Raw genomic sequence first — 72,089 nt, 5'->3', positions numbered from 1 at the left:
ATGTTTCCCTCTCAATACTGCTTTAGTTGTGTCCCAAATATTTTGATAGGTTGTGTCTTCATTTTCCTTTGTTTCCAGGAACATTTGAATTTCCTGCTTGAGTGACTATCTGAACCAGTGGTTCTTAAGGACCATGTTTTAGCTTCCAAATTCTGTGTCTTTTAATAATTTTCTTTTTGTTGTTAAATGTTAGCTTTGCTCCACTGTGGTCTGAGAAGATACTTGGGATGATTTCAGTGCTCTTGAATTTATTGATGCTGTCTTTGTGGCCTAACATGTGGTCTATCCTTGAGTATGTGTTATGTGGATTTGAAAAAGAAGGTGCATTCCAATTTTGGGGGGTGAAGGACTCTGAAAATGTCCAAGAGGTCTAGTCTGTCAGTCTCTTCATTTAATTCTCTTGTATCTTTGTTGATCTCTGCTTTGTTGATCTGTCTAAGTGTACGAGTGGGGTATTAAAGTCTCCCACTATTATTGTATTACTATTGATGTATTTTTGAAACTCTTTCAGTAGGTGCTTGTGTTACTGGTTATTTCTATCAGAAACAACACAACAGACTCCTTTGTGGGCCCCCATATGACCTTGCCCACAACTTGGATTAACAATGATAGAGTATGTTCCATCCTCTGAAGGGAGGATGGACAACATACTCTATACTGCACCTGAGGAAGATAAGTCAAAACTGGGGCAGCATAGAATGTTCCTACTCATGACCACAGAATGTGAACTCAGATCTAGAGAGATGCAGAGGCCACACAGGCTCCTAAGCTAATTATGGGCCCCAGATCACATCAAATTGATGGGGTTTATAGTCAACAATATTTATGCCCCTTTCCCATATTAGGGAGCTACTCTCTTCCCTGATCCAGCTTTCTGGTCCTTTTCCCAGCCATGACATCATCTCCCCAGACAATAATTTGTATCCACCTGCATATCAGACTTCAGGTTCTGGTAAAAAAACAAACCAAACCAAACAAACCAAAAAACACACTAGTATATTAATTCCTCTCCTGGATACCCCAAGGACTCCATAAAACCCAACCAAAAAGATATGTGTACACCTATGTTTATAGCAGCACAATTCATAATACCTAAAACCTGGAAGCAGCCCAGGTGCCCAACAACAGATGAGTGGTTGAGAAAGCTGTGCTATATATACACAATGGAATACTATGCAGCTATCAAGAACAATGAACCCACCTTCTCTGACCCATCTTGGAAGGATATAGAAGGAATTATGTTAAGTGAGCTAAGTCAGAAAGATAAAGATGAGTATGGGATGATCCCATTTATCAACAGAAGTTGAGAAAGAAGATCTGAAAGGGAAACTAAAAGCGGGATTTGACTGAATCTGGAGTAGGGCACTAAAGTAAAAACCCTGGGGTGAGGGTGAGGATGGATGTTTGGCTTCCCAGGGCGATGGGGGGTGGGGGTGGGGCACAGTCTTTTGGTGGTGGGAATGGTGTTTATGTATACTCCTATTAATTTGTAGTCATATAAAGTACTATTTAATTAATATGAGAGGAGAAAAATTGATTGAATGGCTCTAACTTTTTAATTCACAGACCAGAGGCTGAGTCTTTGATAGGTTGACTCTCTTAAAAGCTTAGATCAGGGAGAACAGAAGCAACTGGTGGCATAGCTATATACAAATAATGTCGAAGGACATAAATTATGGTGATGTTATGTATGATACAGCAAATCCTAATGTAGGGATGTTTCAAAGTTGACCCAATTGCCAAATAATATGATTATAGCTATAACTATCTATTGGCTTCTTAAGCCTTAAGAAAACAGGAACCTCCTGCTTCCTCTACAGAGCCTATATTTCCCTCATTCCTGGAACCTCTAGGGTGGGCTTACTTTCCTGCATGCTTCTCTCAATTCATACCAAATGACATTGCATCTGAGGATCCCATCCTAATCAATGCAATGAGTACCACCTCAGCATGCTTCACTTCAGACTGTGTCCAGAGACATCAAGTGTGGAATGTCAACCATTCACCCTCATTACTCAGGTGAGACCTTTTCTTTCATAGTATTCTCTAGTTCCATTTCAGGAGGTTCACTTCCTAACAAAGTCTCAAGATCTAGATATATAACAGGTCCCATGAAATAGGGCATATGTTCACATGTATCCATAAATTAGGGCTAAATATATGCCTGATACAAAAGTACCCAATAGTCTGCAGTGTGTCAGTTTAAAGTTCATAATGAAATAGTGTCTACTTAGACTTAGATAACCCCCTCACCTACTTCCTATTACAGTTCTCTCACTTGCTCCAAAGCTAACCTTAGCAAAGCAAGGACTACAAAAGCTGAATAAGGGCAAGAGACTGGCATACTTTAATGATGACTCTTGAGTCACTATCAGGCCACTCCATCAGCTGAGGCCCTAATCGGGGAGTCCTAAGATTCCCAGATAGACGTAATGGGCCTAGACCTTTAATAATCCCTCTCCCCAATGTTACCAGTCATATCTATCATGAACAACACAATAGACCCCTCTGTGGGCCCCCATAGGACCTTGCCCTCAACTTGAATCAACAATGGTAGAGAATGTTCTATTCTCAAAGGGAAGATGGACAACGTACTCTGTGCTCCACCTGAGGAAGATGGGTCCTGAAATTGGAGTAGCTTGGAATGTTCCTACTCATGACCACAGAATGTGAGCTCAGATGTACAGGGATGCAGCAGTCACATAGGCTCCTAAGCTGAAGATAAGCCCCAGATCACATCAAATCGATGTATTTACAGTCAACAACATTCATACACCTTTCCCATATTTGGGAGCCACTCTCTTCCCTGATCCAGCTTTCTGGTCCTTTTTCCAGCCATGACATTATCTCCCCAGACAATAACTTGGATACACTTGCATATCATATTTTAGGCTCAGGAAAAAAACAACCTTTATAGTCATGGGTCCTTTCGAATACAACTAAAATAGGACTACTAGCCAACTACAATATGGAGACCCCCAACTCTTCATCTGTAATATCTCAGCCTTTGGGTTTATGATTAGTTAACAGTTTGTTTTCCTTTATATGTCAACTCTGTTTTCAACCACCAGGTTCCAGATGCTAGCATGATGCCAACCAGACTTCCCTGGACAGACAACTCCACCAGTGTGTTCTGGAACCCCACTTCTCCAGAGCCCTGCCCCACTAGGGAAATAGACAGATAGGTTGGGAGTCTGGATAGACCAGTCAATGGCCATGCTCAGTGAGGAAGCAATTACAGAAGCCAGGCCTTCTACCTTCTGTACCCCACAATGACCTTGGGTCCATACTCCCAGAGAGATAAAGAATAGGAAAGCTATCAGGGGAAGAGGTGGGATACGGAGTTCTGGTAGTGGGAATTGTGTGGAGTTGTACCCCTCTTATCCTATGGTTCGTCAATGTTTCCTTTTTACAAATAAAAAACGTAAAATTTTAGAGGAAAAAACTTATAAAAAAGAACAAATAAATGGTTACTCATTCCATTAGTATTGAATAAATTTTAAAAGGGGTGAAAAGCAGAACTATTCATCCATTTTTATGACAAACCCTTCCTAGAGCTCTGTTTGTGTTTCTCAGATGCCTCTAAAAGGCATCTGGGTTCCTGGGAATGAGAACTTGCTCTTTCTTAATCTCTTCCTGGCCATGCTAAGACTGAGAAATTCCACAGAGGTGAGGAGGAGAGGGGCTACAGACCAGGGTGTTCTGGATCTGAAGACCTAATTCACTGTTGGAAATAGATATTGTAGTCATTCCTATTGACAACAACTTTCAATTAGACTCCTATTCCCCGACGGATGGCAGGGACACTGCAGAAACTGATACCTAGGTGGGAGGGTATCTATGACCTGCCTGCTGAGCCAGTAGGTCATCCTACTAAACCACTCAAGGAAGATTGGTCCTGAAATGAGTGAAACCTAGAATATTCCTAGCTGTGACCATGAACAGTGAGCTCAGACTGACAGGGATTTAGAGGTTACACAGGATCCTGTGCTAAATGTAAGTAGATATGGGCCCTAGGTCAGATTGATGGAGTTAATAATTAGTGGTATTTATACACTCTTCTTATATTTGGGAGCTATTCTCTGCCCTAATCCAGCTTTCTAGTTCTATTCTCAACTCTGACACCATATTACCAGACAATACTTTTAGTCTGCCTGCAAGTTAGCAATCGGGCTCAGACAAAAACTAAAGCCATGGGCCACATGGAACATACCTAAAATAGACTTCCTAGATTCTTTCCATATGAAGATCCCCTAGTTTCGTTTGCTCTATTCCTACCTATGGGTTGATGCAGCCTCCCTTCAGAGAGTGGCACAATCCCTCCCATTGCTGCTTTACAGTGAAGGAAATGTCCTGGGAAGGCCCACAGGAGGATGAAATTACCAGTGACATTGGAGATAGGGATCTATTAGAGGTCTAGGCCTATCATATCTTTGTGGGAATCCAAAGATTTCTTGACTAGAGCCCCAGATGATTGGGTGACCCCAGAGGTCATTTTAAAGTGTGCCAGTCTCTTGCCTTCTTTTTTTTTGCCACCAAGGTAATATTAGGAATCAGTGCTGGAATGATGGTCCCGTCACTCCCAGTGGCCAGTATTTTTTCCTTTTTCTTTCTTTCCTGATAGACACTTGGAGAAATAAAGAAGTAGGGGTAGGGGGATGAGGGGGAAAGAAAAGGATATGTCTGTGACACTATTCTACTGCTCTTGAAGCTTTTCTCTGAAGGTGGGTACCTGGGGTTTAATTAAACCTAGGTCCTTGAGCAGGTTATGTATCTGCTCTGTTGGGTGCACCAACCTATCCTATTAATTTACCCCACATCTCCTGGTTCCTTTCAAAATGGATACAGCTGTACTTTCAGGAGAAACTTGGCTTAGCAGATAGTGCTGTTTCACTCTTCAGAGGTTTCTAGGAGCTCCCTGGACAGGACAAGTCAAGTCCAACTCTGAGGGTCACTAGCATCATGGCTGCTACTGGGATTAGTCTCTATTGAAACTTGGGCAGAACACACCTCCCAGAAAGGCTTCCTTTCCATCACTTCAGCCCTGCAGGAGTTACCCTGGGGCCAGAAATTTATCAATGTGCAAATGCAGTCAAGTTAGAGATAGAACCAGTGGGTAGCATCTTCTGAATATATTCTTTCCCCGACAGACTGAGTGAATGCATGTGACAACAACCACCCTGGGTCCTCTCTTCAGAAGATGCTGCTCAAACCTGTTTGCACCAATCAGAACTGGCTTTCCTTATCCTATCCATGGTCTCTGAACAGTGACATAGAACATCTTTTTCTCTTCCTCTTCCTCCTCCTCCTCTTTCTTCTTCTTCTTCTCCTTCTCCTTTTCTTTTGCTGCCTGGAGTTTTTGCATCCATTGACCCATAAACTGTTTTTTCTCCATTCAGTGTAGGAGAGAGAGAGAGATATGAGAGAAACTACAGTGCTGCTCCATCATTCATGACGCTTCCTCTTTATATGTGGTGCCAAGTTCCTGAACCCTGGTCCTTGTGCATGGTAACATGTGCATTCTACCAGATGAACTGCCACCCAGCCTTGGAACCCCTTACTAAGACAGATTTTCTACCATACAACTAATTACATTCAGATTGAAAATAATAGGAGTTGTGAGGTTCTTTAATTAAGGAACCTCTTCATTATCTAAGTCCTTCTGCTTGTTTTAAGAATGATATACATCCTTAAAGGTCAGCTCAAATGTGCAGTCTTTGATTAATGTCTTTCTATTGATGAATAAGTCATTTGATCTACAGAGTGCCATTAGGCCTTTAACCTCTGGGAGTGTCCTTGTCAGCCTCAGCATCTCTAAGGATTGCCTGGAGCTGGAGCAATGTCTAAACTACATCCAGGACAGTGCTATTGTTTTTCAAACTTGAATGTATTTAACAATTCATCTCCTTAGGGATTTGGAGAAGAACTTGAGGGCCTGCATTTCTAATAAATTTAGAAGTCTAGAATATGCAAATCTTTTTTTCTGTAAAACACTGTCTAGTAAGTATTTTCATCATTGTAAGCAATATGATCTCTATCTTAGTGTGTTTTGGGTAACTTGTATAAAATCAATTTTAGTGAATATTAAATCCAAGACTGTGATGGTGTTCCAAGAAAATTTTATTGACAATTTGTTAATAAAATAAATAATAGTGTGTATTTGTCTCCAACATCTGTTATAAGTAACATGATTAGGCAGGGGTAGAAGCATAATGCTTATGCAAAAAGACCCTCAAGCCTGAGGCTCTGAAGTCTCAGGTTCAATCCCCTGCACCACCATAAACCAGAGATGAGTAGTGCTCTGGTAAAAAAAAAAAAAAAAAGAGCCATACAATCCTGAACAAGCCTGATCTCATCTGATCTCAGAAGCTAAGTGATGTGATTGTTAACCTAGAAGATTCAATGAGATGGTCTGGGAGATGGCGCATAAGATAAAGCACTCAACTCTCCAAGCATGAGGTCCTGAGTTCAATACCATGTACCAGAGAGATGTCTGATTCTTTCTCTTTCTATCCTCCTATCCTTCTTAAGAATAAAAATCTAAAACAAAAAAGAAAGAAAGAAAGAAAGAGAGAAAGAAAGAAAGAAAAAGAAATTCATAAAAGAAAAAGAAGGTTTAGTGAACCTAACAGTTAGTAGGCTTCTGTGAAGAGGACTGGGAGCTTTGCGAAAAGAATTTCCTGAGAGTAAGTACTGCAGACATCTGCAGAGTAAGTCCCCTGGGTAATAGGGAACTTGATTCACTTATTTTTACCACAAAATGCCTGAGGGTGACACAATGAAGATATAAAGTTTGACCTATGAATTCAGTAGCATTTTGTTTTCTATTCAGTTGGAGAAAGCTCTTCCTTGAGGCTGATTTTATCTTCTATTTTAAATTTTTTATTTACAAAATGGAAACATTGTAAAAATCATAGGGTGAGAGGGGTACAACTTCACACAATTCCTACCACCAGAACTCCGTATCCTATCCCCTCCCTTGATAGCTTTCTTATTCTTTAACACTCGGGGAATATGGACCCAAGGTCACTGTTCGATGCAGAAGGTTGAAGGTCTGGATTCTGTAATTGCTTCTCCACTGAACATGGGCATTGACAGGTCGATCCATACTCCCAGCCTGTCTCTTTCTTTCCCTAGTGGGGAAAGGCTCTGGGGAAGCAGAGCTCCAGGACACATTGGTGGGATTCTTTGTCCAGGGAAGTCTGGTCAGCATCTGGAATCTGGTGGTTGAAAAGGGAGTAAAGATACACAGCCAAACAAATTGTTAACTAATCATGGACCAAAGAGCTAGAATAGTGCAGATGAAGAGTTGGGGGTCCTCCATTTTGTAGATAGCTTGTAGGCATATTTTAGTTAAATTCCAAAGGGCCTGTGGCTATACTTAGTTTTTTTTTTTTTTTTTCCTTTTTGTCCCTGAGCCTGAAATCTGATATGCCAGTGGATCCAAGTTATTGTCTGGGGAGATGATGTTATGGCTGGAAAAAGGACCGGAAAGCTGGATCAGGGAAGAGAGTAGCCCCCCTAATATGGGAAAGGGGTATAAATATTGTTGACCATAAACCCCATCAATTTAATGTGATCTGGGGCTCATCTTCAGCTTTGGAGCCTATGTGATCTCTGCTCCCTGTAGATCTGAGTTCACATTCTGTGGTCCTGAGTAGGAACATTCCATGCTGCCCCAATATCAACCCATCTTCCCCAGGTGAAGCATAGAATATGTTGTCCATCCTCCCTTTGGAGGATGGCACATTCTCTACCATTGTTGATCCAAGTTGAGGGCAAGGTCCTATGGGGGCCCACAAAGGGTTCTACTGTGTTGTTTTTGATAGAAATGACTGGTAATAATGGAAAGAGGGATTTATTTGAGTTCTAGGCCCATCAAGTCTGTTTGGGAATCTCAGGACTCCCCGAATAGGGCCCCAGCTGATAGAATGGCTTGATAGTGACTAAGAGTCATTGTTAAAGTATGCCAGTCTCTTGCCCTTATTCAGCTTTTTCATTCCTTGCTTTGATATGGTTATCTTTGGAGTGAGTAAGAGAACTGTAATAGGAAGTAAGTGAGGAAGGTATCTAAGTCTAAGTAGACACTATTTCATTATGAACTTGATACTGACTCACTAAAGACTATTGTGTACTTTTGCTTTTCAAAATATATATTTTACCCTAACTTACGGATACATGTAAACATGTGCTTATTTCATGGGACCTGGTTTATATCTAGGTTTTGGGACTTTGTTAGGAAGTGAACCTCCTGGAATAGAATTAGAGAATACTATGAAAGAAAAGGCCTCACCTGAGTAATGAGGGTGAAGGGTTGACATTCCATGATTGACATCTCTGGACACAGTCTGAAGTGAAGCATGCTGAGGTGGTACTCGTTGCATTGATTAGATTAGGATCGGTGCATGCGATATCATTTGGTATGAATTGAGAGAAGCATGCAGGAAAGAGAACCCCACCCCAGAGGTTCCAGTACCAGGGGAAATATAGGCTTTATAGAGGAAGTGGAAGGTTCATGATGTCTTAGGGTTTAAGAAGACAATAGATAGTTATTGCTATAATCATATTATTTGGCAATAATATACCTTTGATAGGATTTGCTGTGTCATACACACCATCACCATATTTTATGTCCTTTGACATTATTTGTATATAGCTATGCCACCAGTTGCTTCTGTTCTCCCTAGACTAAGCTTTTAAGAAGGTCAACATATCAAAGACTCAGCCTATGTATTAAGAAGATTCAATCTGTACATTAAAAAGTTTGAGACATTCAATCATTTTTCCCCTCTCATATTACTTAGTGATTTATATGACTAAAAATTAATAGGAGTGGACATAAAGACCACTGCCACCATCAAAATCCTGTGTCCCATCCCAACCCCTTTCCCCTCCCACCAACCCCACCCCCACCCCATGAAGCCAAACATCCATCCTTACCCTCACGCCAAGGTTTTTACTTTGGTGCCCTACTCCAGATTCAGTCAGATCCTGCTTTTAGTTTCCCTTTCTGTTATTCTTTCTCAAATTCTGTTTATGAGTGGGATCACTGCATACTCATCTTTGTCTTTCTGACTTACCTTACTAAGTAAAAGAAGGAGGAAAGAAGAAAAGAAGACAAGAACAGAAAAAAGAGTAGTGAAAGTATAGAGGTTTTTTTTTTTTTTTTTTTTCCAAATTAGCTAGGAATAGGGAAAAAGGAGAGTGGCGGGAAGAGGTAGAATGAAACAAGTTTCTCTCACAATGGATAGGGCACCAAGTCACCAAGCAATGGTAAAAAGAGTAACAGTTAATTTTTGTCAGACTAAAGAAGGAGGGGGGAAGAAGGACACATATACATAATAATAGTAATAGTAAAATATAATAGAGTAAAAAAAACCCTAACACTCATTCTGCAGCTTGGACAGCTTCTGATTGGCTCAGGCAGCCTGAGCAAAGACAGCTAATTGTAAGATGTATCCAAAAAAAAAAAAAAATCCCTCCAGGTAGTCTTTCCCAGGCAGGGGTAAGGCTCTGATTCGTCAGATATTTTGTCATTCCAATAGAGCTCCAGACACTTAGAAAAAAAGAAAATTAAATCAAAAAGTAAAAGGATTGGAATGACACTCCTGGTGAGCCAGGAATCTTGGTAAAGAAAATAGCTCAGCAGGAAACCTGCTAGTAGAGGCTCTCCTGCCCCTGGGGGCTGATTCTGGGGTGGGTGGGGAGGGGTGAGCTTCAGAAATAATTAAAATATTTCCTTTCTTTTTCATCCTGGCCTTCGTTTTCTAACCCAAAGGTGAGCTATAGGACCCCTCCTCCGTATCACACTTAGGACCCCATATTCACCCTCCTGCTGACGGCCCCTTATCCTACCCTATTCAGAGAATCGTAGGTCACAAGCCACTACTTATTTTAGCTCACACCAGCAGATACCTCCAAGTCGAGGCTGATTTTTAATGTTAAATAACACAAAGGATCCTGACCTGCTCTCAGTGAATTTTTTTCTTGGATCTCTCACAGTTTTGGAGAATACTGGAGAGAGAAAGAGAGAGAGATAGAGATAGAGAGAGAGAGAGACCCAAATTTTGAAACCTACCTACATTCTTAATAGACTTTCACAATGCCCTGTCCCTTAGCATACTTGTTATAGATTCATCTTTATGGAGAAGAATTGTAGAAAAGATTCTTTTTCTTTACAGGCAGAAGTAAATTCAACTAAGAAAAACAAGATATTAAGGCTAGAATTCGGTGGTTTTTATCAATTCAATGTCATAATTAAGAATTGTTTTAGAGATTGTCAAACCTAAGATTCACTGAGTTTCACTGTGCCACTTACAAGCTGGGTGTCCAACTTATTTAAACCTTTTGTTTACACAGTAAAAGTAACACCCAGTAAAAGAAAATAGAGATGGGGGACATACTGCAATGTGTTTTCATATCTGGGGCCCCAGATATTTCAGTTTTAATCCTCAGCACCACCATATGCTAAGGCTTAATGCAATCTAGACTCTCATGAAAAATAAATCCAATAACACATATATATACGTATACAGAGAGAGAGACAGAGACTGAGACTGGAGCTTCCTCACTAAGCAGTAAAACTTGAAGCCTAGGGAGGTGGTTCAACAGGTAGAGTACATAGCTTCCATGTGTGAAGCCTTAAATTCTATCCCTATAACTAAATGAGAGCACCAAAACTCCTCAGGGCCCAAATAGAACTATGTAGATGGTAGAACAGTGCTCGAATCACTCTCATAAAAATGTAAAACGTAAAAGTAAATGGACTCTTTTTCCTGATCTAGCTTTCTAGCTCTTTTTCCAACCATGACATCATGTCCCCAGACAATAATTTGGGTCCACCTGCATATCAGAGATCAGGCTCAAGAAAGAATAGTCATGGGCCCTTTTGGAATGTGACTAAAATAGGCCTACTAACTATCTTCAAAACGGAGACCCCAAATCTTCATCTGCAATATCCCAGCCTTTAGGTTCATGATTAGTCAACAATTTGTTTGGCTTTATATATTAATTCTTTTTTCAGCCACCAGGTGCCAGATGCTACCATGATGCCAACCGGACTTCTCTGGGCAGATGACCTCACCAATGTTTCCTGGAGCCCTGCCTCCCTAGAGCTCTGTCCCACTAGGGAAAGAGAGAGACAGGCTGGGATTATGGAACCTGTCAATGCCCATGTACAGTGGGGAAGCAATTATAGAAGCCAGACCTTTCACCTTCTGTACCCCATAATGACCCTGGGTCCATATTCCCAGAAGGTTAAAGAATAGGAAAGCTATCAGGGGAGGGGATGGTGGGAATTGTGTGGAGTTGTACCCCTCTTATCCTATGGTTTTGTCAGTGTTTCTTTTTTTATATTTATTTATTTATTTTACCTTTTTTTACCCTTTTCGTTTTTTATTGTTGTTGTAGTTATTATTGATTTCATCATTGTTAGATAGGGTGGAGAGAAATGGAGAGAGGAGGGGAAGACAGAAAGCAGGACAGAAAGATAGATAGATCTGCAGGTGCAGACCTGCTTCACCACCTGTGAAGCAAATCCCCCTGTGGGTGGGGAGCCGGGAACTGGAACCGGGATCCTTGAGCTGGTCCTTGGGTTCTTGCCACATGTGCTTAACCTGCTGCGCTACTGCCCAATTCCCAGTGTTTCTTTTTTATAAGTAAAAATTAAAAAAAAGAAAAAAGAAAGTGGACTGAGTAGGTTGCTCAGAGGTAGGAATCAGGCACAAAACCCTACATATGATCTGTAGCACTGCCTAAAGATATTTTAATTTACATAAATTACTTAGGATAAAACTATCCACTACCTAAGATTTCTACCATCACAGAAGAACTACTACTGAAGTCTTGATATGTATGATGCCAGTATATTTAATTGAATACTAAAATATAAAAGTACACTTTAAGATGGCTATATAATATTTTTATTATTGTCATTTAACTCGATTTTTCCCATTACTCTATCCTGCTTGTTTCTATCTCACGTCATAAAGATATATTTTTAAAAACCTGGTGTACAGTGTATGGGAGCACCATAATTCAATCAATTTAAATCATTTGTTTAACCTTATTAATTCTCAGTTCCTCATAGTTTCAATGAGGATAATATAACATGTCTACTTCATACTATCATTGATAAGATTGAATTAGTTTTTTTTTTTTTTGGAAAAGATTGAATACAGTGTTCGTAGAATTTAAAATACTCAAATAATAATGATATTAGATCACTTATGTCTCATAACTACATCTTTAATCTATTTAAGCCAAGACTTAAAAATTACACATAGTACTGACTCATGGAATTTGGAATTCAAAAGGAGGCAGGATCAAGATAGCTGCATAAAGACAACTACAAGTTAACTCTCCTCAAGAAGTATCTTCAGATTCTGGAATCTATGAATGAAAACAAAATTTCCAAGCCAGTAGGAGAAAGATTTCTGAGGAGAGGATACCAGAAAACTTATAGCGTGTATATGAACAGCACAGTATTGAAAAAGACAAAGGTGAATACTGGTGTTTTTTTTTTTTGTTAGTTTGTTTTGCTTTGTTTTGCCTCACTTGTCACCCCAAGACCAGAAGCAGGATGACTGAAGAAGCCTTCTGAATTCCAGAGTGGCAGTGGTGTCTCCATTAGAATAAGAATTTGATCCACTTTTTGTCAGGCATTAAGCCAGCTCCCCCTGCTCCACCCTGCATTGCTGATACTATGGCCTATTTACATAATAATTGTTTTGCCTGAAAGATCCCCACCAGTTCCATTCCTTTGATCTATCTTCTTTAAGACCCACCTTGCCTGCAGGGTAACATTAATCCCACCAGTTAAAACCATTGCAAGAGTTGCTAAGGAAATTTATACCTTTTCCACCCGCTTTCCTAGCCATTTCCATTTCCGACTTGCCACTTCCAGTTCTATACTATAAAAACATCTCTGATCAATTAAGAATGCATTACCTCATGCCATGTGTTTGGTTTCTGAGCCATCTATCTCCTGTCGCTGAGTAAGTAGCAGCCCAGGCTGGCTCTGGTCGAGTTCTCTCCGACCCAAAGAGTATGTGCCTGGGAAGAGGCACCCCCACACTAGCCCGGCAACTTTTGAGACAAAGCGTAAGGTGACTGGCTTCAGGGATCCTGGAACCAGCAGACCAGATGCCACCTTGCTTCATACCTGAACTGCAACATAAGACTATAAGGACTGCTGCCCTACAAGAAACCACAGTACCCCTTTCCTGATTGTTCTTGGAATATCAGGCAGCCAAGCACTAGCTTACAAGAATTTCTTCCCAGAAATTTCAGCTATAACCAGTATTTACAACCTAAAGTGATCAACAGTTACAGTGGAACCTCATCAATTTTTGAAGCTACACCTAACACTGCTCTTACACATGTAATATAAAAATATATCATAGAGACATACAACCTTGAAAAACTGAACCACAAGGAAGTAGAAAACATGAGTAGTCCAATCACAGCCAAAGGAATTGAAACAGTTATCAAGAACCATCCCAGCAATAAAGTCCTGGACCAGATGCTTTTACAAATGAATTCTATAAAACCTTTAAGGAAGTGTTAATATTTTTAATGCTCTTCCAAAAGATTGAAGACACAGAAATACTCTCTTCCACCTTCTATGAAGCTAAAATCACCCTGATACCAAAAGCAGATAGGAACACAACAAAAAAAGAAAACTATAGACCAATATCTCTGATGAGCATAGATATTAAAATATTGAACAACCAGAAACAGTAGCATATTAAAAACATTGTATGTACATCACAACCAGGTGGGATTTATCCCAGGGATGTAAGGCTGGTTCAATATATGTAAATCCATCAATGTGATATGCTATATCAGTAAAAGAAAAACCCCAAACCACATGATTATCTCAACAGATTCAGAGAAAGCCTTTGACAAAATCCAGCATCCCTTCATGATCAAACATTATAAAAAATGGGAATAGGGGCTGGGTGGTGGTGAACATGGTTGAGAGCATATGTTACAGTGTGCAAGGATCCAGGTTCAAGTCCCCGGTCCCCACCTGCAGGAGAAACGCTTCATGTATGGTGAAGCAGTATTGCAGGTGTCTCTGCCCTCTCTATCTCCCCCTTCCCTCTTGATTTCTGGCTGCCTCTATTCAATAAAGATAATAAATAAGTAAAAAATATTTTTAAAAATATGGGAATGGATGGAAAATTCCTTAACCTAGTGGAGTCCATATATAACAAACCTACAGCCAATATCATACTCAATAGTGAGAAACTGAAAAAATTCACACTAGAATAGGCACTAAGCAGGGCTGCCCACTATCACTATTACTTTTCAACATAGTGTTGGAAATTCTTACTATCAGGCAAGAGCAAGAAATTAAAGGGATACGGATTGGAAGAAAAGGCATTAAATTATCACTATTTGAAGATGATATGATAATAACTATAGAAAAATACTAAAGAATCCAACATAAAACTTCTGGAAAATATCAGGCAATATAGTACGGTGTCTATATATATTACGGTGTCACCTTACAAAATTAACATACAGGGGCCAGGTGGTGGCACACCTAGTTAAGCACTCACTTTACAGTGCACAAGGACCAAGGTACAAGCCCCTGGCCCCCACTTGCAAAAGGAAAACTTCATAAGTGATGAAGAAGGGCTGCAGGTGCCTCTATCTCTCTCTTTCTGTCACAAATTCCCTTTTCTAAATTTCTCTCTGTTCTACCAAATAAAAAAATAACATAAACTACTATTTAAAAAAATAAATACAAAATTAATACACAAAAGTTAGTGGCATTCCTTTATACAAATACTAGTTAAGAAAGAGAAGAGGGAATCAGGCAGTAACACAGTGGGTTAAGCACACGTGGTGCAAAGTGCAAGGACCGGAGTAAGGATCCCGGTTCGAGGCCCCGTCTCCCCACCTGCAGAGGAGTCAATTCACAGGCAGTGAAGCAGGTCTGCAGGTGTCTGTCTTTCTCTCCCCCTCCTCTGTCTTTCCCTCCTCTCTCCATTTCTCTCTATCCTATCCAACGACAACATCTATAACAACAAAATAACTACAACAATAAAAAAACCAACAAGGGCAACAAAAGGGAAAATAAATAAATATAAAAAATTAAAAAACAAAAATTAAAAGAAGAAATCCAGAAATAAGTTCCATTCACTATAGCAGCAAAAACAGTAAAATATTTAGGAGTAAACTTAACAAAAGAAGTGAAAGACTCATACACTGAAAACTATGAGCCACTATTCAAAGAAATAGAAAAATATACAAAAAAAGTGGAGAGATATTCCAATGCCACACCTAATGGACATCTAATCTTTGACACAGGGCTCAAACTATTAAACTGAGAAACGACAGTCATTTCAAAAACAGTGTTGGAAAATTGGGTTGAATGTGCAGAAGAGTAAAAAGGAACCACTACATTTCACCAGACACAAAAGCAAACTCAAATGGATCAAGGACTTGGATGTTAAACCAAAAACTACCAAATACTGAGAGGAAAATATTGGTATAATGTTTTTCCATCTATGTTTTATAGGTGCCTTCTATAACTCAACACCTATTACAATGAAGAAAAAAACAAAAATAAGTCAATGGTATACATCAAATTGAAAAGTTTCTGCACAGAAAAAAAAATCCAAACGGACTCCTTATAGAATGGCAGATCTTTACATCACATACTTCAGACAAACGGTTTATAAGCAAAATATATAAATAGCTCATCAAGCTCAATAACAGCAACAAAAATGACCCCATCCAAAAGTGGGGAGAGGATTTGAACAAAATAAGTTGCAGATACTACCATGATGCAAACCTGAGTTCCCTGGGCAGATGATCTAACCAATGTGTCCTGGAACCCCACCACTCCAGAACCCTGATCTAATAGGGAAAGATAGAAACAGGCTGGGAGTATGAATTGACCTGCCAGCATTCATGTCAAGTGGAGGAGAAATTATAGAAGCCAGATCTTCCAATTTCTGCATCTCATAAAGATCTTTGGTTTCCCAGAGGGATAAAAAATAGGGAAGCTATTGTCTGGGGAGATGATATCATGGATGGAAAAAGGACCAGAAAGCTGGATCAGGGAAAAGAGTAGCTCCCAAATATGAGAAAGGTATATAAATATTGTTGACTGTAAGCCCCATCGATTTCATCTGATCTAGGGCCCATATTCAGCTTAGGAACCTAAGTGACCTCTGCATCCCTGTACATCTGAGCTCACATTCTGTGATCATGAGTAGGCTGCCAGAATTTCAAAACCTATCTTCTTCAGGTGGAAGATAGAGTATGTTGTCCATCCTCCCTTTGAAGGATGGAACATTCTCTACCTTTGTAGATCCATGTTGAGGGCAAGGTTGAATGGGGGCCCACAAAGGGGTCTATTTTGTTGTTCCTGATAGAGATGACTGGTAACAATGAAGAGAGGGATTTATTCTAGGTCTAGGCCCATCAAGTTTGTTTGGGAATCTCAGGACTCCCCAACTAGGGCCCCAGGTTATGGGGTGCCCTGATAGTGACTAAAGAGTCATCGTTAAATATGCCAGTCTCATTACCGGTCAACTGTATTAGGAACAACACAACAGACCCCTCTGTGAGTCCCCATAGGACTTTGCCTTCAACTTGGATCAACAATGGTAGAGAATGTTCCATCCTCTGAAGGGAAGCTGGACAACATATTCTATACTCCACCTGAGGAAGATGGGTCCTGATATTGGGGCAGCTTGGAATGTTCCTACTCATGACAACAGAATGCATGTTCAGTGGGGAAGCAATTACAGAAGACAGACCTTCAACCTTTTGCATCCCACAATGATCTTGGGTCCATACTCACAATGGGTTAAAAAATAGGAAAGCTATCAGTGGAAGGGATTGCAAACAGAGGTCTAGTGGTAGAAACTGTGCAAAGTTGTACCCCTCTTATCCTATGGTTTTGTCAGTGTTTCCTTTTTATAAATAAATTTTTTTTTAAAAAAAGAATGTGAGCTCAGATCTACAGGGATACAGAGGTCACATGGGCTCCTAAGCTGAATACAGGCACCAGAACACATCAAATCAATGGGGTTTACAGTCAACAATATCTATACACCTTTCCCATATTTGGGAGCTACTCTCTTCCCTGATCCAGGTTTCTGACCCTTTTTCCAGCCATGACATCATCTTCCCAGACAATAACTTGGATCCACATGCATTTTAGATTTCAGGCTCAGGGGGAAAAAAAGAACTAGTATAGCCACAAGCCCTTTAGAATATAAGTACAGTATGCCTACTAGCTATCTACAAAACAGAAACCCTCCCAACTCTTCATCTGCAATATTCCAGCCTTTAGGTTCATGATTAGTCAACAATTTGTCTGGCTTTATATGTTACTTCTCTTTTCAGCCACCAGGTTCCAGATGCTAGCATGATGCCAACTGGACTTCCCTGGACAGACAGCCCCACCAATGTGTCCTGGAGCTCCATTCCCCAGAGCCCCATCCGACTAGGGAAAGAGAGAGGCATGCTGGGAGATTCACCTGTCAATGCCCATGTTTAGTGGGGAAGCAATTACAGAAGCCAGATCATCCACCTTCTGTACCCCACAATGACCTTGGGTTCATACTTCCAGAGGGTTTAAGAATAGGAAAGCTATCAGAGGAGGGGATGGGACATAGAGGTCTGGTGGTGGGAATTGTGTAGAGTTGTACCCCTCTTATCCTATGGTTTTTGTCAATGTTTCCTTTTTATAAATAAAAAAATGTAAAAAAAAGTAATAAAGTATGCCAGTCTCTTAGCCTTATTCAGCTTTTGTAGTCCTTACTTTGATAAGGTTATCTTTGGAGTGACTGAGGGAAGTTTAATAGGTAGTAGGTAAGAGGGTATCTAAGTCTAAGTAGACACTATCTCATTAGGAACTTTATGGTATCTTTTTTAGGTCTTTCTACTTGCTTACTGCATATATTGACTCACTGCAGACTCTTGTACACTTTTGCTTTCAGGGATATATTTTGCCCTAATTTATGGATACACGTGGACATAACTTGGACCCACATGCTTATCAAATGTCAGGCTCAGAACAAAACAAAGTAGCATAGTCACAGGCTCTTTGGAATACAACTAAAATAGGCCTACTATCTACAAAACAGACCCCCCCAACTCTTCATCTGCACTATTCCAGCCTTTAGGTTCATGACTAGTCAACAATTTGTTTGGCTTTATATGTTACTCTTCTTTTTATATATATCTTAACTTTTAATTTTATTCTTAATTTTTTGATATTCCTTAAATATTTTATTGCTTTTTTATAATTTTATTTATAAAAAGGAAACACAAAAACCATAGGATAAGAGGGGTACAACTCCACACAATTCCTACCACCAGAACTCCATATTCCACCCCCTCCCTTGATAGCTTTCCTATTCTTTATCCCTCTGAGAGTATGGACCTGGGTCATTATGGGGTCCAGAAGGTGGGAGGTTTGGCTTCTGTAGTTTCTTCCACACTGAACATGGGCATTGACAGGTTGATCCATACTCCCAGCTTGTTTCTCTCTTTCCCTAGTGGGGTGGGGCTCTGGGGAAGCAGGTCTCTGGGGAAGCAGGGCTCCATGACACATTGGTGGGTTCATCTGCTAAAGGAAGTCCAGTTGGCATTACGGTAGCATCTGGAACCTGGTGGCTGAAAGAAGAATTAATATATAGAGCCAAACAGGTTGTTGACTAATCATAAACCTAAAGGCTGGATTAATGCAGATGAATATTTGGGGGTCTCAGTTTTGTACATACTTAGTAGGCCTACTTTAGTTATATTCCAAAGGGCACATTACTATATTAGTGTTTTTCTTTTTTTTTTCTGAACCTGATATCTGATGTGCAGGTGACCTTGAATTAATCTCTCTCTCCACTATTACTGGTCGTCTCTATCAGGAACAACAAAATAGACCATTCTGTGGGCCCCCATAGGACCTTGCCCTCAACTTGGATCAACAACGGTAGAGAATGTTCCATCTTCCAAAGAGAGGATGGACAACATACTCTATCTTCCATCTGAGGAAGATGGGTTCTGAAATTGGGGCAGCTTGGAACGTTCCTACTCATGACCACAGAATGTGAGCTCAGATCTACAGTGATGCAGAGGTCACATAGGCTGCTAAGTTGAAGGTAGGCCCCAGATCAGATCAAATCATGGGGTTTACAGTCAACAAAATTTATACATCTTTCCCATATTTGGGAGCTACTCTTTTCCCTGATCCAGCTTTCTGGTCCTTTTTCCAGCCATGACATCATCTCCCCAGACAATAACTTGGGTCCACCTCATATTCTTAAATTTCTGATCCCATCCATCTGCATCATAGTTTTCATGCTTCTTTGGAAATCCCATATTAATGTCTTGAAAAGGAGACTACATAATGTTAGCTTAGGTGATCCAGAGTTCCTTCATTTTCCTTTTTTCTTTCTTTTAATATTTATTTATTTTTTATATTACAGAATTATATGTTGACAGGGGTTTGAATCTACACCATTCCCACTACCAGAGCTCTGAATCTTCACTTTCCCTACTACAATCCATGACAGTTCTCCTAAAGTTTTAGACATGGGCCAACCACCTTCTCTACAACTCTCTGTCCACATTTGTACATAGTTACATAATTTCTTCTTCTTTTTCTAATTCAATCCTCTCTTTCTCTCTAAGCCACTCATGACATCATAACTACCTCCGTATGTCCCTCTCCTTTTCCTTCTCCATCTCTGGGAGCTGGAGTGCAGAGTCCTCTTATCTTCATCCTATCACTTCTCCCCTGCTGGGAGTATGGATCAAGGTTGTTTATGGGGAGCAGAAGGTAAGAGTTCTGGGTTCTTAGCTGCTTCTCTGCTGAACATGGGCATTGACAGGTCGATCCATATCCCCAGCCTATTTCTATCTTTCCCTAGTGGACTAGAGCTCTGGAGATTCGAGGGTCCAGAACACATTGGTGAGGTCATCTTCCCAAAGAAGTCGGGGTGGAGTCATGGTAGTGTCTGCAGCCTGGTGTCTGGAAGGTGGCATGATCTAAGTTGAGACAAGATGGTTAATAAACAGAAACCAGAATGTAGGATCAGAGGAGATGAGATTATGGATTTTAGGGTATAATAAAGCTAGGGAAACCATTTTAGGCATGTTCCTGGGAGCATACACCTATAGTAGTTTTACCTGAGTGCTAGTTTTACTTGAGGTTGGATAAGAGAGAATGGTGTCAGAGTGGAGAAAAGGGCTAGAAAGTTGGATTAGGGAAGGGAGTAGCTCCCATTCTTATAAAAAAGAATTGTGGCTAAAATTAACTATTCACCTCCATCCATCTGCTCCAGGGCCCATATGTAAATGCATATTTATATTTAGTGCCAGAGCCTGTGTAATCACTAAGTCTATTTGCCTGAGCTTATACCTCGTGGTCACATCTGAGCAATATTGCATGCTGCACTCATTTCAGGACCAGTTTTTTTCAAGTGGCAGGGTAGGATACCCCTAGCCTCCCTTCAGAGACTGGGGTTATCCCTACCATCATTGTTTTATGGTAGAGCCAAGGTCCTCAGAGGGCCCACAAGATGCTGTTCCTTATGGAATCGACCAGTGGTAGTGGAGAGAGGGACCCTTTAGAGGTCAAGGCCTGTCATATGTGTATGGGAATCCAAGGATTCCCTATCTCAGACCCCAGATGATCAGATGGTGTGATATTGACCAAACAGGACATTATTTAGTGGGTCAGTGTCTTGCCTTTATCCAACTTTTGTAGTCCTTTCTTTATCTGAATATCTTAGATTTTCTCTCAGTTGTTTAGGCATTGAGTATCATTTGTTGAGCCTAACCAGAGTTAGGTTTTGGGGATCTGTCTTATTCCTTTTTTAAAAGTTTTTTATTTATAAAAAGGAAACATTGACTAAACCATAGGATAAGAGGGGTACAACTTCACATAATTCCCACCACCAGAACTCTGTATCCCATCCCATCCCCTGATAGCTTTCCTATTCTCTAGAAGTATGAACCCAAGGTCATTCTTGGATGCAGAAGGTTGAAGGTCTGGCTTCTGTAATTGCTTCCCTGCTAAACAGGGATCTGCCTTCTTTGGGCCCTTCAGCTAGGCTGTCCTCATAATTTGGTCTAAATCCAATCAATTACAGAATTTATAATGCTTTCTTTAGGTACTTAAACCATTATTAAGTACTTTGACTTTGAGTTATATGATTGTCCCTTCTTTATGGATATGTGTACACCTGTATCCAGTACCCTAAACCCTAGCCTAGTCTGGTATCTGTTACTTAGTTAAATGATGTGCCATCTAACTTGGATGTAGGTAATCCCATGTGTTAGGAAAGGCCTCACCAGATTTGAAGAGTTGCGAGGTTGACTTCTCAGGCTTCTATCTCTGGTTACAGTCCATAGTAGGATCTCAACAGCAGCATAACGTGGGGTGGCAGCACTAGTAGGGATTTAGTTGAAGTTGACAAAGTTGGTATGGCAGTAAGGGATCATAGTGAAGGAATTTCAAGAAGTAGGGGCATATCCTAGAGGTACCAGGGCTAGGAGAAATGTGGGTCTTAAAGAGGATGCAAGGGGTTTCTTATAGTCTTAGAGAGAGTTAAAATACAATAATTAATTATTATAGCCTGACTAGTTGGGGGGTTAGTATCTATATTAGTATATTTGACTTCACTATGATTTCATTGCTTTTGGTGGTATCTGAACCTCTTTGTATTTTAAGTACTTACAAGATCAAAAGGTCTTGTCCTATCTGGCCTAAAGCTATAGTTGATTTAGATGTTTGCAGAGCTATATTTTCAGAGACATTTTTAGAGATCCATAAGCAATTAATCCCCTTATCAGAGTTTGATCATTTTTCAAATATAAGATAAATATTAGCAAGAGATAGTATTTGTGCTTGATGCTATGGTAGGGATATATAATTTGAAGGGATATATGCACCCCCATGTTTATAGTTACATTATCTACAGTAGCAAAAATTTGGAAGCAAACAACATGTCCATCCACAGATAACTGGTTAAAAAGGTTATGGGACATATATTCTCAATGGAATATTACTCAGCAATAAAAAAGATGATTTTACATCCTTTGGGATAAGATGGATGAAACTTGAGAACATTATGCTTAGAAATAAGAAATGAGGTAAAGGAAAACTACAGGATGGTTTCATTCATGTGTGGAATTTAGAGAACTGAACACACATACATAAAATAAACAACCAGACACAACACAACCCATATTTAAATTGGGAAAACTATAGTGGTTACCTAGCAGGGAGGGGGAAGAGCACAGACTTTTGGTGGCAGGGAAGATGTGAAACTCAAGTCCTATCACTATTTGGTCCTATCAATAGTAATACGACATGTGGGGTGGATAGATATATTTAATATCTGTTAACTCTTCTTTCAGCCACCAGGTTCCAGATACTAGCATGATGCCAACTGGACTTCCCTGGACAGACAGCTCCACCAATATGTCCTGGAGCCCCACTTTCTCAGAGCCCCACCTCACTAGGGAAAAAGAGAGACAGGCTGAGAATATGGATCAATCTGTTAATGCCCATGTCAGTGAAAAGCAATTACAGAAGCCAGACCTTCCACCTTCTGTACCCCATAATGACCCTGGGTCCTACTCCCAGAGGGACAAAGAATAGGAAAGCTATCGGAGGGGATGGGATACAGAGTTCTGGTGATGGGAATTGTGTGGAGTTGTACCCTTCTTATCCTGTGGTTTTTGTCAGTGTTTCCTTTTTATAAATAAAAATTTAAAAAAATAGGAAAGCTTCCAATGGAGGGAATGGCATACAGAACTCTGGTGGTATGAATTGTGTGGAATTGTACCCCTCTTATCCAATGGATTTGTTGATCATTATTAAATCAATAAAAAATAAATAAATAAATAATGTCCCATGTTTCAGGATAATCTTCAAGGATTAGATAAAATAGTGAAAACTTCCAATAAATAGCTTTACTGAGATAGAGTATGTTCTTTTTAATTTTTTTATTTATTTGATAGAGCCAAAGAGAAACTGATAGGGGATGAGAAATAGAGAGGGGCAGCAGCACTTTTTCACAGTTCATAAAGCTTCTCCCCTATAGGTGATGACCAGAGGCTTGAGCTAGCTATGTAAAAGTGACATTGGAACTAGGGAGCTATCTGCCACATTTGTATAAATAGAACTGATGTAACTGTCTTATTCTGTTCAGTGGAGATAACATCACTGGCTTGGTGCACTGAGTGAGTGAAATTGAGGTTGCTTCATCTAGCATCGATAATACAAGGGCCACATAACTCACCCTCGTCACACTCTTAATTTTTTTTTTTTACATTTTATTTACTTATTGGGTAGAGACAGAGAGAAATCACCATGAACTGAGGAGATGGAGAGGAAGGAGACACTTGCAGCACTACTTTACCACTTGTGAAGCTTTCCCTCTGCAGGTGGGGGCTGGGGGCTTGAACCCAGGTCTTTGAGAATTGTAACATGTGCACTCTTGTAGGTGCATCACCACCTGGTCTCCCTCTTGGCACTCTTGAAATATATGAAGACCATCGGTGTAGTTCAAGAGTAAGAGTCCAAGTCTTTAGAACAGAATTCGGGAAATTTGATTCAATACGAAAGGACTTTTTAACATACAAAGTTAATTATCAAAAGGATAGACCTCAACAAAATTCCTGGCATAGAGGTTTCTAATCAGAGTGTGGGTAGCCATTGTCTTGGATGTTATAGGAGAGAATTAAGTTATAAACTAGATGTCCTCTTAGATATCCTGGGATCAATACTGTGGTTGATCCCAAAAAGAAGAAACAATTACATTTTTTTGCAGATATGATACAAATACATCCAAGGAAAATACCCACGGAATTTATAATTCAGCCCACTACTTTAGTAGTGGCATATGTTATGGGCTAAACTGTGTCTTTCCTCAACTCTAACAAAACCTCCATTGGAGTCTTAACCACCTGTATCTCAGGATATGACCATATTGGAAAATAAGACTTATAGAGGTAGTCAAATTAAAATAAAGTCACAAGGGTGAGCCCTAATCCAATTTAACTCGTGCTTTTTTTTAAAGGGGAAATTTGGAAACATACACAGGAAGAGCAATATGAAAACCAGGAAGAATATCACATGCAGATGAAAGTTCAGAGTAATGTATCTGCAAATTAAGGAGCACAACAAGGCCCCCAGTAGCTAGGACAGTGGTATGAAAATGACCCTGCCCTAAGCATCTTCATAGAGAGCATAGTCTTGTCAAAACCTTTAATTTAGACTTCTAGCCTTCAGAATTGAAAGATAGTAAATGTCTATTAGTTTAAGTTACTCTACTTATGGTATTTTATTCTGGCAGCCCTAGGAGTCTCATACAAGATAGCAAGACACAAATATCATCATGCAGGGTGGTATGATAGAGAAAAAAGATAATATTAGAATATATAAAAAAGAATAAATCAGAGCTGTACAGTGGCACATCTAGTTGAGTGCATGTATTACAATGCACAAGGACTCAGTTCAAGTCCCCTGTCCCCACAGAAGTAATGAAGTTTCACAAGTGGTGGGGCAGTGCTATAAATGTTTTTCTTTCTCTCTGTCTCCCCCCTTACCTCTCAATTTCTCTCTGTCTCTATCCAAAATAAACAAACACATGAATAAAATATTTTTAAAAGAATAAACCAAGTGTTGCCATAATGGAATTGGTAAAACATTCCAACAAAGACAATTTTCATTAAGGTACAAACTTGACCATAATAAAATAATAAGACTTTCAGATGAATAAGGATATATGTGGTGAAAAAGTAAAAGCATAACCACAACAAGCGTATTAATCATTTCCCCCAGAAGGAAATTTGAGAGTTCTTCAATATTAAATTGGTATACTGCTATAAGTCTGCATGGAAAGTAGATCAGATTATAAAATAAGATAAAAAACAGGACATAGCTTTTCTTGCCAGAATGCTCCCATAAGTGATGTAATTGAAGGAGTCCTTGCCTGTTTCTGTCTGCCTATGGGTGCAAGATGGGTTTCAGCCTCACCTACTTGCATACAAGTTCACGTGCCCTCTGGGCAGCATTAAAATAGCTTTGCAGAAGTTCCAGCTCCATTCACACCTCCCACAGTCAGAGAAGGTGTTAGAATTCTGGGCTATGTGGTAGTGCATTGCATGGGGGACAGTATGAGGGCAAAAAATGTTGCAGAAGAGGAAGAAAAACTCTCTCAGTATATCTAACCCTGTGTATGAACAATAAACGTGCTGTCTCTCTGAAGCACTCCTGGAGGGTGGTCCTTTCAAACTCTCCTATTAGCCAACACCAAGGAGTATTATCTCTTGTGCAATTATAATTCTTGACTCAAATGGATACATGTGCTGCCAGAGATTGAACTCCAGACCTCATGCTTAAGAATCCTGTGCTTCCATTTTACAAACTGCATGATCCAGGAGAAATTTAGTGTCCTGAGGTGTACTCAGCTATTAAAGTAATAAGAAATTATATTTATCTTAGAAGTTTGGTATTATAACAACAAGTGGTAATTTCCAAAATGGTTTTATAGCTTTTCCTTCAGTGTCTGAATTACTGGAAGGTGGAAGGAAGGAATTAAGAATAATTGAGTCCTAATCATTAGAGATCAGCATTTCTGTTTATCTAAAAAATAAGTACTTTTATATACAAATTTTAAGGAATTGAAAAAGCAAAATATTATTAATAAATAATGCAGTATTGGTCTAAATTAAAAAAAAAAAAAAAAAGATTCCTGTGCTTCAGAGGCTACTAAACTGAAGATGGGCCCCAGATCAGATCAAATCAATGGAGTTTACAGTCAACAACATTTATACAGCTTTCCCATATTTGGGAGCTACTTAGTCTCTTCCCTGATTCAGCTTTCTGGTCCTTTTTCCAGCCATGACATCATCTCCCCAGACAGTAACTTGGATACACCTGCATATCAGATGTCAGGTTCAGGGGGAAAAAAAACTAGTATAGTCATGGTCCCTTTGGAATACAACTAAAATAGGCCTACTAACTATCTACAATACAGACACCCTCAACTCATCTGAAGTATTCCAGCCTTTAGGTTCATGATTATTCAACAGTTTGTTTGGCTTTATATATTAACTGTTCTTTCAGCCACCAGGTTCCATAATGCCAACTGGACTTCCCTGGGCAGATGACCCCACCAATGTGTCCTGGAGCCCCACTTTCCTAGAGCCCCACCTCACTAGGGAAAGAGAGAGACAGGCTGGGAGTATGTATCAACCTGTCAACACCCATGTTCAGTGGGGAAGTAATTACAGGCCAGACATTTCACCTTCTGCACCCCATAAGGACCCTGGATCCATGCTCTGAGAGGAATAAAGAATAGGAAAGCTATCAAGGGAGGGGGTGGAATACTGAGTTCTGGTGGTGGGAATTATGTGGAGTTGTACCCCTCTTATCCTATGATGTTTGTCAATGTTTCCTTTTTATAAATAAAAATTTTTTTTAATCCTGTGCTTTTTCCACTATGCCACCTCCCAGACCACTGCAGTATACTTTTCTGTATATGCTTGTCTAGCTTTCATAGCACCATTTGTTGAGGAAGCCTTTTCCCCATTGAGTGGTTTTGACCTTTTTGTCCTATATTAGGGGGTATATATATGAAGGTTCATATCAGGGCTCTCAATCCTGTTCCATTGATCCAAATGTCTATTTTTATTGCAGTATCATGCTCTTTTAATTATTGTCACTTTGTAGTGTAAACTGGAGTTAGGAACATGATATTTTTGTTTATTTCCTTTTTTTCCTCAGAAGTGCTTTGGCAGTTTGTGTTTTTGTTTGTTTGTTTGTTTGCTTGCTTTTTTTTTTCTTGCATGTGTGTGTGGTTCCACACAAATTTTTGGACAAATTGCTCAATTTCCTTGAAGAATGTCATTGAGTTACCATGAACATTTTATCTAACTTACAATATTTACAAGTCTTTTTTTAAGTTAAACTTGGTTCACCAGCATTTGATGGTTTCACTCTGTCCATTTTGTCCTCCCCTTTCCTATGTCTGTTTTTTCCTGCTGTTGGTGGTGGTATTCCTGGTTCTATTCTACCACTGATAACCACATTTAAAGTTGGAATTCTTTTGCTTCTTTTCTTGGGGACTCTCTTCAGCAATTCTTGAAAGGTAGAAATGGAAGTGGGGAATTTTTTCAGTTTCAATATGTTTGAGAAGCTTTTGTAGTATTTCATAATGGATTTTTCTGCATCCTATCTCTAGATTTTTTCCAAGTCTTTGTATGTTTGATTGCTTGTAATTTTTTTCCATGGCTTGGTTGTTTCTAAACCTACACATTAAGCAGGGCTTCTGTTGTTTAGCCAACACATGGAACTGTGGCTATATTGTTTATATGTCAAGGTGGAGGGAGAGGGGATATTTAATGCTTGTTACAATAAAATAGGATATTGCTGTCTTGTTTCAGTCCAGTTCCACTGCTGCAGCCTGGAAGACCACGTAGCTTTGATTTTTGACCATTTTTTCCTTTGATAAATTTCCTGCCCTCTTGGGACTGACCTTGTATTCCACTGCATAACTACCAAGATGGTGCTGGCAGCATGCTCAAGCTATTTCTTTTGCCTTGAGAGTTTTTCTCTCTCACTCCTTTCCATGTGTACCTGAATCCACTGATGGCTCAAAGAGTTTCTTCAGAAGTCCCAGCTGTAATTTGGTGAAGTTTCAGGTGAATTTTTATTGCTTTATATTGTTGTTTGAGGGAGTGATCTTTTGGTGGCTACTACTCCATGACTATGATCCTCAAAGACCACCTAACTAGTTTTTAATCACTCCATAGTTTATACTGTTGAGGTAACTTAGGCTGGATCTCTACATAATGTTATAATATGACTGGTCACTGGAATGTACAAATCACCAAAGAGCTGGATATATATATTCAAGGGTTATTGCTAGGGCTTGGTGTCTGCACTGTGAATCCACTGCTTTTGGAGGCTATTTTTCCCCTTTTGTTGCCCTTGTTGTTCTATCATTGTTGTGGTTATTATTGTTGTTGTTATTGATGTCATTGTTGTTGGATAGGACAGAGAGAAACGGAGAGAGGAGGACAGAGAAGGGGAGAGAAAGATAGACACCTGAAGACTTGCTTCACCACTTGTGAAATGACTCCCCTACAGGTGGGGAGTTGGGGCTTGAACAAGGATTCTTATGCTAGTCCGTGTGCTTTGCACTATGTGAGCCTAACCCCACTGCGCTACCGCACAACACCCAGAGCTGGATATTTTAAGAATACCCAATGACTTCTAGGAAGTTGAGGGAGTGTAGATTGTGGATTAGGCTTGCTATATAAATGTAGCCAAGAACATAGCTCAACTGGCAGAGCAAGTGCCTGAAGCTCCCAGTTTGATCCTTGGCGTCACATATACTTAGTGGTGCTCTGACTTCCACATTCGCGTCCTCTCACTCAAACTCTTTTGTATTTTTTTCATAAAATTTAAGTTCTTTATAAATTCTTGAACAGCAACACTTTATGTTTCCATCTTGGTACTCGTGTCAGTAGAGTGGCATACTAAAGTTTCACAAGAACAGAAGCTCTTGAACTTGTGATCCTTCCGGGCCTGACCCTATGTATCTCTTCATCTGTATCTTTTTTTAAATGTATTTATAAAATGGAAATATTGACAATACTACAAGATAAGAGGCCTACATTTCTACACAATGACCACCCCCATAGCTTCATATCCAATCCCCTCCCTTGATGTCTTCCGTATTCTTTATCCTTCTGGGAGTATGGACCCAGGGTCATTATGGGGTGCAGAAGGTAGAAGGTGTGGCTTCTGTGATTGCTTCTCCACTGAACATGGGCATTGGCAGGTCGATCCATACTCTCAGCCTGTCTCTCTCCCTAGTGAGGAAGGGATCTGGGGAGGTGGGGCTCCAAGACATGGGTTGGCATCATGGTATCATCTGGAACCTGGTGGCTGAAAAAGAGTTAAGATATAATGAAGAACAAATTGTTGACTAATCATGAACCTAAAGGCAAGAATATTACAGATAAAAATTTGGGATTTCTATTTTGGAAAAAGTTACTAGGGCTGTTTTAGGTATATTCCAAAGGGCCATGACTTTACTAGTTTTTGCCTTCACCTGACATCTGATATGACTACCTCCTAATACACATCCCCTAATCACTCCAAAGTTAACTGTGTCAGATCACTCTAAAGCTAACCGTGTTGGACAAAGTGAGGACTATAAAAGCTGAATAAGGGCAAGATATTGGCATACTTTAGTGATGATTCTTTATTCAGTATCAGGCTACCCCATCACCTGGGGCCCTAGTCAGGGAGTGCTGGGGTTCCCACACAGACACGATGGGCCTATACCTTTACCAGATTCCTCTTATCTGTATCTTTTATAACAAATCAATAAACCTAAGCATTTCTCTGAGTTCTATGGGATCCTCCAGCAAACCAATCAAACTCAAGGAAGAGAGTATAGAATTATCTGGTTTTCAGTCAAAAAACACCATTTTGTGATTGGGATATGTAGTGGGAGCATACTTGAGGGACCTGAAAGTTTTATGCTACTTTCAGGTACATAGTGCCAATTAAATTTGTGGAATACTCAGTCATTGTCTACTTATAATTGCTAGAAAACATATTAGAAAGAATTATTTGCTTATGCTAGTTAATAACAGATCTGGGCCCTTATTCCAGGGGTGTTTAGCTGAACCCAGTATAGTTCAATTCAACAACTAATTATTGAATACCTGCTCTGGGCATGGTATTGCTATAGAATAAGAAAACAGGTGGACTCTGCTGTGGAATAACTCAAAATGTGTTGTCAAATACCACAGGAGAAATGAAACTACAGTAAGGTAGCAATGTCTCCAACTCTGCACAGTAGAATTGCCTAGGAAGCTTTTGTTCTATATTGATTCTCTCACCACATGAGGTAATTTAGTTAGTCTGGAGTGAGATTCAGATGTTGTTCTTTAATAGTCAGAATGTGATTCTGATATGCAATCAGGGTTGAGAATCACTGTGTAAGGGAAACAGGGAATTGTGAACAAGAATTTTTAAGATTTTACTCAGTGCATTAGATTTAAATGGTTTTGATTCTTGTATGTGGATTTTAGGATTGGAAAACATTTCATAGAACTTAAACTTGTTTTTATAGGTGACATGGATGGGAATTTTATTTGATTTTGTAGTCCCTGTTTTCCTTATTTATTTGAATTCCTCCTGACTTGGAACCCCATTCTGGATTGTGTACCATACTCCTCCATTGAATCTGTGCATAGCCCTATATTTTAAATCTACCTTATTTTATCTTTTATACTTGCATACTTCTGATTCTGCTTATCTTATTAGACTTGAAGGTAGGGTCACATCTTATACAAATGAAATAAAAATTATATGCAGCTCTGACAAAGATTACAATCATTCACTTATTTCATAGTTACTTAGTAATGACCACCTTGTGCAATTACTTAAAATTGGTTGTTATAAAGACATAGTCCAAGAAGCTGGGTAGTGGTGAACCTGGTTGAGAACACATGTTACAGTGCACAAGGACCTGGGTTCCAGCCCACAGTCGCACCTGCAGGAGGAAAGCTTTGTGAGTGGTGAAGCAATGTGGCATGTGTTACTCTGTTTCTCTCCCTCTCTATCACTCCCTTCTCTCTTGATGTCTTTATCCAATAAATAAATAAAAATAATAATAAATTTTAAAAAGACATAATTTCTGTCCTCATGAAATGAATAGTATATAGCAAATTCTCTCATGAAAGGTAGGTCACCCATCTTCACCCATATTCCTCTGTTAAACTTACTGGTTAGTCTTCACTTAGTTACAATTCAGGAACCTCATTTGTCATCAGATTACAGAGATAAAGTCAGTTATATTGTGCTAATAGGATTAAACTGAGTTTTCCCCTGGAAATGTGATTTGGAAAGTAAAACATAAAATAATAAACCATGGAATGTAGAGGTATGAATTTAAACAATAGGCATAAGGATATGCCACTAGGCTGTAAGTGAATAAGAATGTTAATCCTAAAGTTGGCAATGACTACTTAGTACATAGTTCCTAGAGCTCAAGGTTGAGCTCAGTCAGGCCACACAATGTCAAAATTACCCACATACTTAAGGTATATAATTATTAATCCCAGAAAATAAAACTAATACAGTCAATATTAAGTTAACCTGACTAGTGCAATAAAATTCACTGCCCAACAGAGGACCAAGTGGGGGTTGTATTGTTATATGGAAAACTGAGAAATGTTATGAATGTACAAACTATTGTATTTACTGTTGAATGTAAAACATTAATTCCCCAATAAAGAAATTAAAAAAAAGCAGGACCTGATCAAATTGTAAGTAGGGCACCAAAGTAAAAACCCAGTGGTGAGGGGTAGACATGCAGCTTCCTGGGCCAGTGGGGGGTGGGAGTGGGCAGGAGGGATGGGTCACAGCCCTTTGGTGGTGGGAATGGTGTTTATGTACACTCCTAGCAAAATGTAGACATATAAATCAGTAGTTAATTAATATGAGAGGGGGAAAATCAATTGTATGTCTCAAAGTTTCTCAAAACACAAACTGAATCCTTTTAATATATAGGATGTGTATTTGATATGCGGACTCTCTCAAAAGCCTAGACCAAGTAGATTAGAAGCATCCAATAGCACAGCTATATACAAGATACTGGATACTGTACAGCAAATCATAACAAAAGGACTTTTCAAAGTTAACCCAATTAACAAATAATGTGATGATAACATTAACTATCGATTGTCTTTTTGAACCCTAAGACAGCAGGAACCTCACATCTCCACTATAGAGCCCCTACTTCCCCCAGTCCTGGAACCCTTGGATAGGGCCCACTTTCCCGTATGCATCTCCCAATCCAAACCAAATAATATTGCATCTACCGATCACAACCTAACCAACGCAACGATTGCCACCTCAACATGCTTTACTTCAGACTGTGTCCAGAGACTTCACGTGTGCAATGACAACCCTTCAGCTTCATTACTCAGGTGAGACCTTTCCTTTTATAGTACACTCTAATTTCATCTCAGGTAGTTCACTTTCTAACAAAGTCCCATAACCTAGATATACACCAGTTTCTGTGAGAGAGAGCTTATGTGCACACGTATCCATAAACTACTGCAAAATATATACCCGAAAGCAGTAGTACACTAGAGTTTGCAGTGAATACCTCCCTAACACTTCCTCTCCACTATTCCAAGCTTGGGATCCATGATTGCTCAACAAATTGTTTGGCTTCGTATGTTAACTCTCTTTTCAATCACCAGGTTCCAGATGCCACCAGGATGCTGGCCAGGCTTCCCTGGATTGAAGACCCCACCAATGTGTCCTGGAGCTCAGCTTCCCCAGAGACACACCTTACTAGGGAAAGAGAGAGGCAGACTGGGAGTATGGACCAACCAGTCAACGCCCATGTTCAGCGGGGAAGCAATTACAGAAGCTAGATCTTCTACCTTCTGCAACCCTCAACGACCCTGGGTCCATGCTCCCAGAGGGCTAGAGAATGGGAAAGCTATCATGGGAGGGGGTGGGTTATGGAGATTGGGTGGTGGGAATTGTGTGGAGTTGTACCCCTCCTACCTTATGTTTTTGTTCATTAATCCTTTCTTAAATAAAAAATATAAAAAAAAAGAAATTAAAAAAAAAACCTAATTCTGTGCCCAGATTAAGGTCATTTAAAACTGTAGGAGCAGATGCAGGTGCTGCTGTCCTTGGTACTGAAACAAATCCAGTAAACTTCAGCATCTGTTGTGTCTGAGATGTAGTGTTAGGGATAGGGAAAGTAGTGAGACAACATTCTGTACCATTTTTAATGGATAGGGAAAGTAGTGAGACAACATTCTGTACCATTTTTAATAGTGAAAAGTGAAAATTTTATGCAATCTGAAGCAAAACCAGAGTATGTTTGCCATTTTTATTAGGAAAGGGAAGATGTAGTAAACATTAGAAAGTCCTAAATGTCAATTGCTATGGATTCTTTAGATTCTGGACAAAACTTAATTGATTTAATCTACAATGTACACTTAATATTTATTTATTTATTCAGTATTTAATGTTAATATTCATCTTTAGATGTGCTTGATTCTTTATTGGAAACATGTAACAGGGACCCAAGAATAATTTAGTCCTAAAGAGACTTACAGTATTGTTGAGAGATGCTATAAAGTTGTGACATGTATAATTTGAGAGCAATCAGAAACAAGAGTAGAAGAGCTGCTACAAGGCAGCTCTTGATTTATTGTCAAATAAATGGTGTAGACAAGAATGCTACCATTTTTATGTATTATATGTTGATTTTTTTTCTGGAGATTGAATTATACTGGATATAGTTCAAGGGATAAACTAGTGTAGAGAAGGCACTAACAAAAAATTCCCACCAAAATGGAATAAGGAAGAACACCTTGCTAGGCACGTCTTGTGGAAGAGGAAGAGAGAGGTGGAAGAAACCCATGATGTAAGAGGAACGATTTTATTGAATATGATTATGGGACAGAAGTAAAATATTATGGAAATCTTTACAGTATTAAAAAGGGGGAATCAGAGGATGGAAGGTCTGGCTTCTGTAATTGCTTCCCCGACGAACATGGGCATTGAGCAACCCACAACGACCCTGGATCCATACTCCCAGAGAGATAGAAAATGGGAAGGCTATCAGGGGAGGGGGTGGGATGTGGAGATTGGGTTATGGGAATTGTGTGGAATTATACCCCTCTTATTCTATGGTTTTGTTAATGTCTCCTTTCTTAAATAAAAAAAGTGGGGAATCAGAGACACAAACATTTATTTATTTCAAAAATCTTGTTTGGCATGTGATACCAGGAATGAGGTTGGGAATTTACACATGTACAATACCACTAGTGTTCCTTCAGGCACAATTTTTCAGTCAGAATTTTGAAATAGAAGGTGGAAGATGGAGGAAGAGAAGTCAAAGCACCATTCCACCCTTCCTGATGTTCCCTCAGTGTTACCATCAGTGCTCTTTGTGGTAAGACTGAGCTCTTAGGGGACTGAGCTTAGGAACTGATACATGGGGAAGCATGCAGTCTATTCATTAAGCTACTTCCAAGTCACTTCCTCCAATCTTTATGAATCCTATTTTGTTCACTTATCTGTGATCAGGAATGCAATGTGACCCCTATAGTCACAGCACCTGCTGTCTTGGGAATAAAAAAAAGTGGGGATGAATCAGCTGATATGAGAATGCAGAGGAGAGACTGCTCAGATGCTTTTAGAGTTATTAAAGTCTTCACAAAAGAGATGACATTTTAGTTGCTATCTAAAGTTCAAGCAGGACGTAGCTAATTAGGGAATTTAGGAGTATCAGAAAGATTGTTTCAAGCAGAGAAAAATCAAATGCATTATGGACCTAAGTGAAAAAGCATATAATCTATTTTGTAAAAGAGAAATTTATATTGTTAGAGCCTACTTTTTGAAGAAAGAAATCTTAAAAATGGAGATAGGAAAAATAAGTAAGAGCCATATTATTAAGGTTCTTATGCTTTGGAGATTAAAAAAAAAGCAGGACCTGCCTGGGCAAAGAAAAGAAAAATACATTTTTGATATGTTTGATTAGGAAGATGACATGAGGTTTGTACTTATGAAAGGTCTCTAGCTGCTATGTGGAGAGTAGATTGGAAGGAACACAGAGTCTAATTAGGAGGTTGTTACAGTCATTCAGGCAAGAGATAATGGGGCTGAACTAGAGCAGTGGCAGGGGTAGTGGAGAGAAATGGGTGGGTTTGACAGATGTTTAGGAGTCAGGCTCTGTAAGATGGATAATGGTTTTGATATGAAGGGTGAGTGAGGCAGAAGTGAAGGTGGTGCTTCCAGGTTTTTGTTTCTTATAGCAATACTACTTGCCTGCCACTAATTTATGTAATGAGTTAATCTGGACATTGACACGCAAAGTGATTTATTTGCCTGGGAGATTGTGGATGAACATACACTTATCCACCCTTGGCCCCCATCACTACTCTCATCTCTGATTCTCTACCTTATTTCTCTCATGAGACCTTACCTACATCTTAGGAAGACTCAAATTGAGGACAAAAGGGGCAAAGGGGAAATATATTAAAAGTTATTGTTTTTGTTGATGAGTGGGATCATCCCATACTCATCTTTATCTTTCTGACTTAGTTCACTTAACATAGACATGTAGCTTCCTGGGCCAGTAGGGGGTGGGAGTGGGTGGGAGGGATGGGTCACAGCCCTTTGGTGGTGGGAATGGTGTTTATGTACACTCCTAGCAAAATGTAGACATATAAATCAGTAGTTAATTAATATGAGAGGGGGAAATCAATTGTATGTCTCAAAGTTTCTCAAAAGACAAACTGAATCTTTTTAATATATAGGCTGTGTATTTGATATGCGGACTCTCTCAAAAGCCTAGACCAAGTAGATTAGAAGCATCCAATAGCACAGCTATATACAAGATACTGGGTACTGTACAGCAAACCATAACAAAGGGACTTTCCAAAGTTAACCCAATTAACAAATAAAGTGATGATAATATTAACTATCGATTGTCTTTTTGAACCCTAAGACAGCAGGAACCTCACATCTTTACTATAGAGCCCCTACTTCCCCCAGTCCTGGAACCCTTGGATAGGGCCCACTTTCCTGTATGCATCTCCCAATCCGAACCAAATAATATTGCATCCGCCGATCACAACCTAACCAAAGCAACGACTACCACCTCAATATGCTTCACCTCAGACTGTATCCAGAGACTTCACGTGTGGAATGACAACCCTTCAACTTCATTACTCGGGTGAGACCTTTCCTTTTATAGTACACTCTAATTTCATCTCAGGTAGTTCACTTTCTAATAAAGTCCCATAATCTAGATACACACCAGTTTCTGTGAGAGAGAGCTTATGTGTACACGTATCCATAAACTACTGCAAAATATATACCTGAAAGCAGAAGTACACTAGAGTTTGCAGTGAGTACCTCCCTAACACTTCCTCTCCACTATTCCAAGCTTGGGATCCATGATTGCTCAACAAATTGTTTGGCCTCATATGTTAACTCTCTTTTCAATCACCAGGTTCCAGATGCCACCTGGATGCTGGCTAGGCTTCCCTGGATTGAAGACCCCACCAATGTGTCCTGGAGCTCAGCTTCCCCAGAGACACACCTTACTAGGGAAAGAGAGAGGCAGACTGGGAGTATGGACCGACCAGTCAATGCCCATGTTCAGCGGGGAAGCAATTACAGAAGCCAGACCTTCTACCTTCTGCAACCCTCAACGACCCTGGGTCCATGCTCCCAGAGGGCTAGAGAATGGGAAAGCTACCATGGGAGGGGGGGGGATTATGGGGATTGGGTGGTGGGAATTGTGTGGAGTTGTACCCCTTCTACCTTATGTTTTTGTTCACTAATCCTTTCTTAAATAAAAAATTTAAAAAAAAAGTGATTGTTTTATTAAACTTTTGTTTTCAAAAGGTGCATTTTTTCTGCCTTTTGTCCGATGCATAGTACAAATTTATTTTTCTAAGTTTGTCTGCTGCTCACAGTGTCAAACTAGAGCTACTTGGAGAAATAAACAAATACTTTCTGCTTTGTAGCTGGCAGGGAGGACCTGACCTTCATTTCTCAGCACTGAGAAAACATTATCTCCTCCCTTTTCTAAGTGCACCCAGGATCCTTTTTAAAAAATTTTTAAATTAATTTAAAAAAGGAGACATTAACAAAACTATAGGATAAGAGGGGTACAACTCCACACAATTCCCACCATAGGATCTCCATATCCCATCCCCTCCCCTGATAGCTTTTCTTAATGGATTAGAGGAGGGAACCACAGAAGGCCAGAGCTGACTCTGGGTGGGGGAATTTCCCATTTTCTACTTAACTGAAAATCTGTCAGAGGTAAAACAAATATTATAGCAGAACTGTCATCCCCATGCTAATGGAGTTGTGTAGGTGAGAGGGGATCCAGGGAAGGCTGGAGAGAGGTGTCTGACAGATGGCTTAGCTTCTAGCAGACAGAGAGGACACCTGCACCCCTGTGCAGGAGCCAGGAAAATGATATAGATAATTAGGCAGTGCCTGGCTTAAGCTGTTGGCAGGGAGGGGCAGAGAAAGCTCTGGGAGTTATCTTTTTAAACAGCACTTCCAATCTGCTACATTTATTTTAGAAAAAGCCTGGATGACTTCTCAAATGCTCCCCCTTGCCACATTAAAAACCAGAAGCTGCAGTGAAAATGGCAATGCTGCTGGAGACATGGATTTTCTGTTTCTCAGAGACTAACATCCATTCCAAGAGAGCTTTCCCTAACAGTCTGGGGTAAGGTGTGACAGCAGTGTGACAGAGGCCCTTGTTTCTACCAGCCTTTCAAAACATTCCTGAGAAGTTTGATGCTGCTTGGCAGGAGCTTCTTGCCGGCTGTGGTGGTAAAATAACAAGACTCCTCATTTCTGAGCTGCTTTTTATCTTGGTGGTGCTTTTGAAAGTGTTGCATCATTAACAAGGCTGGAAATATGCTTCAAAAATCCTTTGCTCCAGCAGGCAATTCAAGGTCAGAGAATTTACTATAGATGGATAGAAGACTACATTTGTGGGCTCCATTTCCTGTGAGAAGGCAGAAACCATAGTCCTGTAGATGCCCTGGCCACACAATTGCTAATAGGTAGGGGAGACCCCTTCAGTAGCTCCTGGCATGTCATAGAAATGATGGGGGCTGGGGAGATAGCATAATGATTATGCAAAAAAGACTTTCAGGCCTAAAGCACTGAAGATCCCCAGTTCAACCCCCAGAACCACCATAAAACAGAGCTGACCAATGATCTGGTTAAAGAAGGAGAAGGAGAAGGAGAAGGAGAAGAAAAACGATGGTGTGCAAAGCATATGGCAGCAAATGGAACTAGAAGTGTCAATAGGGATGATTATTCTCGTCATTTGTTTTTTTTTTTTACCAGAGTGTAGATCAGTTTTGGTTTATGTTGGTACAGGGATTGAACATGGGACTTTGGAGCCTCAGGCATGAGAGTCTTTTTGTATAATTATCATGCTATCTACCCCCTTTCCTTCATTTAAAAAAAATCTTTATTGGGGGATTAATGGCCTATAGTCAACAGTAAAATACAATAGTTTGTACATGCACATTTCTACATAAAAATATAACCCCCACAAGGTCCTCTTCTGCCATCATGTTCCAGGATCTGAAACCTAACCCCCACCCCAGAGTCTTTTACTTTGGTGCAATACACCAACTCCACTCCAAGTTCTTCTTAGTGTTTTCCCTTCTGATCTTGTTTTTTTTTTTTATCCCCCCATCTTGTTTTTCAACTTCTGCCTATGAGTGAGATTATCCCATATTCATCCTTTTCTTTCTGATTTATCACACTTAACATGATTCCTTCTCTCCTTCATTTTTTTTTTTTTTTGAGGTGGAGTATAGACTAGGAAACTTGGTGTGGTTTAATCTATGCTACCCAATTTGGCTTTTTGTCTCACATCAGAAACAGCTCAGGCCTATGTAAGGAGAAACCCCTTTGTCCAGGCCCCCTCCTCAGAGAGATTTCCAAATTAGAAAATTTCTAAAACTGACTGTCTCACACTTTGATATGCATCCAAATCACCTGCAACTTCAGAATTGGTTTCAGAGTCTCTGAATCTCAGTCTTCAGGCAGGGAACAGGCCACCTGGAACAGGCAGGGAACAGGCCACATTTCACAAGCCCCTTGAGGGAAATGCACATAGACGTTTTTGAGCCATTGTATTTAAACAGCTGCCCCTAAGAATTGGGCATTAGTCAGGCAGATGAGAGGTTCTGGGGCCCCAGGGCGTGGGTGTATGGCACCACAGCTGCTTTTGAGGGCATCAACTGAACAGTGTGGGAGCTGAATCCAAACCAAAGAGCCCCACCAGGCTGGGTTCAATTGGCTTCTACTGAGCTGCAGAGGGAGCTGTCTGTGCAGCTAGAGTGCAATCTCAAATTCAGAAATGTCAAGTTGCTCAGGAAGCCTCTCTGGAGAGCTGCTGGCTCCCAAAGAATGAGACAATGATTGCATTGAAATTCTGGGGAAGTAGGAGGCTTGTAGAACACATTGAAAATTTTAATCACTTTCTCCGAATGGTTTTGATTGACATACCTTCTAGCTCTTTTTAGGTGACTCCTAAGCTTCCCTCATTTCAGCTGACAGGTAATTAGAACTCTGGCTGGGAAGGAGGCACAGGCTGCTCAGATCAGGTGATGAAGCATGAGTGAAGACACTTCACAGTCTGGAGAACCAGCTAATGGAAGGGATTGCTCCTAGGCTTTCCAACCACCCATAAGCATTCCAAGCAATCTCTCCCCTTGGCACATTCAGTTCTCCCACTACTCAGGTGCCCTTCTGTCTTCTTCACCTGGGAAATCCAGTTTCTCCTGGAGGTTGAGCTCAAATGAGACTCCCTACTTACTACCTCTCCTACCCCTGCAGAATTAAGTCCCCAGTGCTCACCTCTGTTAAGGACATTTGAAAAAGCTCCCTAATCTCTAACATGTGGCACCTCTTGATAACAATTACCTTCCCTTATTTCATCATTTCTTTAATTGTGTGTCTGTCTCCCCTTATGGATAAATAATGAGGCTACTCTTTTTAACAGAATTTTAAATTATATTTTAATTATTTTTATTTATTTATTGGACAAAGACAGCCAGAAATTGAAAAGGAAAGAAGTGATGGAGTGGGAGAGAGACAGACACCTGAAACACTGCTTCACCACTTGCAAAGCTTTCTTCCTGCAGGTGGGGACCAGGAGCTGAAACCTAGGCCCCTGAGCATTGTAACGTGCATTCAACCAGGTGCACCACCACTTGACCCCAATAACGAGGTTACTCTTCTTTTATTTTTAATTGTCACCTGGTTTGTTGCTGGGATTCAGTGCCTGCACTACGAACCCACCACTCCTGAGTCACAGAAACCATTTTTCCCTTTTATTTTTCTTCTCTCTGTTTTGTTCGATAGGCTAGAAAGAAATTGAGAGGAGACGGGGAGATAGAAAGGGAGAAAAGCACCTGAAGACCTGCTTAGCGACTTGTGAAGCTTCTCCTCTTCAGGTGGGGTGCAAGGGGCACAAACCTGGGCTCTTGCATATGGTAATATGTGCTCACCCTGGTGCACCATTGCCCAGCTCCCTCTTGGTATTATTCATAGCAATGCAAAACCTGGACTCATAAATGCTCAGTAAATGCTTGTTGAGTGGAAACAATTCTAAATTAAATAATATATGACACTATAAATCTAACTCAAAGCTTAGTAAAAGAGAAATCTATTAATGAGGCTATATAGAGACAAAATGAAGTCTCTAGGCCCAGGAGGTCAACTTTAGATTTTGCTGCCCTCAGAGTTTTGGCAAGTTACACATACCCAAACAATGCATAACTGCTCTTTAGAAAATGACTTTGAATTCATTTATGGCATTTCTCAGTTAATTAGAGGAGTTTGTTTTCTAAATTTTGTTTAAGATTTATTACATATGAGACAGAGTTTCACATGAAACAGAGAGAGGAAGAAAAACAAGTCAGAATTAACTCTAATTAATACAGGTGGTGGCAGTAATTCAACCTGGAGCCTCAGGCATGCAGTCCAGAGTTCTACCAGCGGAGCTATTTCCTTAACTGTAAGGAACTTGGTTTCTAATAGACTCAATTGATAAAGGAAAAGCATATTGACTTCAAAACGTGGTGTATTTGTTAATTTAGAGCTATCTGTGCTTGGGAAAATATAAAGTCTGAAGGTTATTTTAATGTCTTATTCTAGACAAAGCCCTATATTTGTGAGTGCACAGCCAGGACACCTATTTCGTGCTTTTCCTTCTAGTGAACTTGACCTGAAATTTGACCTGTTCTGGATATTTTCTTACTTTTTGCTCCAAAGTTCATAATTCAAAGAGTCATGAATGGATAGGCATCCCTGGGAGCCGAATCAGAGTGAAGGTAGAAAATTTTTAACAGAAGAAAACCATGGAATTATCTTTTATTATTGACTTAAAATGGTATATGTTGGTCAGAGAAGATGACCTGAAAGATGGGGGAAAGAAATAATTGCCATGTTTTCCAGTGCCCTTCTATTTTTTTTTTTATTTAAGAAAGGATTAATTAACAAAAGATAGGGTAGGAGAGGTACAACTCCACGTAATTCCCACCACCCAATCTCTATATCCCATCCCCTCCCCTGATAGCTATCCCATTCTCTATCTCTCTGGGAGCATGGACCCAGGGTCATTGTGGGTTGCAGAAGGTAGAAGGTTTGGCTTCTGTAATTGCTTCCCCGCTGAACATGGGCATTGACTGGTCAGTGTATACTCACAGTCTGCCTCTCTCTTTCCCTAGTAGGATAGGTCTCTGGGGAAGTGGAGCTCCAGGACACATTGGTGGGGTCTTCAGTCCAGGGAAGCCTGGCCAGCATCCTGATGATATCTGGAACCTGGTGACTGAAAAGAGAGTTAACATACAAAGCCAAACAAACTGTTGAGCAATCATGGACCCAAAGCTTGGAATAGTGGAGAGGAAGTGTTAGAGGGGTATTCACTGCAAACTCTAGTGTACTTCTGCTTTCAGGTATATATTTTGCAGTAGTTTATGGGTAAGTGTGAACATATGCTCTCTCTCACAGAACCTGGTCTATATCTAGGTTTTGGGACTTTGTTAGAAAGTGAACCACCTGGGATAGAATTAGAGTATACTATGAAAGGAAAGGTCTCACCCGAGTAATGAAGCTGAAGGGTTGTCATTGCACACGTGAAGTCTCTGGACACAGTCTGAAGTAAAGCATGTTGAGGTGGCAATCGTTGTGTTGGTTAGGTTGTGATCAGCAGATGCAATATTATTTGATATGGATTGGGAGAGGCATATGGGAAAGTGGGCCCTATCCAGTGGTTCCAGGACTGGGGAAAGTAGAGGCTCTATAGTGGAGATGTGAGGTTCCTGCTGTCTTACGGTTCAAAAAGACAATTGATAGTTAATGTTATCATGACATTATTTGGTAATTGGGTTAACATTGAAAAGTCCTTTTGTTAGGGTTTGCTGTACAGTACCCAGTATCTTGTATATAGCTGTGCTATTGGATGCTTCTAATCTACTTGGTCTAGGCTTTTGAGAGAGTCTGCATATCAATTACACAGCCTATATATTGAAAAGATTCAGTTTGTGTTTTGAAAACTTCGAGACATACAATTAATTTTCCCCCTCTCATATTAATTAACTAGTGATTTATATGACTACATTTTACTGGAAATGTACATAAACACCAATCCCACCACCAAAAGACTGTGACCCATCCTTCCCACCCACTCCGACCCCCCACTGGCCCAGGAAGCTGCATGTCTACCCCTCACCACAGGGCTTTTACTTTGGTGCCCTACTTACAATGTGATCAGGTCCTGCTTTTAGTTTACCTTTCAGATCTTCTTACTCAACTTCTGTTGAGTGGGATCACCCCATACTCATCTTTATCTTTCTGACTTAGTTCACTTAACATAATACCTTCTAGCTCTGTCCAAGATGGGTCAGAGAAAGTGGGTTCATTGTTCTTGATAGCTGCATAGTATTCCATTATGTATATATACAACAGCTTTCTCAGCCACTCATCTGTTGTTGGGCACCTGGGTTGCTTCCAGGTTTTAGCTATTGTGAATTGTGATGCTATGAACATAGGAGTACACACCTCTTTTTGGTTGGGTGTTATGGAGTCCTTGGGGTATATCCCCAGGAGAGGAATTACTGGATCATATGGAAGGTCCATGTCTAGCCTTCTGAGAGTTTTCCAGACTGCTCTCCACAGAGGCTGGACCAATTTACATTCCCACCAGCAATGTAAAAGGGTTCCTCTGTCTCCACAACCTCTCCAGCATTTGTTGCTGCTGTCCTTTTTGATGTATGCCATTCTTACAGGAGTGAGGTGGTATCTTAGTGTTGTCTTAATTTGCATTTCTCTGACAATCAGTGACCTAGAGCAGTTTTTCATATGTTTGATAGCCTTTTGGATCTCCTCTGAGGTGAATGTTTTGCTCATATCTTCTGCCCATTTTTGGATGGGGTCATTTGCTTTTTTGGTGCTAAGTTTGCTGAGCTCTTTATATATTTTGGTGATTAGTTTCTTGTCTGATGTATGGCATGTGAAGATCTTCTCCCATTCTGTGAGGGGTCTCTTTGTTTGTTTAATAGTTTCTTTGGATGTGCTGAAGCTTTTCAACTTGATGTAGTCCTATTGGTTTGTTTCTGCTTTAGTCTTCCTTGTAACTGGGTTTGATTCATCAAAGATGTCCTTGAGGTGTAGGTGGGAAACTGTTTTACCAATGTTTTCCTCTAAGTATTTGATTGTTTCTGGTCTCACATGTAGGTCTTTGATCCAATTGGAGTTGATTTTTGTTTCTGGTGAGATAAAGTGGTTCAATTTCATTCTTCTGTGTGTTACAACCCAGTTTTCCCAGCACCATTTATTGAAGAGACCCTCCTTCCTCCATTTAATCCCTTGGGCCCGCTTATCAAAGATTACATGTCCATAGGTGTGGGGATTTATTTCTGGGCTTTCAATTCTGTTTCACTGGTCTGTGTGCCTATTTTTGCTCCAGTACCATGCTGTGTTGATGATGATGGCTTTATAATATAGCTTAAGGTCTGGGAGTGTGATGCCTCCAATTCTGTTTCTTTTCCTTAAGATGGTCTTCGCAATTCTAGGTGTTTTCATGTTCCAGATAAATGATTGTAGTGCTTGTTCTATTCTCTTAAAGAAGCTTGGTGGAACTTTGATGGGTATTACATTAAATTTGTATATGGCTCTGGGGAGAATATTCATTTTGATGATATTTATTCTTCCAATCCATGAGCATGGGATATCTTTCCATTTCTTGGTATCAGTTTCTATTTCCCTGAATAGCGACTCATAGTTTTCAGTATACAATTCTTTCACTTCTTTGGTCAACTTTATTCCTAGGTATTTGATTGATTTTGCTGAAACACTAAAGGGGAGTGATTTCTGGATGTCTTCTTCTTCAGATTTAGTGTTTGCATAAAGAAATGCCACTGATTTTTGTACATTGATTTTGTAGCCTGATACCTTGCTCTATTGCCTAATAACTTCCAGTAGTTTTCTGCTGCATTCTTTAGGTTTTTCTATGTATACTATCATATCATCTGTAAATAGTGAGAGCTTGACTTCTTCCCTTCCAATCTGTATTCCTTTCATTTCTTTCTCTTGCCTGATTGCTATGGCAAGAACTTCCAATACTATGTTGAAGAGTAAAGGTGACAGTGGACAGCACTGTCTAGTACCCAATCTGAGGGGGAATGCTTTCAGCTTCTATCCATTGAGTATGATGTTGGCTGTAGGTTTGCTATAGATAGACTCCACTTTCTTGAGGAATTTCCCATCTATTCCCATTTTTTGTAGAGTTTTGAGCACGAATGGGTGTTGGATTTTGTCAAAGGCTTTCTCTGCATCTATTGAGATAATCATGTGGTTTTTGGCTTTGCTTTTATTGATGTGGTGAATGACATTGATTGACTTACAGATTCTGAACCAGCCTTGCATTCCTGGGATGAATCCCACTTGGTCATAATGAACAATCTTTTTGATATGTTGCTGTATCCGGTTGGCCAAGATCTTGTTTAATATTTTGGCATCTATGTTCATCAGAGATATAGGTCTGTAGTTTTCCTTTTTTGTTGTGTCCCTATCAGCTTTTGGTATCAGGGTGATGCTGGCTTCATAGAAGGTGGAAGGGAGTATCCCTGTTTCTTCAGTCTTATGGAAAAGCTTAAGAAATATGGGTACTAACTGTTTCCTGAAAGATTTGTAGAATAATTTGTGAAGCCATCTGGTCCAGGACTTTTGTTGTTGGGGAGGTTCTTAATAACGGTTTCAATTTCTTTGTCTGTGATTGGTACATTTAGATTTTGTAGTTCTTCTTGGTTCAGTTTTGGAAGGGCATATGTCTAGGAATTGTTCCATTTCTTCCCAATTCTCTAGCTTGGTTGCGTATAGTTCTTTATAGAAGATTCACAGGATTCTCTGGACTTCTGTGGTGTCAGTTGTGATATCTCCTCCATCGTTTACAATTCTATTAATTTGAGTCTTCTCTCGTTTTTGTTTGGTGAGTCTGGCTAGGGATTTGTCAGTTTTGTTTAATCTTTCAAAGAACCCACATTTGGCTTCATTGATCTTTTGTATGGTTCTTTTATTTTCGATGTTGTTTATTTCTGCTCTGACTTTAGTGATTTCTGTCCTTCTGGTTGCATTAGGGTTCCTTTGTTCCTCTTTCTCTAAGTCTTTGAGGTGTGCAGTAAGGTCATTCATTTGAGCTTCTTCTTGGTGTTTAATATGTGACTGTATGGCTATAAGTTTCCCTCTCAGTACTGCTTTAGCTGTGTCCCAAATATTTTGATAGGTTGTGTCTTCATTTTCCTTTGTTTCCAGGAACATTTGAATTTCCTGCTTGAGTGAATCTCTGACCCAGTGGTTCTTAATGAGTGTGTTGTTTAGTTTCCAAATTATGTGACTTTTAATAATTTTCTGTTTGTTATTTAATATTAGTTTTACTCCACTGTGGTCTGAGAAGATACTTGGGATGATTTCAATGTTCTTGAATTTATTGATGCTGTCTTTGTGGCCTAACATGTGGTCTATCCTTAAGTATGTGTTATGTGGATTTGAAAAGAAGGTGTATTCCAGTTTTTTGGGGTGAAGGACTCTGAAAATGTCCAAGAGGTCTAGTCTGTCAATCTCTTCATTCAATTCTCTTGTGTCTTTGTTGGTTCTCTGCTTTGTTGATCTGTCTAAGTGTGAGAGTGGGGTATTAAAGTCTCCCACTATTATTTTATTACTATTGATGTATTTTTGAAATTCTTTCAGTAAGTGCTTGACGTATTTAGATGGTCCCTCATTGGGTGCATAGATGTTAATAATTGTTAAGTCTTCTTGACTGATTGATCCTCTAATCATTATGTAATGTCCTTGCCTATCTTTTATTACTTTATTTAATTTAAAATCTATCGTGTCTGAGATGAGAATGGCTGTTCCTGCCCTTTTTTGTCGTCTGTTAGCCTGTATGATAGTTTTCCATCCTTTCACTTTAATTCTGTGTTTATCTTGTTGTGAAAGATGGGATTCTTGCAAGCGGCATATGGTTGGATTATGTTTTCTGATCCATCCCCCAACTTTGTGCCTTTTGATGGGTGAGTTTAAGCCATTGACATTTATTGATATTATGAATTTAATGTATTATAGTGCCATTGTTCAAAAAAATTTTTGTTTGTTAGCTCTGATATATTGCCAGTATTATAGTGATGTTCTTGTTCATAAGAGGTCTTTTAGTACTTCTTTCAGGGCCAGTTTGGTGATGGTTGCCTCCTTTAACTGTTGTTTGTCTAAGAAGGTTTTGATCCCTCCATCTAGTTTGAATGAAAGTCTAACAGGATATATTATCCTTGGTTGAAACCCTTTTTCATTCAGGGCTTCATAGATATCTTGCCATTCTCTTCTGACTTTTAGAGTTTGAGTGGAGAAGTCTGCAGATAATCTTATGGGTTTTCCCTTGTATGTGATTTTTTGTTTCTCTCTTGCAGCCTTTAGGATCCTTTCTTTATCCTTACTTCTTCTCATTGTGACTATGATGTGTCTTGATGTCTTCAGGTCTGGGTTGATTCTGTTTGGAACTCTCTGGGCCTCTTGAATCTTGATGTCCTTTCTGTTATTCAGGTCTGGGAAGTTTTCTTCTATTATTTCCTCTAGAATGTTTGCTTCTCCTTCCTCTCTTTCTTCCTCTGGCAGGCCAATTATACGAATGTTACTTCTTTTGAGATCATCCCATATGTCTCTGTTGTTGTTTTCAGTGTCTCTCAATCTCTTTTCAAGCTCTTTCACCTCTTTCTTCGTTTTCTCTAACTCATCCTCTGTCTGACTAATTCTGTTTTCTGCTTCTGTTAGTCTGCTTTCCCTTGCCTCAGCTTTTTTCTTCATTACAGCTATTTCAGCTTTCAGTTCTCTAATTGCCTCAAAATAATCAGTATTTTCCTTGGGGGTCTCAACTGTTATTTCCCTAATACTGCCATTCCTTTCCTCCAATGTTGTTTTCATTTCAGTGATTAATAAGTTTATTATTGCTTGCATACTTTTCTTATCTATGGTTACTTCTGGCTGACTTGTAGTTTCTTCTGGGCTCTTGTCTTCATTCATTGGAGTAGCAGTTTTATTTGTTTTTGATCTACCCATTTTTTTATTTATGTGTTTCTTTTTTATGCTCTGTTGTTCCTCAGTTGTGTCTTGAGTACAAGCAACATTGTACTAAATACCTTTACGACAATTGCACTCACCAACCTCAGGGATTACAGTAGCAACTGAAGCAAGTATTGTGCAGTTTAATCACTACCAGTTAGCCAAACAATTTCTCCAGTCCGTGAAATAATAGTAACCAAATCCCAGTGAGGAAGAAAGAGAAAAGAAAGAAGGGATAGCAAGAATAGACAGTTACATGAATCTACTTTCCACTGTATATTCTAGGGGTAACAAGAGGGGAAAGGGAACTAGAGCAGAGATACACACATAGAGAGTCCACTCTGAGTCAGATGTCTTCCCCAAAGTAATTCACAAATTCAGAAAGGCAAAGAAGAAGGAAGAAGTGTATGACAAGACAAAAAAAAGAAAAAAGAAAAAAAGAAGAAAGAGACAAGAAAGAGAAAAGAGAAAAGATAAGAAAAAGAGCTGTAATTAAAGAGTAGTGAAAGGAAAGCTTTTTTATTACTTTATTTTTAATTTAGTTTAATTTAATTTTTTTAATTAGCTAGGAGGAGGAGGGAAGGGAGAGTCTGTGGAGGAGGTAGGAGTAACGAGACAAGTCCCTCCCACAATAGATAAGATGCCCACTACCCTAGCAATGAAAGATACCCTAAGAGGTAATTCTGATCAACCTAAATGGGGGGGAAGATATATGCCTTTATATAATATTAATAATAAAATAGAGTGGGGTAAAAATAAAAAACCCTGTCCCAGATTACCTGAAACCTCGTGATCAGAGGCATCTGATTGTTAAGAAAGAGAAAAAAACAACAAAAACCTCAGGACTAGACAAGAATAGCTGAAATAGACAGTTATGCAAATCTACTATCCACTGTATATTCTAGGGGTAGCTAAAGGAGGAAGGGAAGTTGAGCAGAGATATTCGCAGTGAGAGTCCAACTCTGAGTCAGAATTCTTCCCCAAAATAATTCCCAAATGTGTATCAGTGAATTTTAAAAAAGCACACTGTTTGGTGGTGTGGGGGATGGGGCCTGTGGTTTTGGAAGCTGTAGGATTAAGGAAGAAAGGATGACAAGAATGAGAAAAAGAAAAATAAAGAAAGAGAGATTAAAAAAAGATAAGAAAAAGAACAGTCATAAAAGAGAAGTGAATGGGAGTCAGGCTGTAACACAGCGGGTTAAGCACAGGTGGCGCAAAGCACAAGGACCAGCATAAGGATCCCGTTCGAACCCTGGCTCCCCACCTGCAGGGGAGTCCCTTCACAGGCGGTGAAGCAGGTCTGCAGGTGTCTATCTTTCTCTCCTCCTCTCTGTCTTCCCCTTCTCTCTCCATTTCTCTCTGTCCTATCCAACAACAACAACAACAACAATAACTACAACAATAAAACAACAAGGGCAACAAATGGGAATAAATAAATAAAATAAATATTTTTTAAAAAGCTTTTTTTAAAAAAAAAGAGCAGTGAAAGGAAAGAGTTTTATTTATTTGTTTATTTTTAATTATTTAATTAGCTATGTGGGGTGAGGTGGGGGGGTTGGCTACTTAGAAATTAAAAAGGCCAGAGGTTTCAGAAGGGTATAGACTTAGAATGAATGATACTCCCTGGTGGGACAAGAATCTTGGTAAAGAAAGAAAGAAGCTCAGCAGGGGAGCCTGCTAGGAGCTGGTCCCCAGGGACTGGTTATGGGGGGGGGGGGAGAGAGGAGGTGTGCTTAACAATTTAAAAGAAAGAAAACATTTTTTCCATTTTTTTCTACTCTAATTTTAACCCAAATTAAGTTATAGTCACCTCCTTGGTGTCACTGCTAGGACCCCTTATTGACTGGCCTACTAAAGGCAGAAAACCCTACCCTTTCCAGAAGATGTGGTCAGAGCTCAAGCCACTAGCAGCTTCTCAGTCCGCCATCTTCCAGGAACCCCTCCAGTGCCCTTCTAGAATGCTGTATTTATCAAAAAATCTGAGGACTATGTGGAAGGAGCTGTTTTTTTTTCAACTAAATTTTCTTTAATTAATGTATTTATTTTAATTTTTTTATTTATTTAAAAAAAGAGACATTAACAAAACTGTAGGATAAGAGGGTTACAACTCCACACAGTTCCCACCACTAGATCTCCAGATCCCATCCCTTCCCCTGATAGCTTTCCTATTCTTTTACCCTCTGGGAGTATGGACCCAAGGTCATTGTGGGATGCAGAAGGTGGAAGTTCTGGCTTCTATAATTGCTTCCCCACCGAACATGGGCATTGACTGGTTGATCCATACACCCAGCCTACCTCTCTCTTTCCCTAGTAGGGTGGGGCTCTGGAGAAGCAGAGCTCCAGGACACATTGGTGGGGACATCTTTCCAGGGAAGTCTGATCGGTATCATGCTAGCATCTGGAAACTGGTGGCTGAAAAGAGAATTAACATACAAAGTCAAAAATTGTTGAGCAATCATGGACTTAAAGGCTAGAATAGTGCAGATGAAGTGTTGGGGGGTACTCACTGCAGACTATTGTGTACTTTTGTTTTAAGGTATATATTTTGCCCTAGTTTATGGATACGATACGTGTGAACATATGCTCTATCTTGTGGGACCTGGTATATATTTAGATTTTGGTACATTGTTAGGAAGTGAACTGCCTGGAATGGAATTAGAGAATACTATGAAAGGAAAGGTATCACCGGAGTGATGAAGCTGAAGGGTTGTCATTCCACAGCTGAAGTCTCTGGACACAGTCTGAAGTGAAGCATGCTGAGGTGGCACTTGTTGCCTTGATTATTTGGGGATTGGCAGATGCAGTATCACTTGGTATGAATTGAGAGAGGCATGCAGGAAAGTGAGCCCCACCCTCAGATCCCAGGACTGGGGGAAATATAGGCTTTATAGTGGAAATGTGAGGTTCCTGCTGTCTTAGGGTTCAAGAAGACAATAGATAGTTGTTGTCATAATCACATTATTTGGTAATTGGGTAAACTTTGAAATATCCCTGTGTTAGGATTTCCTGTGTAATACCCAACATCACCATAATTTATGTTCTTTGACATTATTTGTATATAGCTGTGCCAACAGTTGCTTCTGTTCTCCCTGGCCTAGGCTTTTGAGAGAGTCAACATATCAAAGACCCAGCCTATGTATTAAAAAGACTCAGTCTGTGCTTTAAAAAGTTTGAGACATACAATCAATTTTTCCACTCTCATATAAATTAAATAGTTATTTATATGACTACATATTAATAGGAGTGTACATAAACACCACTCCTACCACCAAAGACTATGTCCCATCCCACCCACCCAACCCCAACCCCTGCCGCCCCAGGAAGCCGAATATCCACCCTCACCCTCAACCCAGGGCTTTTACTTTGGTGCCTTACTCCAGATTTAGTCAAATCCTGCTTTTAGTTTCCCTTTCTGTTTTTCTTTCTCAACTTCTGTTTATGAGTGGGATCATCATCCCATACTCATCTTTATCTTTCTGACTTACCTTACTAGTAACATAATTCCTTCTAGCTCCATCCAAGATGAGTCAGAGAAGGTGGTTTCATTGTTCTTAATAGCTGCATAGTATTCCATTGTATATATACACTACATCTTTCTCAACCACTCATCTGCTGTTGGGGACCTGGGTTGCTTAGCTACTAGGAACTGTGCTGCTATGAACACAGGTGCACAAATATCTTTTTGGTTGGGTGTTATGGAGTCCTTGGGGTTTATCCCCAGGAGAGGAATTACTGGGTCATATGGAAAATCCATGTCTAGCCTTATGAGAGTTCTCCAGATTGCTCTCCACAGAGATTGGACCAATTTACATTCCCATGAGCAGTACAGTGCAGAAGGGTTCCTAAGGGTGCTAAGTTTGCTGAGCTCTTTGGTGATTATTCTCTTGTCTGATGTATGGCATGTGAAGATTTTTCTCCCTTTCTGTGAGGGGTCTCCTTGTTTGTGTGATAATTTCTTTGGCTATGCAGAAGCTTTTCAATTTGATGTAGTCCCGTTGGTTTGTTTCTGCTTTAGTCTTCCATGCAATTGGGTTTGTATCATCAAAGATGCCCATGAAGTTTAGATGGGAAAGTCTTCCACCAATGTTTTCCTCTAAGTATTTGATAGTTTCTGGTCTAACATCCATGTCCTTGATCTATTTGGAGTTGATTTTTGTTTCTGGTGAGATAAGGTAGTTCAGTTTCATTCTTCTGCATGTTTCAACCCAGTTTTCCCAAAGGAGCTGTTCTAATTATAATGCACACATGAACCACTTAAAATTCTGGTCATGTTTAGGTCAGATCATACAACCCTGTTTGTAAATAGTAAAATTGTATGATATATTAGTTTCAAATTCAGGTTTGCCTCTTCATGTCTCAGTTTTTCCATCTGTAGTGTGGGACAGAGAAAATAGTGACTATAATTACTCATTCTGCCTCTTCTTCTCTGCTACAGCTTTGGAAGAAGACAGCTGTCACTGGGGGTGGGTATGTATATCTCTTAGGAAAACAAAGCCATTTGTTACATGAAGCAAGAAGTATGAAGGGCTTGAAATGCTTGAGGAAAAAGAGGATCAGAGCTGCCTTTTCTCCTGCTCATCTTTTTCTCACTCCACCCTCTGCACTAACTACTCCATCCTGCAAATAAGAGAAGAGAACTGTATCCACTGCATTGATGGCATTTTTCAGTGACCCTTCCACTTAAACCAGAATACTCAGATGAACTCACTTACATCACCTGTGAATTTCTCAAAATACAGAATCTCATACCCCACCCAAGATCTACTGAGTCGAAATTGGAATTTTAATAAGATCCATAGGTGACTCATATGCATTGCTATTTGAGAAGCACGGGCATAGAGTAATCTCCAAAAAACATTTGTGACAGTGAAATGAGAGGCAAGGAACAATAGATACAGAGGACATTAAGGAGCTATTTTGCTTGTCAAAATATAGTGAATTGGAAACAATTTCCTCATGAAAATAGCTAGAAAACCAATATGGTGAGGTGGTGGGAGAACAGGAAGAAAGGCTTTTATTTAGCTGCAGAATTACTCAGAGCACCAACAGAGGAGAGGAAAACACTATGTGTGAGCTCATGCTAATGCAGTGCCCCCTCCCAACATCATGAGTGAGGAACATGAACAGATCTCTGGGGAGAGCTGACACTTCTCATAGTCCCACCCTGTCAACTCTCCTATAGTGTCCATCCCTAGACCTGCCATAGCAAACATTCAGGACCTTGACCATCAGGGGATGGAACAGAAGTCAATACATTCTAGCTCTATTTTTACAATGAATTCTCCTCTTTTAATTTAGCTGAAATCTTAGATGGAGACTTGGGTGGGGAAGTCTCTGTGAGACACAAAACCAAACACACACAGGCGTGTGTGTGTGTGTGTGTGTGTGTATGTTTTTATTCCACATGAATAAGTCTTTATTTTAGTTAATGTACTATTTACATATATAAAATTCACAGGTCTTAAGAGTTCAGTTTGATGATGTTTGACAATGCATTGTACACATACACCTAAGTACGTACCAAACAAGATACATGTTTCCATCAACCCAGACTTAACCATGAATCCTTTTCCTGTTTATCTCTGGTTCTTCCCATCTACCCAGAGCCAAACAGTTTCTCATTTTGACTACTTAAAATAATTTTTTATATTTTTAAGAAAGGGGGAGGCCAACACATTGCTCATCTCTGCTATATAAGTACTGAGAATTCAGCTTAGAATCTCGGGAGCCTCAAGCATGCAAATATGGTTTGCTGCTGCTATACTTCTTCTGGGCCCAGCATCTGATTTTCATTCTCTAGATGAGTTATGATAGTTCTTGAACTTTATCAATATATTCACACAAGTTAATAATGAAGTATGTGCTCTTTTGCATCTGACATATTTTGCTCAACATTTTTAATAGTTCCTTCCTAGTAAATAGTTTAATGGATGAAGATAATGTGGCTTATTTATCCATGTTCCGTGAGTACACATTAGGACTGCTAACAGTTTCTGAGTCTTATGAGCAAGATTGCTATGAACCTCTTTTTAAAGTATTTAATTACTTTAATGAGAGATACAGGGAGAAAGACCAGAGCATTATTTAGCTCTGGCTTACAGTGGTGCTGGAGATTGAAATTGGGAACTCAGGGCCTGAGCATAATTTTTTTTGCATAATCATTATGCTGTCTTTCCAACACCTGGACATCCTTATACGAGTTGTTTGTGGACTTTTTTGGAGGTGGGGCTTTCTTTTTAAGACTAAATGCTCAGCAGTACAATTTTCTGTGTCATAGGTAGAAGCAGGTTTAAATTTATTTATTTATTATTTATTTTTTACTGATTTAATAATGATTGACAGTCTGTAGGATAAGAGGGGTACAACTCCACACCATTTCCACTGCCAGAACTCCGTATCCCATCCTCTCCCCTCTATTGTAAGCTTTCCTATACTTTATCCCTCTGGGATTCTGGACCCAGGATCATTATGGAGTGCAGTAAGTTGAAGATCTGGCATCTGTAATTGCTTCTCTGCTGCACATGGGCATTGACAGGCCAATCCATACCCCCAGCTTGTTTCTAACTTTCTCTAATGGGGTAAGGCTCTGGAGAGGTGGGTCTTCAAGACACATTGGTGAGGTCATCTGCCTGAGGAAGTCAGGTAGGCGTCATAGTAGAATCTACAACTTCATAACTGAAAAGCATTAAATTATTAAACAAATTGTTTAATAGTCAGGGACCTAAAGGTAAGAATAGAGCAGATGAGATTTGGAGTCTACATTTTGGAAAAAGCTAGGAAGCCAATTTTAGGTATATTACAAGAGGATCATGACTTTACTAATTTTACCTGAGCCTAATAACTAGCATGTAGGTAGACTAAAGGTGTTGTCTTGGGAGAGGGTGTAAGAGTTGGAAATAGAAGTAGAAAGCTGGATCAGGGAAGAGAGTAAGTAGCTCCGAAATCTGGGAAAAGTATATGAATACTACTAACTATAGACCCAGTAAATCTGACCTAGGGCTCATATTTATCCATACTTAGTGCGGGAGCCTGTGCAACCTGTGCATCCCCACTGGCCTGAACTTGAATTCCGTGGTCATAGCTAGGAACATTCTAGATGGCATTCATTTAAGGGCCAGTCTTTCTTGGTGGCAGAGTTATGGAGCTGAATGCCAACATTCCACTCTTGGAATTTCTATCTGAAGTTAAATGTGTTGAGGTGGTACTGGTTACATCTATTTGGCTGAGATCAGCAGATCTCAATATTAAATGGTATAGATCAAGAGAAGCATGAGAAAAATGAGCCATACCCCAGAAGTTCCAGGACTGGGAGATGTATGGGCTTTATAGAAAGTGGGGAAAGTTCCTGCTGTCTTAGAGTTTAAGAAATCAACATATAGTTATTATTATAACCAATTTATTTGGAAATTTCATTTACTTTGAAAGTCCCATGGTTAGGATTTAGTGTACCATATAAGACCTTATCATAATTTAATGCTATTTGTCACAACCAATTGTTTCTGTTCTTACTGGTTCAAGATTATAGATGATTTAATATTTCAAAAAATTCATTATTAGAACTGTATTCATAATTTAAGCACACTGTTAAAATTCTACCAGGTGGGGGCACAGCCAAGATGGTGACTTAGAAACAACAGCTGGTGTGAGCTCCAAACAGAAGCAGCTTACAATCTGGAATTCCCTGGAAAGGGTAGGATACTGGGCCATCTGTAGAAGGGTGAACAAGGGGTGGTCAGGGTGACACCAAAAAAATAGTCTTATAATCCACAGAGACCAAAAGGACTAAGAAAGGAAAGTCTTTTTGGCTTGATTATTTCTGAACTCACTGCTCGCTCCCTCCCACACCAGAAACAGCCCCCAGGGGCTGGGCAGCTGCTCCTAGCAGGCTTCCTGCTGAGTGATTTTCTTTACCCAGCTTCCTGGCTCACCAGAGGTGTCATTCCAAGCCTTTTTCTTTTTGTTTTCCTTCTTCCCTTTTTTCTAGGTGGTTAAAGCTCTATTTGAGTGACAAGATACCTGAGCATTCAGAGCCTCAGCCCTCTCCAGGAAAGTCTACCTGCAGTGTTTTCTGTTTTGTTTTGTTTTGTTTTGTTTTATTATATTTCTTATAATAGGCTGTCTTTGCTCAGGCTACCTGCAGCCAATCCATAAAAGTCCAAGCAGAAGACTGACTATTAGGTTTCTTTACTCTATTTTATTACCTCTAGGTAATTAGAAAACTGAAAGCTGAAATAGCTGAACTAAAAGGCCAGTTAGCAGAACAAGCTAATACTATAACTGAACTGAAGAAGGAAGCTGAGGGAAGGGAAACACACTAACCAAAGCAGAAAACAGAATTATCCAGACAGAAGATAGAGGATGAGCTAGAGAAAACTAAGAAAGAGGTAAAAGAGCTAAAAAACAGACTGGGAGACACTGAAAACAACAACAGAGATGTATGGGATAATCTCAAAAGAAGTAACATTCGTATAATTGGCCTGCCAGAGGAAGAAAGAGAAGAAGGGGAAGTAAACATTCTAGAGGAAATGATAGAAGAAAATTTCCCAGAAAGGACATTAAGATCCAAGAGGCCTAGAGAGTCCCAAACAGAATCAACCCAGACTTGAAGACACCAAGACACATCATAGTTATAATGAACAGAAGTAAGGATAAAGAAGGATCCTAAAGTCTGCAAGAGAAAAAAAAAAGTAATATACTGGGGAAAACCCATAAGACTATCAGCAAACTTGTCCACTCACACTCTAAATGCCAGAAGAGAATGGCAATATATCTATTGAGCCCTGAATAAAAAAGGGTTTCAACCAAGGATAATATGTCCTGCTAGACTTTCATTCAAACTAGATGGAGGGATCAAAAGCTTCTTAGACAACAGTTAAAGGAGACAACAGTTAAACCATCAACAAACCTTCCCTGAAAGAGGTTCTAAAAGACCTCTTATAAACAAGAACATCAATATAATACTTGCAACATATCAGAGAAAATAAAAAATTGTTGAGTAGTGGCACTACAATACATTAAATTCATAATATCAATAAATGTCAGTGGCTTAAACCAACCCATTAAAAGGCACAGAGTGGGAGGATGGATCAGAAAACATAACCCAACTATATGCTGCTTACAAGAATCCCATCTGACACAACAAGGTAAATACAGATTTAAAGTGAAAGGATGGAATACTATCATACAGGCTAATGCACCACAAAAAAGGTAGGAACAACCATTCTCAACTCTGACACAATAGATTTTAAATTAAATAAAGTAATAAAAGATAGGCAAGAGCACTACATAATGATTAGAGGATCAATCAGCCAAGAATACTTAACAATTATTAACGTCTGTGCACCCAATGAAGGACCATATAAATACATCAAACATCTACTGAAAGAACTACAAAAATACATCAATAGTAATATAGTAATAGTGGGAGAATTCAACAACCCACTCTCACACTTAGACAGATCAACGAAGCAGAGAATCAACAAAGAAACAAGAGAATTAAATGAAAAGATGGTCAGACTAGACCTCCTGGACATTTTCAGAGTTCTTAACCCCCAAACACGGGAATATACATTCTTTTCAAATCCACACAACACATACTCAAGGATAGACCACATGTTATGCCACAAAGACAGCATCAACAAATTCAAGAGCATTGAAATCATCCCAAGTATCTTCTCAGACCACAGTGGAGTAAAGCTAACATTTAACTACAAACAGAAAATTATTAAAAGACACAGAATTTGGAAACTCAACAACACACTGCTTAAGAACCACTGGGTCAGAGAGTCACTCAAGCAAGAAATTCAGATGCTCCTGGAAACAAATGAAAATGGAGACAAAAGCTATCAAAATAATTGGGACACAGCTAAAGCAGTATTGAGAGGGAAACTCACAGCCATACAATCACATATTAGAGAACAAGAAAAAGCTCAAATAAACGACCTTACTGTACACCTCAAGGACTTAGAGGAAGAGGAACAAAGGAACCCTACAGCAACCAGAAGTAAGGAAATCACTAAAATTAGAGCAGAAAGAAACAACATAGAAAAAAAGAGAACCATACAAAAGATCAATGAAGCCAAATATTGGTTCTTTGAAAGAATAAACAAGGTTGAAAACCCCCTCACCAGACTCATTAAACAAAAAAGGGAGAAGACTCTAATTAATAAAATTGTAAACGATAGAGGAGATATCACATATGACACCACAGAAATCCAGAAAATCATGCGAAACTTCTATGAAGATAGGGACACAACAAAAAAGAAAACTACAGACCAATATCTCTGATGAACATAGATGCCAAAATATTAAACAAGATCTTGGCCAACTGGATACAGCAGCATATCAAAAGATTGTACATCACGACCAAGTGGTATTTATCCCAGGAATGCAAGGCTGGTTCAACATCCATAAGTCAATCAATGTCATTCACCACATCAATAAAAGCAAAGCCAAAAACCACATGATTATCTCAATAGATGCAGAGAAAGCCTTTAACAAAATCCAACACCCATTCATGCTCAAAACTCTACAAGAAATGGGAATAGACGAGAAATTCCTCAAGATAGTGGAATCCATATATAGCAAACATATAGCAAACATCATACTCAATGGACAGAAGCTGAAAACATTCCCCTCAGATCAGGGACTAGACAGGGCTGTCCATTATCATCATTACTCTTCAACATAGTATTGGAAGTTCTTGCCATAGCAATCAGGCAAGAGAAAGAAATGAAAGGAATACAGATTGGAAGGGAAGAAGTCAAGCTCTCACTATTTACAGATGATATGATAGTATACATAGAAAAACCTAAAGAATCCAGCAGAAAACTACTGGAAATTATGAGGCAATATAGCAATGTGTCAGAATACAAAATTAATGTACAAAAATCAGTGGCAATTCTTTATGAAAACACTAAATCTGAAGAAGAAAACATCCAGAAATCATTCCTATTCACTGTTTCAGCAAAATCAATCAAATATCTAGGAATAAAGCTGACCAAAGAAGTGAAAGACTTGTTTACTGAAAACTATGAGTCTCTATTCAAGGAAATAGAAAATGATACCAAGAAATGGAAAGACATCCCATGCTCATAGATTGGAAGAATAAATATCATCAAAATAAATATTCTCCCCAGAGCCATATACAAATTCAATGTGATGCCCATCAAAGTTCCACCAAGCTTCTTTAAGAGAATAGAACAAAAACTAAAATCATTTATCTGGAGCCAGAAAACACCTAGAATTATCAAAACCATCTTGAGGAAAAGAAAGAGAAATGGAGGCATCACACTCCCAGATCTCATACTATATTATAAGAGCATCATCATCAAAACAGCCTGGTACTGGAACAAAGATAGGCATACAGAGCAGTGGAACAGAATTGAAAGCCCAGAACTAACCCCCACATCTATGGACATCTAATCTTTGCAAAGGGGGCCCAAAGTATTAAATGGAGGAAGGAGGCTTTCTTCAATAAATGGTGTTGGGAAAACTGGATTGAAACATGCAGAAGAATGAAACTAAACCACCTTATCTCACCCGAAACAAAAATCAACTCCAAATGGATCAAGTACCTGGATGTTAGACCAGAAACAATCAAATACTTAGAGGAAAACATTGGTGGAACACTTTCCCCCCTAAACCTCAAGGATATCTTTGATGAGTCAAACCCAGTTACAAGGAAGGCTAAAGCAGAAACAAACCAATGGGACTACATCAGATTGAAAAGATTCTGCACAGCCAAAGAAACTACCACATAAACAAAGAGACCCCTCACAGAATGGGAGATCTTCACATGCCATACATCTGGCAAGAGTCTAATAACAAAATATACAAAGAGCTCAGCAAACTTAGCAACAAAAAAGCAAATGACTCCATCCAAAAATGGGCAGAGGATATTAACAAAACACTCAATTCAGAGGAGATCCAAAAGGCTAAGAGACATATGAAAAACTGATCCAAGTCGCTGATTGTCAGAGAAATGCAAATAAAGACAACATTGAGATGCTACCTCACCACTGTGAGAATGGCATACATCAAAAAGGACAGCAGCAACAAATGCTGGAGAGGCTGTGGGGGCAGAAGAACCCTTCTGCACTGCTGGTGGGAGTGTAAATTGATCCAGCCTCTGTGGAGAGCAGTCTGGAGAACTCTCACAAGGCTAGACATGGACAGTCCATATAACACAGTAAATCCTCTCCTAGGGATATACCCCAAGGACTCCATAACACCCAACCAAAAAGATACATGTACACCTATGTTCATAGCAGCACAATTCATAATACCTAAAACCTGAAAGCAACCCAGGTCCCCAGCAACAGATGAGTGGCTGAGAAAGCTGTGGTGTATATATACAATGGAATACTATGCAGCTATTAAGAACAAGGAACCCACTTCTCTGACCCATTTTGGATGGAGCTAGAAGGAATTATGTTATTAGTAAGATAAGTCAGAAAGATAAAGATGAGTATGGGATGACGATCCCACTCATAAACAGAAGTTGAGAAAGAAGAACAGAAAGGGAAACTAAAAGCAAGATTTGACTAAATCTGGAGTAGGGCACCAAAGTTAACACCCTGTGGTGAGGATGAAGATATATATTTGGCTTCCTGGGAGGGTGGCGGTAGGGATGGGTATGGGTGTGTGGGTGGGATGGACACAGTCTTTTGGTAGTGGGAATGGTGTTTATGTACACTCCTATTAATTTGTAGTCATATAAAGCACTATTGAATTAATATGAGAGGGGAGAAATTGTATTTCTCAAACTTTTCAAAGCACACATTGAGCCTTTTTAATACACAGGCTGGGTCTTTGATAAGTTGACTCTCTCAAAAGCTTAGAGGGAGAACAGAAGCAACTTAGGTACAGCTATATACAAATAATGTCAAAGGACATAAATTATGGTGATGATGGGTATTATATAGCAAATCCTGACAAAGGCATTTTCCAAAGTTAACCCAATTACCTAATAATGTGATTATGACAATAACTATCTATTGTCTTCTTGAACCCTAAGACAGCAGGAACCTCATATTTCCACTACAAAAGTACACAATAGTCTGCAGTGAATCAGTATCAAGTTCATAATGAAATAGTGTCTGATTAGACTTAGATACCCTCCTCACCTACTTCCTATCACTCTTCCCTCAGTCACTCAAAAGTAACCTTATCAAAGCAAGGACTGCGAAAACTGAATAAGGGCAAGAGACTGGCATACTTTAATGATTACTCTTTAGTCACTATTAGGCCACCCCATCAACTGAGGCCCTAGTTAGGGAGTACTGAGATTTCCAGACAGACATGATGGGCCTAGAACTAGAATGTATCCCTCTCTCCATTGTTACTGGTCACCTTTATCAGGAACAGCACAACAGACCCTTTTGTGGGCCCCTATAGGACTTTGAATTCAACTTGGATCAACAACAGTAGAGAATGTTCCATCCTCCAAAGGGATGGAACACCCACCTGAGGAAGATGGGTCCTGATATTGGGGCAGCTTGGCATGTACTTTCTCATGACTACAGAATGTGAGCTCAGATCTACAGGGACGCAGAGGCCGTATAGGCTCCTAAGCTGAATATGGGCCCCAGATTAGATTAAATTGATGGCGTTTACAGCCAACAATATTTATACACCTTTCCCATATTTAGAAACTACCCTTTTCTTTGATCCAGCTTTCTGGTCCTTTTTCTAGCCATGACATCATCTTCCCAGACAATAACTTGGATCCACCTGCATTTCAGATTTCAGGCTCAAGGGAAAGAAAAAAAAAACTAGTATATCCACAGTCCCTTTGGAATATAACTAAAATATGGCTACTAGTTGTCTACAAAATGGAGACCCCCCAAGTCTTCATCTGTACTATTCCAGCCTTTAGGTTCAACAGTTTGTTTGGTTTTATATGTTAACTCTCTTTTCAGCCACCAGGTTCCAGATGCTAGCATGATGCCAACCAGACTTCCCTGGATGGACAACCCCACCAATGTGTCCTGGAGCTCTGATTCCCCAGAACTCAGCCCCACTAGGGAAAGAGAGAGGCAGGCTGGGAGTATGGATCAACCTGGTAATGCCCATGCTCAGTGGGGAAGCCATTACAGAAGCCAGACCTTCCACTTTCTGCATCCCACAATGACCTTGGGTCCATACTCCCAGAAGGATAAAGAATAGGAAAGCTATCAAGGGAGGGAATGGGAAATGGATTTCTGGTGGTGGGAATTGTGTGGAGTTCTACCCCTCTTATCCTATCTATGGTTTTGTCACTCTTTCCTTTTTATAAATGAAAAAAAAAGAAAAGGATAGGGAAGCTATCAGGGGAGGGGATGGGATAAAGAGTTCTGGTGGTAAGAATTGTGTGGAGTTGCACCCCTCTTATTCTATGTTTTTTGTCAGTGTTTCCCTCTTATAAATAGAAATTTAAAAAGAAGATATTATTAGATAGTTCTCCAAAGAAGAGATACACATGGCCCACAGACATACCCAGAAATGCTCTAATCTACTCATCACCAAAGAAAAGCAAATTAAAACCACATTGAGATACCACCTCACACCTGTAAGAATGGCCTTCATCAACAAAACAGGAGATGATAAATGTTGGAAAGGATGTGGAGAGAAAGGAGTTCTAATACACTGCTAGTGGAAAAATGGTACAACCATTATGTAGAATGATATGGAGAATTCTTAAGCAAATACAGCTTACAAAACCTTATGACCCAGCAATCCCACTCCTAGGCATTTATCCAAAAGAGATAATATTACTAATTTGAAGGGATATATTCACCCTATGTTCATAGCCTCATTATCCATATAGCAAAAGTTTGGAAGCAAACAAAATGTCCCTCGACAGATAAGTGGATAAAAAAGTCATGGGGCATATACTCAGTAGAGTACTGTTAAGCAATAAAAAGATTACTTTATATCCTTTAAGATAAAATGGATGGAACTCAAGAACATTATGCTTAGTGAAGTAAGGGAAGAGGTAAAGGAAAGCCACAGCATGGTTTCACTCCTATGTGGAATTTAGAGATCGAACACACATACTTAAAATAAATAACCAGAAACAACACAACCCATATTTAAATTGAAAAACTGTAGTGGTTACCTAGAGGGGTGAGGGGGGTGGGCACAGACTTTCAGTGGTGGGAAAGATGTGAACTTTTAGTCCTTTCACTATTTAGTCCTATCACAAGTAATACGACCTGTCGGGGATGGGGGATAGATTTAACATCTCAGGTTCCCTAAATGCCTACAACACAGCCCTAAGCACAAATGTTAGCTTTTGCTTAAACATTTAATATCTTAGATTTGCAGGATGATAAAACTATGATAATGGGATTAAATTGTTCATGGAGATCTAAAAAGGTATCTGAAAATATAGCTTGGTAAACATCTAAATCAACTACAGTTTTAGGCCAGACAGATCAAGACCTTTTGGCCCTGTAAGTATCTAAACTACAAAGAGGTTCAGATACCACTAAAAGGATTCAGAGCATAGTGAAGTCAAATATATTAATATGGATACTAACTATTGGATTATCATAGAAAACAACCCCCCAAACAAACCTTGTTATAATAACTATTAATTATTGATATTTTAACTCTTTCTAAGACTATAAAGAACCCCTTGCATTCTCTAAGACCTTCATTTCTTCTAGTCCTGGTACCTCTAGGATATGCCCATACTTCTAGATATTCCTTCTCTATGTGTCTTGTTCATACATATAACTATAGTGTATCACACAGGGTCTTCTCCATGGTAGGTTAAATGATGCATGAATATCAATAGAGTAAATAAAACAATTCGGTATTCCTTATATAATTATTATATTAGTATTAGTCCCTTCAATTCAGTAATGGAAATTTGTAAACCAATATTTTGTTATTGAGTTTCTGCTTCGTGCAAAAATACTTTCAAGATCTAGTAGAAATCTTTATATTTCCCTTCCACCCAAGAGCTCTCCATCAGGTCGGGGAGGCAGGCATATCGAAGGAAATTTGGTCTCAGTGTCCTAATAATAGTACATAGAAAGTTCTCCAGGGACTGTAGGATAATGGAAGAAGCTTATGCACATGCAACTTAATAGAGGTTTGTTGCTTGGAGTTGACTTTCAATGTATATATTCTAACAGACAAACTAAGGGGAAGTAGATAGATGTCAAATAGAACAATTAGCTTGTTCCTACATATCTTGCCCTATCCATTTCTTTCATCTCATGCTTTTATAATAAACTGATAAATGTAAGTACATTTTTCCCTGAGTCCTTAGAGTTGCTTTAGTAAATTAATCAAACCCAAGAAGAGATGGCATTGACACTGCTGATCCATAGTAGTTGGAAAGCACAAGTGATAACTTCAGTTTGTGGCTGGCATCTGAAGGTATACATATATTTCAGGGTGATTATATTGTAGGACTGAACTCTTAACCTGTGTTCTCTAGTGCTATATTTGGGGAAGACACCTAGTTGGTATCAGAGAATTGCTTGGTATAGGGAACACCCTCCACAGATTTTGTGACCATAAGTGAAACACACAATAGGGAAGAACCATTTTTGTCTCTATACAGGAGAGAAAATGCAAGATTTTTATTTTACAATATGAGAAAGAAGATAGGAATCAATCTCTGATATCAAACCACTAGAACTTGTAGAAGTATGGAATAAAGAAAACAAATATAATAGAATTGTCCAATTATTTGATTTTTTGAAACCAAAATGCATAGATATCTATATTAAAATCTATAGGATTTTTAATATAGATATCGATATTAGAAATAAACTTCTAAAAATGTTTCACCATTCAGGTCCTGGAACATAACTGAAGAGGAAAAAACCTAGAGGTAGTTTAATTTTTATGTGGAAAACTGATAAATGTTACACATGTACAAACTACTGTGTTTTACTTTTATTCAACTATAAACCATTAACCCCACCTCCAATAAAGAAAAAAATAAAGGTTGCACCAAGACACATCCTCATAAATTTTCCACATACTTGGGATAAATAATTAATGAAAGAATAGTCCAGTGGAAAAACAGGTGACATGTAATTTTATGCAGGTTTTATGAAGGTTCAGCAATTTTCAGCTGCCCTGGACAATGGAAGACATCCGATAACTAAATACAGTATTATGAAAAAAATTATATTATAGGAATAAACAAATAGTTGAGCAATCCAATGTGTGAAGTTGGAATAAAGATACTTTAGAAGTGAAAAATTCTCAAGAAATTCACTTCTACTGTATTATGTTGGGGGGAGCAGTTACTAGGCAGCATCCTATACCAAATTTGGAAAGAGGAAACAAGAGGTCCAAGATCCAACATAAGAAAGAAATAAAGGAAATTCCCAAGCTGATGGTGAAGGGAAGTCTCACAATAACAGCTGTGTGGAAGACCTAGAGAGGAACCAATCCACAGAACAGGAAGATTAAAGGCTTGGAAAACAGCTATTTTGGTAAAACACACACACACACACACACACACACACACACACACACACACACACACACACACACACACACACACACACACATGCTTGGTTCATTCTGTCTTGATGACTGCTCGATCTCCCTACTGTCTCACCAACAACTTCTCAAATACATCTTGAAATAGACTCAAATGAATTTGATAAGTTACTAGAGACAGTGGGGAGATTGATTTCGCATTTTGAATCAGCCACTGATACACAAAATACTTCTTCTTCTTCTAGCGTTTTGCCCTTCTTCCGTAGCCAGTCAACAGCGTCAGGTTGAAAGCTGTCAGGAGCTGCTTGTTGCTGGCTTTGAAAGTGACTGGGATCCATGTGGATTCAGTCGGCTAGGAAGGATCGTCAGTTTCCCCAATGAATGGGTACTCACGGGATGCACCATGAGAAGGTCGATCCAATGCATCCCACACAAAATACTAAGCAAATAGAAAAAAAAATGGAGGCAAGTATTAACCACATAAAGAAAACTAAAGGAAGCACCCATATAAAGAAGCAATCACAGTCATGGTAGGCTATTTTACACACATGTGAACAATGTTTATGCATTCCTACTAAGAAAAATATTGAGCATTGAATTAAATGAAATTGTGATATATCTATACAGATAGAGATGAAAGCAGCCCACAGGAGTTTGAAAGAGTTTAGTAACTATTCATAATCAAAGGAAATAAATACATAACAACTGATACTGGAGACTCAAGACAAAGCTAGCAAGCATACATAGGGTCATTAAGATAAATGCTTGGAAAAAAGAATTAGAGAATTGAAACTGGTTATAACTTGATTAGAAACTATACAAGGTGGTTAAGGTTGTACATGTCACATCTCTGGAGGGTGGCATTCTCATCATCATATTTAAATGGTGTTTCCAAAGCAGAGTTTTGTACAATCTGTATAGCCTCATACAATAATTCTGCCTCTTCAGTTCTGGAGCAGATGAGAGATTGAGAATGCTCTATTCAGTTATAAATATTTTAGGGAGTTGGGCAGTGGCACAGTGGGTTAAGCTCATGTGTGGTTTTGAGCCCCCGGTTCGAGCCCCCGGCTCCCCACCTGCAGGGGAGTTGTTTTACAGGTGGTGAAGCAGGTCTGCAGGTGTCTGTCTTTCTCTCCCCCTCTCTGTCTTGCCCTTCTTTCTCCATTTCTCTCTGTCCTAACAACCAGGGCATCAATAACAGCAACAATAATAACTATAACAACAATAAAAAAATGGGCAACAAAAGGGAAAATAAATAAATAAATAAATAACATTTTAGCAATAGTTGCCTTTAAAATCATGTGTCTTACTCTTAACAAACCTCAAAACCTAGATATAGATCAGGGCCCATGAGATAGAGCATATGTACATGTATCTATAAGTTAGGGAAAAACATATACCTTAAAGCAAAAGTGCACAATAGTTTGCAGTGAATCAATAAACGTAGCAAGCAAGCAGAAAGACCCAAAATGACACCATAAAGTATCTAATGGAATAGTTTCTACTTAGACCTAGATATCCTCCTCACCTACCTCCTATTCCACATCCCTCAGCCACTCCAAAGCTATCCTTGTCATACAAAATAAGGACTTCAAAATCTGAATAAGGGCAAGAGACTGGCACACTTTAATGATGACTCTTTAGTCACTATCAGGCCATCCCATCACCTGGGGCCCTAGTCAGGGAGTCCTGGGATTACCACACAGACATGGTGAGCCTGGAATGGATCCCTCTCTCCATTGTCACTGGTCATCTCCATCAGAAACAACATAATGGAGCCCTTTGTGGGCCTCTATAAAACTTTGTCCTCAATGTGGATAAACAATGCTAGGGAATGTTCCATTCTCCAAAGGAAAGTTGGACAGCATCTCTACCTATCACCTGAGGAAGATGGGTCCTGAAATTAGTGCAGCCTGGAATGTTCCTAGCTGTGACCAGAATGACAGATCAGACCTGCAGGGATGCAAAGGTTACACAGGCTCCTGTCTTGATTATGGGCCTCAGATCAAATCTCTGGGGTTTACAGTTAACAACATTTATACATTTTTCCCATATTTGGGAGCTACTTTCTTCCCTGATCAAGGTTTCTAGTCCTTTTTTCCAACTGTGACACCATCTCCCCAGACAATAACTTAGGTCACCTGCATGTTAGATGTCAAGCTCAGACAAAAACTAGTAAGGACATGGGCCCCTTGGAAAATACCTAAAATATGCCTAGTAGCTATTTCCAAAACCAACACCCCAAATCTTCACCTGCAATATTCTTGTCTTTGGGTTCATGATTAGTCAACAATTTGTTCTGCCTTATATCTTAACTCTTTCTCAGCCACCAGGTTCCAGACATTATCATGATGTCAACTTGAATTCCCTGGGAAGACGACCCCACCAAGATATCTTAGAGCCCCATCTCCCCAGACCCCTACCCCACTAGGGAAAGAGAGAGACAGGCTGGGAGTATGGATCAACTTACCCATGTTCAGTGGGGAAGCAATTACAGAAGCCAGACCTTCTACCTTCTGCATTTCATAATGATCCTAGGTCCATACTCCCAGAGGGTTAAAGAATAAGAAAGCTTTCATGGGAGAGGATTGGATATGGAGTTCTTGTAGTGGGAATTATACTGAATTGTACCCCTTTCATCGTATGTCTTGTCAATACTTGCATTTTTAAATAAATAAATAAAATCATGTGTCTTTTAAAAAAATCTAAAAAAAAATAGGACAAGAAAAGACTTATTCAATACCCACTTCTAAAGTAGCACATTGGGATTTGGCAGGTTCTGAGAGAGAGGCAAATGAAGAGTGAGAAAAATCAGTTACATACACAGGATTAGATCATAGCTAATAGATGGCTAAAGCAGAGTTTCCAGGAGGAGATAGTAGTCAACAGTGCCACATGCTGGTAAACCAGAAATTATACAGGTTTTGGCATCAGATACTCTGGGACTGGATCTAACTCAAGTTTCTTCACCCTCTAAGCAACAGCTTCCTCACTGAAAACGATGATACCAATTTCACAATACCCTTTTGCTGTTACTTACCTGAAATATGGAGTGATGAGTTTTCTGGAGTAAGAAATAATTTTCAGCATCCAGCTTCAGATGTTGGCAATGCTTTCCTCAAACCAATCTAAGTATTCTCTGGGGGAAAAGGCAATGTTATTGAACATTAATTTTATTTTTAGAGTTGTATTAATTACTTTCAAGACCCTTAGGAATTCCTTTTTAATTGGCTTGGGCTTAGGTTCTGCCTCCCTGAAGCAGAGAATTGCAGTTCAGATTTCTGAGGAGGATTTTTTTTTTTCTTTTCAGGTGAGAGTTTCTTTCTCTCTTTTAAATTATTTATTTATTTATTTATTTATTTATTTTGTAAGTAGAGTTAGACATAGAGATGGAGATGGGGAGAGAGAGTAGAGAGCAAGACTAGAGCACTGATCAGCTCTGGAGTATGATGGTGCCAGAGACTGAACCAGGGGCCTTGGAAGCTCAGACATGAAAGTCTTCTGCATAGTTATTTTTCTATCCTCCCAGTCCACAAGTCATAGAAAAGAGACAACATTCAAGTATGAATGGAAGAAATGGATAGATGTTCAAGCAAAGAATGGTGAGACAAAAATAGTTTAAGACTCTTATATACACTTATCTGTTGTATGTATAATACTTTTATGAATAATGCATTTATATGCATATAGTTCTCTGTTGTGTTAAATGATGTCATTTTCTCTCTAGTACTTTTTAATTTTTCTTATGTAATTCTTTGTTTTTCTCATCCTTCCTATCATATATTTTTTTGAAGTTCTTTAATTTGGTGTTTATAAATGTTATCAAATGACCTGCATTTCTCTGAAAAACAACTACTAGATGGTTTTGCTTATGTAATATGAAAATCTGAACACATGAACTTGTTTAAAACAATGTCAAGCTATTGTTAAGAGTTAGTGAAAACTGTGGTGTTTATCGTTGGTGGGGGGAGAGTGGGGGGTGAGAAGGCACAGAACTTTGGTGGTGGGTAAAGTGTGGAACTATACCCCTGCAACTATTTTTAAATTAGTTAATTAATTAATTGACACCAGGGTTATTGCTGGGGCTTGGTGCTGGCACTTTTAGTCTACCTCTCCTGGTGGCCATTTTTTCCCTTTTTAAAAAAATGTTTATAAATAGGAAACACTGACAAAAAACATAGGATAAGAGGGGTACAACTCCACACAATTCCCACCACCAGAACTCTGTATCTCATCCCCTCTCTTGATAGCTTTCCTATTCTTTAACCCTCTGGGAGTATGGACCTAAGGTCATTGTAGGATGCAGAAGGTGGAAGGTCTGGCTTCTGTAATTGCTTCCCTGCTGAACATGGGCATTGACAGGTTGATCCATACTCCTAGCCTGCCTCTCTCTTTCCCTAGTGGGGCAGGGTTCTGGGGAAGTGGGGCTCCAGGACACATTGATGGGGTCATGTTGGCAACGTGTTAGCATCTGGAACCTGGTGGCTAAAAATAAGAGTTAACATTTAAAGCCATACAAATTGTTGACTAATCATGAACTTAAAGGCTAGAATATTTCATATGAAGAGTTGGGGGGGTCTTCTCTGTTTTGTAGTTAGTAGTCCTATTTTAATTAAATTCCAAAGAGCCCATGACTATACCAATTTTTTTTTTATCTTTATTGTCCTTCTTTCTTTCTTTCTTTTTTTTTTTTTTTTTGGTGGAGATTAAATTGGTCCTTTTAATTTTTTTTAATTAATTTATTTGTTTAGGAAAGGAGACATTAACAAAATCAAAACCGTAGGATAGGAGGGGTACAACTGCCCACAATTCCCACCACCCAATCTCCATATCCCATCCCCTCCCCTGATAGTTTTCCCATTCTCTATCCCTCTGGGAGTATGGTTGCAGAAGGTGGAAGGTCTGGCTTCTGTAATTGCTTCCCCGCTGAACATGGACATGATCCCACTCATCAACAGAAGTTGAGAAAGAAGAACAGAAAGGGAAACTAAAAGCAAGATCTGATTAAATCGAGAGTAGGACACCAAAGTAAAAACCCTGTGGTGAGGGGGAGAATGGATATTCGGCTTTGTGGGGCGGCGAGGGGGGAGAGGTGGGTGGGTGGGATGGGACACAGTCTTTTGGTGGCAAGAATGGTGTTTATGTACACTCCTATTAATTTGTAGTCATATAAACCACTATTTAATATGAGAGGGTAAAAATTGATCATATGTCTCAAACTTTTTAAAACACAGACTGTGTCTTTTTAATACATAGGCTGAGTCTTTGATATGCTGACTCTCTCAAAAGTCTAGACCAGGTAGAACAGAAGCAACAGGTGGCACAGCTATATACAAGATGCTGGGTATTATACAGCAAACCCTAACAAAGAGACTTTTCAAAGTTAATCCAATTACCAAATAATGAGATGATAACAATAACAATCCATTGTCTTCTTGAACCCTAAGACAGCAGGAACCTCACATTTCCACTACAGAGCCTATATTTCCCCCAGTCCTGGAACCTTAGGGTGGGACCCACTTTCCTGCATGCTTCTCTCAATTCATACCAAATAATATTGCATCCGCCGATCGCAAGCTAATCAACACAACGAGTGCCACCCCAGCATGCTTCACTTCAGACTGTGTCCAGAGACTTCAGGTGTGGAATGACAACCCTTCAGCTTCATCACTCAGGTGAGACCTTTCCTTTCATAGTATTCTCTAATTCCATTCCAGGTGTTCTACTCCCCAATAAAGTCCCCAAACCTAGATATAGACCAGGTCCCCTGAGATAGAGCATATGTTCACACGTGTCCATATACCAGGGCAAAAAAATATACCTGAAAGCAGAAGTACACAATAGTCTACAGTGAGTACCCCCCAACACTTCATCTGAACTATTCCAGCCTTTAGGCCCATGATTGTTGAACAATTTGTCTGGCTTTGTATGTTAACTCTCTTTTCAGCCACCATGTTCCAGATGCCAGCATGATACTGACCAGACTTCCCTGGACTGAAGACCCTGCCAATGTGTCCTGGAGCCCCGCTTCCCCAGAGACCCACCCTACTAGGGATTTTTGAGGATTTTAGAGAATCCCTACAGAAATTCTCTGGCTTTGAGGTGCAGTTATAGATATATGTAGTGCTTATCTCTTTTTCAGTTAGGCAAAATAATCCCATTCTTGTTCCAGAATTTTAACTGAAAAATGAGTTCCTTTCCCCTAGGACTAAAACAAAACATTGAAGTCATCCTGTCTCAATTTACTCTTGTTTTCAGAGAAAGCAAATTGGACCTTGACCCTGGAACCATTGAAGGTAGAGCTTTAAAATTGTTCAGTGAAGAGCCAGTGAGATCGTTCACTTGTTCACTTGAATTTTGCACTGCTTTGCCATGTGTGTGACCCAGGCTCAAGCCCAGCCCCCACTACACTGGAGGAAGCTTTGGTGCAGTAGTGTCTCTCTCTCTCTCTGTGTGTGTGTGTGTGTGTGTATGTGTGTGTGTCTGTACATATAAGCATACTCTGTCTCTATTTTAAAAATGGAAAAGAACAAGAAAAAATTACTTCCTGTATTTTGGTGCTCCTTTATTTTGGTGCATATATATTAATACATGCAATATCTCCTTGTATCAAGCCCTTCATCACTATATGCTGTCCATTCCCATCTCTCATTACCTTTTTAGTTGATAGTATTTGATATATGTATAGCTTTAAATGCCTTTTTGAAGTTTACCATTTGCTTATAGGGTTGTCTTCTAACCTTTTACTTTATGTCTTCATTTATCTTGGGGTGGGTTTTGCTTTAAGCAATCTCAATAGATCTTAATTGTAATATTGATAATGACATAATAATAGGGAATTTAAATATCTGACTAACAACAATGAAAGGCTTACCTGAATAGCTGAGTAAGGAAACAATAGTTTTAAATGGCAAATTTAGAAAAAGTGGGCTCAACAGACATTTATAGAACATTTCACTCCAAACAGCTGAATTTACATTTTTGTCAAGTGCACACAAAACAGTTTCAAGGATAGACCATATGCCAAGACATGAAACAAGTATCAATAGAGTTATGAAGACTGAAATTATAACAAATGCTTTTTTATCACAATGCTATAAAATTAGAAGCGAACCACAAAAAGAAAACTGGGAGACTGGAAATATGTGGACACAACAAAACATGCTTCTCAGCAACTGCTGGGTCAATGAGGTGATGAAAGGAGATTTAAAAATACCTGGAGAGACATGAAAATGGAAATTCAGCAGAAGCAGTACTACAATGGCAGTTACTAGTGGAAGAGGACTCTGTATAGAAACAAGAGAATCATAAACCTCACACCTAAAGCTAAAATTGAAGGGAAAATAAAGACAAAAATTAATGAAAGAAATAATAATAAGAGAGAAAATACGTGAAATCAAAGTAAAAATAGAAAGAT

The sequence above is a fragment of the Erinaceus europaeus genome, chromosome 11, assembly GCF_950295315.1.
Source record: "Erinaceus europaeus chromosome 11, mEriEur2.1, whole genome shotgun sequence".
Classification (NCBI taxonomy): domain Eukaryota; kingdom Metazoa; phylum Chordata; class Mammalia; order Eulipotyphla; family Erinaceidae; genus Erinaceus; species Erinaceus europaeus.
Note: the sequence above shows the minus strand (reverse complement) of the source record.